This window comes from Osmerus mordax, chromosome 21, assembly GCF_038355195.1.
Source record: "Osmerus mordax isolate fOsmMor3 chromosome 21, fOsmMor3.pri, whole genome shotgun sequence".
In the NCBI taxonomy this organism is placed as follows: Eukaryota; Metazoa; Chordata; class Actinopteri; order Osmeriformes; family Osmeridae; genus Osmerus; species Osmerus mordax.
Genome location: NC_090070.1, coordinates 3,113,906 through 3,166,893, shown reverse-complemented (window position 1 = coordinate 3,166,893; position 52,988 = coordinate 3,113,906). Strand labels below are relative to the sequence as shown.

The 52,988-nt window shown below is 41.4% G+C and overlaps 2 protein-coding genes across 3 annotated transcripts; one reads left to right on the top strand and one right to left on the bottom strand.

Annotated features, from left to right (window-relative positions):
* Positions 1–18,065: 18,065 nt before the first annotated feature.
* On the bottom strand, positions 18,066–39,327 carry spast (spastin). 2 transcript variants are annotated; one of them, XM_067259124.1, is made up of 17 exons: positions 38,876–39,327; positions 27,964–28,047; positions 27,717–27,800; positions 26,394–26,474; positions 25,958–26,142; positions 24,362–24,495; positions 24,145–24,238; positions 23,855–23,929; positions 23,335–23,406; positions 22,894–22,969; positions 22,112–22,203; positions 21,925–22,004; positions 21,793–21,835; positions 21,595–21,674; positions 21,369–21,439; positions 21,222–21,262; positions 18,066–19,326 (listed from the first exon to the last, which is right to left on the bottom strand). In XM_067259124.1, the coding sequence occupies exons 1-17, from the start codon at positions 39,219–39,221 to the stop codon at positions 19,201–19,203; spliced, it is 1,764 nt and encodes a 587-aa protein (XP_067115225.1). In that variant the 5' UTR covers positions 39,222–39,327; the 3' UTR covers positions 18,066–19,200. The 2 variants fall into 2 exon arrangements, with proteins under 2 accessions (XP_067115225.1, XP_067115226.1); XM_067259125.1 differs by lacking the exon at positions 26,394–26,474.
* On the top strand, positions 39,320–52,172 carry dpy30 (dpy-30 histone methyltransferase complex regulatory subunit). Its single transcript, XM_067259128.1, has 5 exons — positions 39,320–39,454; positions 40,118–40,158; positions 51,398–51,445; positions 51,637–51,779; positions 51,969–52,172. Exons 1-5 carry the CDS (start codon positions 39,445–39,447, stop codon positions 52,039–52,041), a joined length of 315 nt encoding a protein of 104 aa, XP_067115229.1. The 5' UTR covers positions 39,320–39,444; the 3' UTR covers positions 52,042–52,172.
* The last annotated feature ends 816 nt before the right edge of the window (positions 52,173–52,988 follow it).

The window sequence follows — 52,988 nt, the reverse complement described above, 5'->3', positions numbered from 1 at the left end:
TTATTAGAATACCTTCTAGATGGCTGAGTGGTTAAAGAATTGGGCTATTAATTATACGGTTGATGGTTCGATTCCCGGCAGCGCAAAATGAGGCTGTGTCCTTGGGCAATTCACCCTACTTGCCTCAGGGTATTTCCCTGTACTTACTGTAACTCGCTCTGGATAAGATTGTCTGCTAAATGTAAATGTATATATCACTATGTCTGTACATTGTATGTGCATGTTCTCATATATGTACACATACATTGTACAATATATCTTTCCATATATTACAAATATATTCTACCATATATGAAGCATCAATGTGACACTATCTTTACATATATTACCCATACATTTTCCCACATACAGCGGCAAACACAGCGGTGGTTATTTATAAATACATAATTGCATATATTTTGGGATATATAACCACATATATTATATATTCATGTTCCATATATTGCAATATATGGAAAACGACAATGTTAAATCCACATCCTGCATCTGTTACAACTGCATGGCTTCGTAATAGAAAAGTCCGGGTGCTGAACTGGCCTGCCTGCAGTCCAGACCTTTCACCAGTTAAAACCATTTGGTGGATCATGAAACGAAAAATATGACAAAGTAGACCCAGGATCGTTGAGCAGCAAGAATCCTGTATCAGACACAAAAGGGACAACAATCCTCTTCCACAACTACAGCAACTGGTTTCCTCAGTTCCCAGACAGATACAGACTGTTGTTAAAAGAACAGGGGATGCTACACAGTGGTGAACATGGCCTTGTCCCAACTTTTTTGAGACATGTCGCTGCCATCAAATTCAAAATGACCTTATTTTTTCCTTAAAATTGTACATTTCATCAGTTTTAACATTTGACATGTTGTATGTGTTCTAATGTGAATAACATAATGGGTTTATAAGATTTGTTAAGCATTGTATTCTGTTTTTTATTTTATTTTACACAATGTCCCAACTTTTCTGGAATTGGGGTTGTATATTGTTACATTTAAATAATTTTCCATTTAAAAAAAACTATAAAACAGCGTTTCTTTTATGTAATTTCAGTTTCTCAAGAATCAGAATCGTTTAGGAATCGGAATCGTGTTAGAAGTACTGGTTCGCCATCGGAATCGTAAAAATCCAAACGATACCCAACCCTAGTCTTAAAGCTGATATGCCATTTGACCTCCAGGTGGCACTGCAATAAGCAAAAACGCCTTCTGGGCCATAACTGTTTTTAACTGTTTGCCTTACTAAGCTACTTTGTCTGTGTGATTTACATTTACATATTTAGCAGACGCTCTTATCCAGAGCGACTTACAGTAATTACAGGGACATTCCCCCGAGGCAAGTAGGGTGAAGTGCCTTGCCCAAGGACAAAACGTCAATTGGCATGACCGGGAATCGAACTAGCAACCTTCGGATTACTAGCCCGATTCCCTCACCGCTCAGCCACCTGACTCCCTAATATCTTGTCTCGTGATATCATAGGAGATCCCATGTCTGACATAATAGGTGCGTTCGACTTCATGCTGCCGGCGAACTTGAAGCTGAAAATTCCTTTAGCCGCTTCAAGTCAGCCGGGCTGCAGGCAGCTGCAGGCGACGCCGGCGCTGCATGAAGTCGAACGCGCCTAATGTTAACAGCCGAATAGATGCGGCCGCCATTTAGAATTCATGAAAAATGGCGTTTGTCCGATCTTCACCAAATTTGGCACAGATTCTCGCTCAAGTCTCAAAATGGTTGTCACGTTTTTTTTTCTTCTAAACCGTTTCTCAAACTTGGGTCTTATCTCAGCAAATCTTTGATGGATTCCCACCAAACTTGCTATATGTTTTCCGAACCTTGTTCTGAGGATGTCTAAAATGGGGTAATTTGTCTACTTGGCCCTTCATTGCTGCTTCTAGATTTATTTTCATCAGTGGCGGCTGGCGGCTGTCCTCCCCAAAAATTGGGGAGGACAGAAAAAAAACTATGCCGTGTTGTTTGTAGCAATAAGCCGACTTGCAACCTAATGTAAATTTACTTTATAACTAGGGTAATGTAATGCATCTGAAGTTTATCCACATATTCCAGAGCGCTAGGTAGCACATATAATATCATACTGTATAGCCTATCGATCATATTAGCCTACAACACAAAGAATGAGGGGAAAAATGGGCCAGGTGAACGAGGGAAAGATGCATCTAATCATTGCAGGCATGGGGATTTCTTTTTACAACAGAACGAAACTCATAAAAAAAAAAGGAAAAACAAGATAGAGATAATAAGTCTTTATTAATCACCAAATTTGGTTAATGTGGTTATACCCCAGAAGCTTATGTCGGCATTTATATGCTCCCTGCTTTTGTGATACCGATGTTCCTAATCACAGTCCAATACCCCTCGAACCTTTATAACAATGGTAGTCTAACATTCTCACTTATTCCGTGTAGCCCAGAAACTAAAGGGGTTCTTCATTAAAAAATTCACAACATTTTCAGTAGGGTTAGTCATTCTGGGGGAGAAAAGTGCTTTCTCACACACACTGGTGCTAGCTAGTGTTAAGATAATTTCTCAAGTAATGCACAGAGTCGTCGGATTCAAAGAAAGTACAATAGTTTAATGCTTGCCAGCAAGGAGACAAAGTCTGATCGTAATACAAAGTTTGTCTGCTAGCATGTTGTGCTAGCTACCTATTTAAACAGACCCCCTCTTGACAGTCATTGGTTAATACAAAGGCATGCAAATGTTCCATGGCTCTTCTTTATTGGCTCCTTGCATAGACTTGGCGCGCGTGTGCGTGCGTGTTTACGTGTGTGCGTGTTCAACCCTGATTGAAACACAACAACAGGATCTCCTGGTGTCGTAAAAGCTCCTTCACATAAGTGTGTCACAAATGGTCAACAGACGTTGTGTCTCCACCTTAAGGCCGATTTATACTTTTCCGTTTTTACGGAGACGGACACAGGGAACGCCCTCTCCGACGAGGAACTCCCTCTCCGTGCCCCTCGGAGAGCTCTACGTGCACCTCCTGATTTTCCTGACTATCCGTCTGTCCGTCCGTCATTTTACGGATACCCCTTGGCTGTGATTGGTCCGTATTAAGAACCGCTTGCGTCAGGGGTGGGGGCGGGGTTGCCGTGACCAACAAGACGAACCGAATCCTTTGACCGCCATTGCTGTAAGTTTTTACAATTCATATTTCAGCAAAACAGTACATGTAAATCAGCATCTGAATTAAAATGTGACAAGAAATGGGCAGTGTAGTTGCTGAAAATGTGCTTATTTTATTGATGAAACGGCTAATTTGTAAATTTGCTCCGACTTTTCGATAACCTAGCTAGCATCGCAGTGCAGCGCCACCTACTCTCCTGGCAGTGAATTGTTTTCAGCACCCACAGCCTTCGGAGTACTATAAATTCAACCAATCCGTCCGACTCCGTCTGTCCGTAACGGAGTCGGAGAAGTATAATTCGGCCTTTAGACCTTGTCACACAGTATCTCCTTAGAATAACCAAAACCCCCAACATCCGGGTGATAAGAAAGCATAGAGTTTAGTTTGGGGGGCTCTGTTATCTGCTGACAAAGAATGCTAAGCATCTGTATTGCTCAGTATAAAACATCACATTCTTAAAGCGTCTCCGACACTAGCTACTGATGATGGCAACGCAAATTTAATACATTACAGTAACTGAACACAAATAAAAATGTCTAAAACCAAGAAAACCATTTATATACTTCATAAGTCTCTTGTAACGCTAAATACTTTATTTGAATGGACTAATATTACTAAAATGCTCAACTATCACTCTATTAAACAACAAACATCACTCATTTTTTCAACACATAGAGCCGTTGAATAGTATTTTACCCTTAAAATGACTGAATAAATGACTAAATATAAATGACTGAATGAACCCCCAATAATACTCTCTGGATTGGATGAACAGCATGTCAGTTCATACTGTAAAAGCTTTGATTGGTGGGAGGACGTCCCCCGGAAGTAGTGTTAAATACGAAGGCATGTCTATGGACGGGAGGTTCGGCCCACCAGCCGCTAAGTTTTGTAATGAAGTCAATAGGTGCGTTTGATATGGACTGACTTCATGCAGCGCTGCAGCCGGCTGACTTGAAACCATGAATTCTGGTTAGATTTTTTATCCGACTTGAGACGGCGCCGAGGCTAGGTCACTGTGACGTAGCCATCAAAGTACCGTGAGATCGATTCGAGAACTGCCGGCTGTGTAGCCGAGCGCATTTTCTCAAGAGCAACTGCACGGGTTCTAATGACGACACAGCTATTTCATGATTGGCCAGACTCACACACAACAACTTTGACGCGTGTTTTGTAATTATTCTGACACCTTCAGTTTCGCCAACGCTCAAATCCGGACCAAACAGTTTAATTGAATTTGAAAAAAAATCTACGGACTCGAACGTCCGCACATGGCGGCCGTCTTGCTACAGTCAACTCCCTCACCCATAACATTGTGTTGATGCTACATGTACTTTTTAAATGACCATAACTTGCTCAATTTTCAACCGATTGTGAAATGGTTTGGTTTGTTATCAATGTCAGTGATGTAATTATGTCACTGCATACTTCTATTCTATAAAAAAAATATTCATAAGTATGCCGTGGCATAACAACATCTCTTACGCTGATAACAAACCAAACCGTTTCAAAATCGGTTGAAAATTTAGCAAGTTATGGTCATTTAAAAACTACATGTAGCATCTACTCTACTACATGTAGCATGTAGTAGAGTTGTTTCAGTAGCGGTTAGAACCGAAACTGTACTGTACTGTTGCGAGTGGTACGTGACAGTGGAGCGAGTGGTACGTGACAGTAGCTAGTGGTACATGCCAGTGCCTCTACTGGCACCTAGTGGTACGTGCTAGTGGTACGTGCCAGTGCCTCCGCTGGTACATGACAGTAGCTAGTGGTAGGTGACAGCGCCTCCACTGGTACATGACAGTTACTGTTCTGTTGATAGTGGTATGCAAGTGTGTCGTGGCAGTTGCATTGCGTGTCTTTCAGCTTTTGTTTACTATCGTGTATGCCCCGCGGCCATTTTAGAATAGGAGAACAGGCTATAAACTTTTATTTAAAAAAATAAGTTAAACTGTTCGTGCTAACAGACTCCAAACCATACTTTTGATGTCTCACTACAAGCTCACCGTACAAAGTAGTCGATTTAAACATTATATTGCATATAGTGTAATTGCATGACTGTAATGTAAAGCAGACTTGTACACACGTAATGAATTAGTAACAAATTATTTTACTCAGAGTAACTGAATTTAAGCATGCATATGAGCCACTGTTGTAGACTCTCGTCTCTAATGCACATCGTTGTGTTGTTATCAGCGCCTCCTAGTGGCGTATATCATTAATTGTAATAACTGATGTCAATATAGGTAGCCTACATTTGCATTTCGATACTTTGAGTAAATATAGTTGTTAATAATAGTTCATTATTTTCATATGAAGAACCTTGTCAATTAATGACACCCTATGATTGCAAATGTACTTTCTGGGTATTATACATATTGGAAACTACAAACTCTCCTGGATACAAATCTGTTTAAATCACTCAGATATCTTTATCAGAACTGAAGTTACATCATTTTAAAGTCGACCTGTGTCAAAAAGTGATATGGGAGAAAATCCTTTTGTTCGTAATGACGTTGTGATTAAGTATAGGCTACATTAATAACTTCTCAGCGAGTTATTTCATTGATCAGTTGTTATGGGCTGCTGCAGCACTCAAAAGAGCAGGCAAATAAAAGCATTTGATTTGACATGGCTTGAAAATCTTGCTAGCTGACATGTCCAAAAACCGTTGAAATTAATAGTTTTTCATAAGTAATCATATACTTTTTGTACATTACAATGAAGTTTAGGGTGTTAACGATACAAAACATCAAAAATCTCAATTTTGACAGAAAACGATTTTCGATCTTTTATGGCTTATAGCCAACAATGAGCGGCCGCGACATCCATGGGTTTCCGCAGGCCGCCACACATACTTAAAACAATTCTATTCTAAAATGGCCGCGGGGAAGTTACAAGACAGTAAACAAAAGCTGCAAGACACCCAATGCAACTGCCACGAGACACTTGCATACCACTATCAACAGAACAGTAACTGTCATGTACCAGTGGAGGCGCTGTCACGTACCACTAGCTACTGTCATGTACCAGCGGAGGCACTGGCATGTACCACTAGCTACTGTCACGTACCACTAGCTCCACTGGCACGTACCACTAGGTGCCAGTAGAGGCACTGGCACGTACCACTAGCTACTGTCACGTACCAGTGGAGGCACTGGCACGTACCACTAGCCAGTGTCACGTACCACTCGCTCCACTGTCAAGTACCACTAGCCACTGTCACTTACCACTCGCTCCACTGGCACGTACCACTAGCCACTGTCACGTACCACTCGCTCCACTGGCACGTACCACTAGCTACAGTACAGTACAGTTTCGGTTCTAACTGCCTCTCCAAGCTTTGTTGTAGTTAGCCTACCACTAATATATTTTGTCATGCTAACAGGTTGGAGATCATGGCGACGAGCGTTCGCTGGAGCAGAGGGCGACTGCTTCAATCTGAAGTGGTTGATAAAATGCTTTTGGTCAGCGAGTTAATTCGGGAAGCCAACGATCAGCAGCAACAACAACGTGGTAATGTACTCGTCATATTTAAACATGATCTGAAGAAGCAAGATTCAAAACACGATGCCTCTAACATTTTTTCTCTTGAACTGCAGTTGCTCCTGGTTTCACCGTACCTCGAATGGGAGGACAGACTGGAGGAAGGCCGGTTTACCAAATCGCCCAAGAGCAGTTGCAGATGTTGTTGTCCTAACTTCTCTGCTAAACAGATTGCGGAGATCTTGGGTGTCTCAAGAAGAACAGTGAACCGTTTAAGGTATGTGTCAATTGAAGGACTAGTTCAGGAGAGATCTAAATAATGTCACCCCTTTCTCACTGAGCCATACACAATTTTGTTTTTCTTTACAAAGCACATGGAACACTGCTGAATTACCCTTTCTATACATTTCATAAAGAAAGTGATATACTGTGAAGGCTAGAACTCTTTCATATCCCATATCTTTGGAGAAAAAAACTGTCATGCGCATGTACCACATAGCTGCCTTGTCACTGTTCCTTAAACACATTGTTTTGTTCAGAGTTACTATTAGGGATGAATGTAAAAAATGTATCTAAGTTCTAATATGTATACATTGTCTTCCATAGACAGTACATACAATTTCTCTTTTAGAGGTCGCTACACATACCAGATGATGCACTTGATCTGAAGGTGCTGCTATTCTAGGTGCTGTATGTCCCACAGGCTTTGGAGGAGAACATATCGAGTGGCAGGGTCAAATTCGCTGTGGCATCTTGATGGCAACCACAAGCTCATAAAGTAAGTGGCTTGTTTTACTGTGATTCGTTAATTTGCCCTAACTAAGAAAATAACATCCTGGAAGTCTCGCAGTCAGGTTTCAGGAAATATCACAGTACTGAAACTGCTCTCACCAAAATAATTAGCGACCTCAGACTAAACTCTGATGCAAATAAAGTCTCTATCCTTATCCTGTTAGATCTCAGTGCAGAATTTGATACAATTGATCACGACATCCTAATCAATAGACTGGAAAAGCTTATTGGGTTCACGGATAGTGTATTGAACTGGCTGAAATCATATATCACAGGAAGGAAGTTTTATGTTAGTTTAGGTGACCACAGGTCCAAGAAACATGAGAACTGCTACGGGGTTGCTCAAGGAAGCTGCTTAGGTCCATTACTTTTTTCTCTTTATATGTTACCACTCGGGGACATAATCAGAGAACATAACATAGATTTCCATAGCTATGCGGATGACACACAACTATATATATCCACTGAACCCAACGATGCAACGGCCATCAATTCCATTACCAACTGCCTGTTGGCAATAAACAAATGGATGAAACCGAAGTCCTACTATGTGGCCCCAAATCCAAAAGAGAGATGCTTATTAAGAATCTTGGAGTCTTAACCCCCTGTCTTAAACCAGAGGTGACGAGTCTCGGTGTAATCCTGGACTCAGATTTGAATTTCAACTCTCACATTAATAAAGTGACCAAAACAGCTTTCTTTCACCTGAGGAATATAGCAAAGGTACGACCATTCATAAACCAAAATGATGCAGAGAAGTTAATTCATGCTTTTATATCCAGCCGGCTGGACTACTGTAACGCACTTTTCACTGGTCTTCCCAAGAAAACCACTGAAAGACTACAGCTCATTCAAAATTCTGCAGCTAGATTATTAACCAAAACTAAAAGGAGAGAACACATTAGTCCCTGTCCTTACACTGGCTCCCTGTTACCTTCAGAATTGACTTTAAGGTCCTTTTCCTCACATACAAATCTCTACACGGACAAGGACCTAGCTACATTGCTAACTCCTTTATAAACTACACACCAGCTAGAACACTGCGATCATCAAATGCAGGCCTATTAGAGGTCACCAGAAGCAGTCATAAGAAGATTGGTGATTCGGCCTTTGTCAATTACGCCCCAAAACTATGGAACAAATTACCCATAAATATTAGGGAAGCAAACACTCTAGACATTTTTAAAAGACAGCTTAAAACCTACCTTTTTACCGAAGCATTTAAGTAATTTTATCTCAAAAGGGTTTTCCTACTTTTAAAGTTGTTTTCTCTCTTGAACAGAGATCTTATTGGGATTTTTATTTTTGTTTGAATTGTTTATCACTTGTATTATTGTTTTTATTGATTTATTGATTTTATGTAAAGCACCTTGAGCTACAATTCTTGTATGAAATGTGCTATATAAATAAAGTCTTACTTACTTACTTACTAACTGTGTCCCTAGCAAATGACAAGCTGATTTTGAGTTTTGAATTTAAAATAAGATTTTCAGCTTCACATGAATGCAATAGAGGTTAGGACTTTTCTTTCTGTTAAACGCCCAACATGTTGCACAGAAATGTATACAAATCATTTTAGCTGCTTTGAAGCCATTCATATATTTTTTGTTATTTATAAAATAAGATGTGCAAGTGAAATCTTTTATTTTCCCTTCCTTCATCTCTTGGGTGGAGTATTGTAATCCATGGAGGAATCGATGGGTTCAGCCGACTGGTGGTTTTCCTGAAGGCTTCTAACAACAACAGGAGTGACATTGTAATGGACCTGTTTTCGGAAGCAGTCGCTCAGTTTGGTGTCCCACCCAGAGTCAGATGTGACTATGGAGGGGAAAACAACGCCATTTGTCTCTTCATGGATGTCTTCCGAGGATCAACCCGAGGGAGCACTCATAATCAACGCATTGAAAGACTGTGGGGCGATGTCTGGAGAGGCGTGACAAAAAAAACGCAAGGTCCTACGTAGTGTGGTCAGGTCTGTTGAGTTTATCATCGACAGGAAGTTCCCAGACACTACCACACAAGTTCCCAGACACTACCACACACGATGCCTCAGGAAAGCTGGCAGGATTCTAAAAGACTGCTACCACCCATCTTTCAGTCTCTACCCCGCTGCCTTCTGAACAACAGTTTCTATCCAAGGGCCAGCAGGCTTCTGAATGAACATTTACATGGACATTTCTCACTAGCCACCTTACATTGATGCATTTCTCACTAGTCACTTTACACACTGTCACTTTCAGCTACTGGTTGCACTATCAGCAATATTACACTAACTGTACCCCACTTGTCTTAGGTTAGTATAAGTCATTATCTGTATTAGAGGTCTAATATATTGTATACTATTTTGTATATTTAGGAGGTTTATAATTTATTATAATTTTTCTTTTAGCTTATCATGGATGTAATCTAAGTACTTATTATGTTATGCCAGGTTGCTTTGCATTGTCTTGTCTTAAAAATGTCAGTGCCCAGTCTGACGTGTTCTGTGTACCTGACAATAAGACTTGAAACGGATGTCTACCACTCCTTGTTTACATATCTATATAGAAAATGAAGGAATCATTATTGCCAACAACGAAAGGCATCTTTGGGCTCTTCACTTCGTTTACCTGCCTCGTATAAAATGTGATCTGAGGACTGCCAGATACATGTCACCATATCATTTTTGTGCAAGGCTGTCTGACACAACGGTTGCAACATCACACTGGTATCCAAGGTATATTTGGAGCAGCCAGTTCCAGGGGGTGGCTGACCAGGGGGCGGCTGCACTTGCCTTTGACTGGCTACAAAGAGTTGTGGTTCCCCTAAACCAATTTTAACCAAGTGACGAACAGTTGGAACACCTCAGGCAACACACAAATCCTTTGGGTGGAGATAGAGACAGTTTGGGAACTGATCAGGTCCTCAATGTCCTGTCTTAAATACAGTGCACACAAATCATTTAACTGTTGTAATCACATTGTCAATAGGCCTTGGAATGAGTAAGCAGTCTCAATCACGTCAATGTAATAAAGATGAGCAGACCAAATACAATTTTGTGTGTTTAATGTTATTGCATTATGTAACTGAAAATAGGATACATGTAGGACAAACAATATTCAGCCCTCCCAACGGATCAGAAGTTCACATACATAACAAATTCTAAGATGAGTATCACGCCTTTGAAATCCATACATTTAAACAGAACAAAACACGTGTTCATGTCAAATAAAATTAATTTATGACTACATTTAGCCCTCCCCAAACAGATCCGCAGAACCTATTCTAACCTATTCCAAGCTACTCCTTTTAAAGTTGTCATAAGTCTGGCCCACAGGTAATTATAGCACCAGCGCGCACGTGTTTGCCTTTGGGAACCTGGCCAGTCCATCTTCTGGGTAGAGAAAGGCGAGCTCTGGCTGTACCGGAAATATGTAATATATGCATGTTATAATCATAATAATTACATTTATGCATGTAGCAGACGCTTTTATCCAAAGCGACTTCCAAGAGAGAGTGTCACAGGGACCACATTCAGTACCATATTAAACCAACTAGCTACAGGTGTGTAGCAGGGAAGCACCCAGCTGCCCGCAATTAACCTGGGGATTGGGAGGGTTTTTAAACTCAGATCAACGTCAGTCAAGCAGCGCGGGACTGGAAGCGGAGAGAGGACTGGAAGCGAAGAGAGGACTGGAAGCGAAGAGAGGACTGGAAGCGAAGAGAGGACTGGAAGCGGGGAGAGGAACTGGGAGAAGCAAGGGACTGCAACACAGCGCACGCGGAGGCTGACATTCGCCAGAGCTGAGTACCGTGAATCCTATTCAGTCGGATTGTGGAGCGCGCTGCCCGGACTGCCTATCCCAGTTATACACCTGAGTTTGAAGTTTTCGCCACGGTTGTATTACACTGGTTCACGTGAGTTCATTGTGTGGTGTGCCCATGTTCCACTGCTTTGAAAATGACACCGTTCATGCACTAACTAAAACACCCTACAGTCCCGGGTGGCGGGCTGCATGTAGCCTGCGTAGGCGATAGGATCACATCCAGTGTGTGCCTGTAATCAGTCTGTCTATTTAAGCAGTCTCCGGATATCCCCCCCCCCCCCCCCCCCCTGCTGGAGGAGGCAAGTACCGGTGGCCACCAGTTGAACCATGTTACCCTACCTCCTGCCAGAGCCTCTTGAGGCATCAAGGACTTCCCTTTTTGTTTTGTTTTTATAAAAAAATAATACCCTTTACATCTTGATTCTCAGAGTACTGGTATCTTTGGAGGGGGAAATACGGTTTGCTCCTCGGAGTAGGGAGTAGACTAAGTGGAGGCACCAGCGCCCCCACCTGTGACAAGAGCTGTACAAAAGAGCATAGGTCACTGATCATAACAACGAGATAGCCCCAAACATTGCGAGCAGCCAAAACATGAAGCATACATTGTGGAAAACCAAATAAGTGCCAAAGGGAAGAACCATAAGAGCATGCAGTTAAACAAGTTACAATTGAACAACATGAAACTCCCCGCAAGAGTGTACCTGTAGAAAAACAATCAACATAAAAAATATTTCACAGTAATAATTAAGCCTCTATAGTGCGTCGGCTAATTAATTCCTAGTCAAGTCAATATATTTGACTGTAGCCTTGATTTGTGGTGTGTTCGGCCTCCGACAGTTAAAATTAAAGAAAGCAGAGAACTGATTAAATATACAGTGCATTATGTACACTCCATAATATACCAACCCCCTTGTGTTAGAATATTAAGGTAGGCCTACATAATCTAAATTGGCCAACATTAGACATTTCATAAACAACGTGTTGAACTTCATGCATAAATATATGTGACTCTGTAGCCTACACATAAGCCTACAATTTGTTTTTCTAGTCAACAAGACAAGCATTTCATGGCAAACTGTTCAGTGTCATTCATTTTACGAAAATGATGCACCTCGACTGGGAAACAGGGATGAATGCAACCATAGCCTATAATGACTCCAAGCTCAGAGCATGCAAGGAGATGAGCTGCTCAGGCAATGCAACATAGCGGCATGGAGATTAAATCTGATCACATTTGTTACATACTGTATTTGTTCTTACAGCCGATATGGCCCAGTTTCCCAGACATGGATTAAACCTAGGCATTTTTCTCTTACTTTTGGACTAGGACTACAGGTTTAATCCATGTCTGGGGAAACTGGGCCATTAATAATGTGTGCTCCTTGCTCAGGTTTAATTAATGGCACTCTGTTCCTTGCTCCAATAATTTACAACTCCGTTCAAACATGCTCTGACTAATGCTGGGTACACACCACAAGATAATCGGGCTGATTTTGGGCCGATTTCCCCCTTCCGACAATCCTAGGTAATGTCCCGACAATCCTAGTTTATGTCCCGATTATCTACATATTATTTTATCAGATTTTCCCTTGATGTGAGGTGTGTTAAGAGTGGCCGAATTTGCTCGGAAGAACGTCGGAGCCGCTCCGAAATCATGATGTGTGAGGGGAACCCCGAGGACAAACACCACACACTATAGGATCAAAAAGGTTACATTTAGGATTTTCTTGTCCTCGTGTTTGTGGTCTCTCACATTTTAAAAATCTTAAAAGATTAAAAAAATATTTTTGTGTGTATCCAGCATAACACAGGTCTCTATCCTCTATAGACCTGGGGCCTGTACCACGAATCAAGATCAACATGCTCTGGATTACTTTCAGTTACCCGGCTACACGAAGCCTAACAATCGCAATCACGATAAGCGGTATCACGACAGCGGTTATCAACTCTCTAACTCAACCCAGATCTTTACAATCTAGAGACGTGCGCGTTCACATAAAGGGGCTGTGTTTGCACCGTAAGTCCAATCGCAAACACGGACAAAAGAGCCGCATATTTCACGGAGGAGGAGCGGACAATAATCTTACAAACTTTGTCTACTCCTCCTGAGTGAAATATTGTAATACAAACATATCAGGAATACAGACATATAATACAGGCAAAAGTCAACAAAGTCGATGCTGCCAAGCTGGCAGAAAATAGCAGACGCTGTAAATGCGTAAGCTACATGACTTATTGATACTGCCCCAGGCACAAGATGTGACCATAATTACACGTGCGCATTCCATAACGTTAAACTTTTGTTTCTGTATTGTTTTAGTTGCAACCCTGGCAGTGGCAATCGATCGTGGGAGCAAATAAAAAATAAATATAAAAACATAATTCAAAACGGTAAGTAGCAGTAGGCAAAACTTGCACATATTTTAAGGCCAACAAGTAGGCCTACAAGGCCGAATTGCCTGAGTCAGTCCCTTTTGTAGGATATTGGTATAGCTACAAAGGGCCTAGAACAATGAAATTGCTTGCAGCCAACAGGAAGAAAAATTAGGCAAAGAAAACTGGGGGGGCCCTTCTCCAGGACTTCACTCCTGCTGAGGAGCTGGCCCTCTCCAACTATCAGGGTCGCCCCATGATGGAAGGAGTGGAGGGGGCATTTCTTCAGACCCTGATGGCAGCAGCTTGGAAACCCAAGCATATGTATGTTTCAAGTAATCTATATGACCATGTTCATTCAACAATTATTTATGAATATTGTAGAAGTGAAATGTATTTCTGTTCTCTGCAGTGACAGGAAATAGTGGTGTTGCTGCCACCACCCACTGTCATCCCACTGTGCCATACAGAGGTAACAGGGAAACTAATAGTCATACGCCAGTATGTATGCCATATGTGGTTGCTGAATATTGATCGAATATTTCATTTACTTTCTCAAGTGGAGGTCCTAGATGATCAGGAAACTGTGTCTGCCTGCTCAGAGAGCATTTTGGGTACACTTTTGAGTTTTTTTACCACTTGCAACACAGATGGTGAGAGTGTGTGAACGTGTGGCTGTGATTGAAGTGTCTGTAATGACTTGCTAATGGTGGTGGTCTGAACATGACACAAATCCTTAAAGTGCTCATTTCAAATATGACTCAATTGATTAAATTGCTATGGTGTTAAACTCAGCAGGAGGAGGAACTTCTTCCTCCCCCTGAGCCTAGGGCCTCCACTTCAAGACAAAGACACACGGTTTTAGCAATGAACCTTGAAACACAGTAGTCAAATGGACACCTTCAACTTTCTCCAAGTGTGCCTTGCAAAGAGACAATGTTATTTATTTGTTTCAGGTTGGAGCAGACAATGTGAGGGCCCTGTATAAAAGAACCCTGGAGCTCGATATGGAGTATAAGAGGCTCAATATAGAGTATTAGAGGCTCGATATAGAGTATAAGAGGCTCGATATAGAGTATAAGAGGCTTTTAATTATAAAAACAAGGCTGGAGATAGAAAAACTGGAATATGAGAAGAGATAGTACATGACTGAATGAATGACATTAAACTTAGTTACACTGACATTATTTTTCTGTGTTCCTAGGGAAGGGAGAACACATGAGAATGTATTTGTTAAACTTTTTTCTATGTTTTGGTCTTTTTATACCTTTTTGTGGCTTTTTTGTTGTGCATTTTTAGTCTTTTGTGGGGGTTTTCCACCATTTCTTTCTTTCAATGTCCTATTTATCCTTTTTGAAAAAATGCTATAAAAGTGAATGAAATGTCCAAATTCAATGAAAGTAGTGAAATGATCACAAATTATGTGATTTATTTAACTTGTGAAGAGCATTGTACGGTACCATACACGTTGTTTTGTTTTGAAATGTTTTGGTTGAAAGAAACCCCCATTTCTGATATGGAAATTATTAGAAAATGGCTCAAAGCAACCCAAGGACAACAGAAGGGGTTAAGGGGAGACTCCCCAGTGAATAGGGATAACATATCAACATGAAACCTACCCAGTTGATAACAATATTTGACCTAATATTAGTTTTCATTACTAGTTTCCTGTAAATGTAGGCCTATGTTTAAATGAGCAAATGATGCATTAAGTTGTAAAATATGATATCATTTGCATACATTTCCAGAACTGAAATCAGAACATGAATGAATACAGAATGAAAATCCTTTTTTCATTTTGTCAACATATTAGAGTCCAAAGTTTTTACAAAGGGCACTTTGGATATCTATTTTTCATCACTCCATTAATCAGAATATGGTGGCAACAGCCATTAAAGAAAATCCGTTGCAAATTGCGCGGCAGACCGTGTTCTTGCTCAGCTTCTCCGCATCACCCACACTATAAAAGTACCCATAGCGAAATAACGAAATGCTATGCATACAGTCTGTGGGACTGTGAGCGCACAGCTTCAATGTGTCGCATTGGCAACATACGGCTCAAGAAGCTGGCAAAGATACGTAATTCCCTCTGCTGAGAATCTATATCTTTCATAAAGATACTCATGAGGGAATGCGAAAGATTTTGTCGGTCTCTACATGTTCTGGCTCTTCTGAGCGCACCTCTCACTATCCGCGCACCAAGCTCCACAGGATATTCTATGAACGGTGACGCCATTATCCTTAAGATAGAGTTAGTGGGCGGGGCTTTTATACCGGTTGATCTCTGATCTCCAACTTAACCTGCTCCCAACCAGGTTAGGCGTTCAGCATGTGTTACCATGGCGATCTACCCCGGTAACAAGTGATCCACCGTCGTGATACAGAAAACCCTGGGTTGAACCTGAAGTTACCTCGCTAACGCCAAATCTTGATTCGTAGTACAGGCCCCTGTCCTGCATGTTTGAGATGTTTCCTTGCTCCAACACACCTGATTCAAATGAATGGGTCGTTATCCATCTCTGCAGAAGCCTGCTTATAACCATTCATTTGAATCAGGTGTGTTGGAGCAGGGAAACATCTCAAACATGCAGGACAGGGATGCCCTGAGGACCAGGGTTGGGAACCACTACTACTGATAGGTTCCCATCCCTATCCTGGGGAAAAAACAGACCCTGTACATTTTCATTTACTCTCAATTACATTAAAAGTATTTTGTACATTCCCTGTGTTGGATATTACTTGTATATTGCCATGGGTATTATGTGTTTTATTTCTTGAATACGGCTACTCTGTGTACTGTCCAGCTGTCTTCAACCCTGTGTATTCCCAACCTGTTTTATTGTAATGTTATTTTGCTTGCTGTTGTGCCACAATTTATCCTTGGGTATACCCATCACATTGACCAGAGGCTCTGCCCTTACTATTTGTGCACTCACACTGCCATCTAGTGGGCATTTTAACAAACTTAAATGTATACCTTTTTCGAAATGTGAATATGATATAGTATACAAACGTAATTATTTTTTCAGTAGCTCACAAAATAGCCTACAGTTGTTGATAATGTCACTGCCAATTTATATTAGCCTATTTCTTAACCTTAATTGAATCAAGATTGGTTGAGTGTGGACAGGTTTTCTCTCTTGCAATGATCGTTATCTGGTTTCCCCTCAGAAAGAAATGAAGTGGTAGCACCCAATTTTAAACGTGTACAGACGTCAAAACGTGTACAGACGTCAAAAACGGCCGTGTACAGAATTCAGACGTTTTGGCACAATCGGCGTTCCATAAGAAAACAAATGTTTACTCCTCGACAGGTCTGCAAACGCCTTTGTAACCCGAGATTTGTTAAAATGTTTGTTAACCGAGACCGTAGGTCGAGGTTTACAAACAATGTGTATTTTTCAACTTTTTAAAAGTTGTCAAACATTTTTTTATTAAACTTCACTGAGGATGATTCTCCTCTTACTCCTTTGACGAGCCTACAATGATTTTCATATATATTTTATAAATAATTTGGGAACTTTTGTGAATTTATGTTAATACATTCTGTTAATGGTCCCGGTTTTGTAGATGATAGGGCGTTCATAGGTTGGACACACCTTTTGACTTCAATTGTTTGGGAAGTCTTGGAAGGGGTATGTTTGTGTGTTATGTCTGGGTGAATGTCATTTCCACAGTAATGTTTTCCACAGTAATGTAGAAGTTTTTGTGATGCAAGATTAATCCAAAGTATGTGTTTGTCAGAAGCCATTTATGTAAACTAAATATTCTAATTAGGGCTATTCATCAAAACGCTGAATCACCATCCTAGCTAGGTGCTAATTGGTACATCACGTTACACAGATGCCAGAGTCACGTTGTCCCTTTGTGTGTCACGATTGTTGCATTGTTCTTTGTTTGTTTGGAGCCACATGTAAGTAAGTAAGACTTTATTTATATAGACTTTATTTATATAGCCCCCAAAACCCTAGAGCAGGGCCGGCTCTAGGGTTTTGGGGGCCCAAAACCAAAATAGTGTAGGGGGCCCTTTTGATTGGTGTTTTTTACAACAACAAAAATAATCGGGGGGCCCTAAAGAAATGTTTAGTTTGTTTATTGGACCGGGCCGGCCCTGCTACCAGAACACGCCGGAAGTTAGTTGCATTGCTTGTACTGCCATGTTATTGTAAATTACTGGGCACTTATCTTTCTTATTCCTGACACTCTGCTGTCTTATACACAGTCATTTTCTGGTGAATATAATGAATTGTCAGATATACAGTATTCTGCATTAACTAAGTTTCCATTCTGTAGAAAAGTATGTAGTTGGATTGGTTGGAAAAGAGTGATTCATAGATCTCAACTACATGTCATCTAGATCTCAATTACATCAAATTAAGCTACATCCAAGTCGGAAGTTTTGGTCTTAAAAAAAATCAAGAGTAGATTAATTTCTGACCGTTTCTGCAAGTATCATCATGGCCAACAGTGACTCACCAAAAACATTTAATTAAATTCAAAACTTGCACACATACGCTTCTTTTAAGTCAGATATACAGCTTTTTTCATTTAAGCTTTCCTTTGAAAAACAAGGAACTTGGTTTAACAGACAATGTATCTGCACTCATCTTCTACTTAACACAGATGATTCATTTGCAGACATGCATGAATTAAATATCGCTGTTGTGCATTCATAAAACAGAGATGAAATCTACTTACAATCATTAATTAAGACCTCAAAATGCATAGGCCAATACATAAATCATAATGTCTGTAAAATGCTTTGAAAGATGAATCATCCCCTTATTAGGTGACACTGACAAATCCGGAGCTTGATGCCTTCTTGTGGCTCAGAGTTGAACTACAGCATCTCCTATAATGAACAGTCTTCGATCATGAGGTCCAAATGTAACATTCAGATGTTTAAAGAGCCGGTTCTAGCATAAACAAGTGCTCTATGACTATAAGCATTGCAAGCATTACAAAAAAGGGTAGCATGTTAATCAAAGAAACTAAAACGTTTAGAGTTTCATACAATACGGTAGTTGTTTAACGTTAAGAAGCAAGAATTATTTACAGTCAAAACTACTATAGAAAGAAATGCATTACTCAAAAAGTGGGAGGAAGGAAAAATCTGGCATAAAGTTTTATATATATATATATATATATACACAAGTGCATTACAAAAGCCCTGAATTATTGCTTTGACATCTGAAAAATACGCTACTTAAGTTTCCCCTGGTTTATTCAGAGGAAATTAAATGTCAACTTTAATAGCTTCAAATAACACAGTATTTTTACGTCTCAGAACAGGCAGTGTGGCATTTCAAGTCCTGTACAGAATTGCTGTGGAACTAGGAGAAAAGGGAAGCACCTGTTTTTTGTAAAAAACCTAAGGCACAGATCCCATTCTATATCATGCATGAAGTATGGCCTACAGTGACGTCATGCACATATGCTATGTACAAACGGCTCAGTAAATGAACTTTTTAGTGTGAAATGGGTGAAAAATTGCTTCAAGTTAGAAAAATGACTGTCCAATTGTCCAAACCATATTTAGGTCATGTTTTTTTTATCACCAAAGAAAGTATGTATGTCAGTCGGTGTGTGTTAGAGGGTGTGTGTCATACAGCTGTGGTGTCCCCGTAGTTCTTGTTCCAGCGCACGTACAGGTCCAGTGACTGGGGGCCAACACTCCGCTTGATCTTCTTCAAGGACTCCACAAAGTCACAGAAGATGATGCCCCGCACCTACAGCAGTACATGGAGAGTATCAATTACGGACATCAGGGGTCTCATTTATAAAACTGTGTGTAGGATTCTTACTAAAAGTGTACGTACGCCTAAAATGGCGTACGCCCCCAAAAAATCTGACTTAAAAACCGTGCGTACGCACACCTGTTAGCAATGTTCCCTTTATAAATCACAGATTACCCACAAGTGTGCCTACGTGAATCAGCATTATACCCCGCCCTGAACACACCCATTTTTAACCATAAATGGTCAATGCAAAGCACCTCATGAATGATAATCCAGTATATTAATGACCTTGGCATGTAATTGTTCTTTACGGTGAATCATGGTGACCGGTGGGAAAAAACAAAAAAGCGCAACTTCTCAGACACTGTTAGCCTATTGGTGGAGGTGTTGTGGAAAAAACATCACACTGCTGCAATTATGAAGATGGAGAAATGATTATATGATTGAAAATGAACCTCTTAATCACCTTTATTACTTTTATATGCTATATTACTGAAAACCATATGCAAAGCTGTTGACTGATTAGTATTACCACTAAAACGTAGAAGATATAAAGGCCAAAATGTGGAAGTCTGGATAAATAGGGTTTGAGTGCGAGAGAAGTGTGTAGGCTTCTCCCATGAAAAACTACAAGGCCCAGATATCAAGAACTACAAGGCCCAGATATCATGGGACAGATTTATGGCCTTAAACTCAGTAGCCCTGAGCAGCTGTGTTTCAGGCCTCATGAAGGCCCTGGAAGGGGGAGAACATAGGAAACGTACTGGCAATTCAAATTCTGTGACAATTGACCACCCGGGTGTGAATACATAAATGCATCTGTGACCAACTATAATGCACCAATGACAAAATATCACAAAATAATGGAGAGTAAATATATAAGCGAATGTCCAGAGAAAAATTCCAGTCAGACTCCGGGGTCTACTCACATTTGTTGGAATCAATCCTTTGTGTTAGATTCGAATAAACACTTTGCATCATACTTTGCTGCCGTTTCCGTGCTGTTTTACATTTTGATATTGGTTAAAAACTTAGATTATTATTTCCCCGACAGAGGCCCGAAAACCACATTATTTGGTGGCCGGTGGATCACCAATAAAAAAAACTGTGCCAGTGATACCCCGAGTCGAGATACAATTTGAAAACAAAAGCTTTTTGTTATGAACAGTAGTCTATTAATGTTTGGACTGATAACGAGGACGTAGAGTATAGCGATTGCACGGGAGCTTAACGACTGTATTTCTGGTTTTTGACATGATATATGCACAGTATTAAATAAATATATTTAGTTATACATTGTGTTCTGCAGTTATCTAAAGGTAGGATATGTGATGTTATCATGTATTCCATGCAGGCGGGCATCTCCCCCTCCTGCACTCCTGTAGTGGACAATCTGATGGTGAGACAGCGCTGAATTTTGTTTTAAAATTTGAGTTGGATTGTACAAGGTGTTTATAGAACAATTATCACTCAGTACAAGTGCAAATAACACTGCTGGATTTAATCTTCATGATAATGATGAAATGGAGTGAAAAGAAACGTGTGTGAGGAAAACAAAATGTATAAATATTTAGAGTAATCATTCTTCCCACATTTACTTCCTGCAGTCTGACTACAGTACGGTTATCTGCGTCGCCAATTTCCACTGTCTCCAAAATGTGCGTAGGCCTACGCATGGGTCAGACTTTGCGTGGAGGACCGCACATTCTCCGGTCAAGTTTGTTTTTAAAAAATCACAACCTTTGCGTGGGAAGTGGCGCACGCACATTTTCATCCCCGTTTTGCGCGTACGCAACGTTTATAAATGAGACCCCAGCACAGTTCAGAAATTTGCAGTCCCAAAATGGTTAACGTGCAACGACCAAGGCGGGACTGGTGGAACGTACCTCGTTTGCCGCCATGTTTCGAACTTGCTCTGGTCGCAGCTCTGTTAGCAAACACACGTTCAACTTCAAATGTAAGCTAATGAGCCCATATGACAACAACGACAGAATTAATGTTAAATTCAAACAGAAACATGATTGGCTGCTCACCTCGAATGGGGCCGAGGGAGGCATCCTTAGCTAGTGATGTCAGGTCACTGCCAGAGTAACCCTCCGTCATTCTGAAAGGAGCGGAGAGATGGTGACACAGAACATGTATATACTTGTTTCAAGTAAAAATATAATCAACATCATCCACACTGCGTATGTTGTAGGACCCAGACAAACCGAGAAGTTGCCAGTTTTTTTGGGGGGGGGGAGGTTTTGAGACCCTAACCTCGCCAACTGGGAGAGTTCTTTCTGAGTCAGCGGGTTGCCATGCTTTCCCAGGAGGTTCTTTAGAAGTTTAAACCGGGTCTGGTATTGGGGCACAAGCACAGATGTTTTGCAAAGAAAGAAACATTATTTGAGCGGGATGGTACATGAAATGAATTAGTGCATTTGTAAATGGCACTGCTGGTGTTTCTAGACATACCTCATTTGTCGGTAAAGCCACGTACACCCGTTTTGCGAATCGCCTGTGGAGACATGATCGCTTTTGAGAACTTGTCACCATTCACTGGCTGAGAGCTCCATCTAAACGCAAACTGGGGCAATGTCACTCTACCTGAGAACAGCCTCATCCAGTTCCTGAGGCCTGTTGGTAGCACCCATCACCAACACCCTTTCGTCACCCCCAGACTGCACCTAGACACAAGCACGCAGACACTCACATACACACGTTCGACAGCTTAAAGTTACCCTACCAAAAAAAATTACCATGTACATGATTGCTTATTCAAAATATGGCATACCCCATCAAATTCAATCAAGAACTCTGTTTTCAGTCGTCTGCTGGCATCGTGCTCCCCCTCTCTTCTCTCGCAGAGCAGACTGTCAATTTCATCTGTGGCAGCAGGTCACACTCAGGAGTCACAATCACATTTATTTCAGTACATAGTATGCTAAAAGCAATCCAAATGCCATACCAATTAAATGATTTTGCTCTGGCAAATGTATCTGGCCACCCTCCAATTTAAACAGATTTCCCTCCGGCATGAAAAGTCTCGGGCCAATCACAATAGGTGATCTGATATGGGGCAGGGTTAATACAATGACTATACATAGTCGTAAACAACCAAGATGACGTTTAGTTGATTGATTGATCGTATCTATCCAATTCTATAGAATTGCGTCCAAAGGCATTTGTCTGTGTCCGATAACAACGCCCCATGGATATTGAAAATAAACTGAGAGGTTTCAGACAAATACACATTGCAAATTGCTCTGGTGATGCCATGCTAGAGCTATGCACTTTTCTCTCTATGCACAATTCTTGATCTTCCGCTGTACTTTGAACATGCATTACTTGTACGTTGCTGTGGATAAAAGCATCTACTAAGTGGAAAAAATGTGAATAGGCTAAATGTACACACTGGTTGGATTAATTATTGATGGTGGAGTCATGTGTGTTGTTTTTTTTCAGGGATCAAAGTTATTAATTGTTAGGGAATGTAAGAAAATATATTCTTCTCGGCTCATGCTGGAAATGATATATTTGTCTTGGTTTCCCCCCATAACTATCAAATGTATGTACCAATAAAGATTATAGAGGGCTGCAGTTCTCTAGCCACAGCAAACAGAGCTCGGACGAGCTTCTCTCCCTCCCCTACCTAAAAGGAAAGAACAAGATGAAGTAGAAAACATAATACCACATATTATTCAATAACTGTACTCATTCATAATGCAAATCAATGATAAAACTATGTAGGCATAACTGTTGAGCTTTATACATGCACCTGCAAAGTGATATTACATTATCTAAATGAACTAAAGAGGTGGTGGTTCTCTGCTCAAACAATTATTATTTTATTATTTATATTGCAAATACATATTAAATATCACATCTGGACAGACGTGGGAATAATAAGCAGAGGAAGCTAAACAGAAGTTGAATCAAAGCATACAAAAAAGATAACTTCCAGGCTGTAAATAGAAAGATCGATTGCAGAAGATACTGAAGCGCTGATGCACTCACGTATTTTGAGGTCAGGCTGGCGGCACTTATGTTGAAAAAGGTTGCGTTGGATTCCATGGCCACTGCCTTTGCCTGGGGGATGAGCAAAATAGAAATCACAAGTTCTATCTCAGACACTGAAGAGGCACAGTATCTAGATATTTTAACCCTTGTGATATCTTCGGGTCATTTGACCCATCAGTCATTGTGACCCACCGTCATATTGCGACAACTTTACCGCATACAAAAACAAAGTGAAGCATTTTCTTTTAACCGTTGGGCTGTCTCAGACCCCCCACATTGCAAAGGTTAAAAGAAAATTATTTTTATTTGTTTTTGCATTGGGTAAAATTGGGTAAACACAACGATGGTTCGTTATGAACCTTTGGGTCATGTGACCCGAAGGCAGCACAAGGGTTAAACAATTTGTCTTTCATATCTAATATACCACACCACTCTTGTTGTGGGGTGAGAGGTAGAGTATTCATCAGGATGCATATACAGTCGGGGTTAAAGAGCAAAATGGAAAGCACCGACTCACCAACATGGTTTTTCCATTGCCCGGAGGGCCGAAAAGGAGGAGGCCTCGTGCTGGGGTCCGTAGCCCTGTAAACAACTGTCCCAGAACAACTGATAAACACTTACTTTTAACCTGACATTAAGTGATTTTGTTCAATTCTATGTGCTTTACAAATAAATATGCAGATAAAAGCGGTTTCAATTGATTTAAAGTACGCAACCCCTGCTTTTAGACATTTTGAACTATTCCCATAAAGGCTTTGGGGAACAGCAGAAAGACTATAATACCCTAAAAGCTGTGTGGTAGCATACCTCCGGCCTCAGTGTGGGCAGAATGACTATCTCCTGCAGGGCCTGCTTAGCCAAATCCTGGCCAGCTACATCTTCAAACTTCACAACCGAGCCACTGGACCATACAGAAGAAAACGGTCCACAAGCAGGTAAGACCAATTGAATTTAAAGCTACTGATATCAAAAAGGTACCATGACTGCAGTTTGGCTTAACATCGTGAGGTCCTTGACATCTCACCTGTCCACTATCTCATTGAGGATGAGGTTAGCGAGCTTGCTGTCCACATTCTTCAGGTTCTTCGTGTCCTTCTTTTTCTGCAGAGTGGTCGTGGGGGTGGGGGGTTTGAAGTTTTGTCGGTTGCTGGCTTTACCCTGTTTTAGTTTTTTAATTCCCATTTGAGGTTATTAACATTATTATGATGTAGTCAAACAGTAAATATCACACTTACCCGACTGACAGTACAGTGTTGTGCTAAAATGGTCAACAACCTTAACCTGTTAATAAAGTCTGATTCACATACGTTGTAGCTGTCTAGTGACACATACAGGTTTGTGTAGCACACTGAGTGTGGCTCAAAGTCCTAATGTCACTGTATATAACGGTATCCATTGATGAGCCAAAACATTATGACCACCTGCGCAATATGCTGTTGGTTCTCCATGTGCTGCCAAAACAACAATATGAACAGCTGAGGCATGGAGTCTATAAGACCCCTTGAGGTGTCCTGTGGTATCTGGCACCAAAACATCAGCAGCAGATCCTTACAGTGCTTTAATTTGCGAGTTGGAGCCATCATGGATCAGACATGTCTGTCCAGCACGTCCCACAGATGCAGTCGGGACACTTCATCACGTTCCCAAACAATGTCTGCAGTGTGGCAGGGTGCATAATCCTGCTGAATGAGGCCACTGCCATCAGGGAATACTATTGCCAGGAAGGGGTGTACCTGGTCTGCAATGATGTTTAGGTACGTAGCATCTATATGCAAGTTGTCCACATGAATGGCAGGATAGGGTACCGTCTTCCCACAGTGCATCCTGGTGACGTCAAATCCCAAGTTAAAAGACCTTCTTCCACTGGTCCAAGGTCCAGTTCCGATGTCCATTATAGGTGTTTCTGATAGTGTACAGGCATCATGGGAACTCTGACCGGGGTCTGCAGCTACATAGCCCCATAAGCAGGGAGTCAGGTGGCTGAGCGGTGAGGGAATCGGGCTAGTAATCCGAAGGTTGCCAGTTCGATTCCCGGTCATGCCAACTGATGTTGTGTCCTTGGGCAAGGCACTTCACCCTACTTGCCTCGGGGGAATGTCCCTGTACTTACTGTAAGTCGCTCTGGATAAGAGCGTCTGCTAAATGACTAAATGTAAATGTAAATAAGCAGCAGGGTGCAATGCAATTTATTTTCCCCGTAACCATCATATAAACATTCTGTGACTTGTGCCACAGTAGACATGTTGTTGCTTTGGACCAGACAGGGTGGTCCTTGTGGATTGATGAGTATTGGGCATCAAAAAAGCCTGTCGCCGGTTTGTGGTTTGTCCTTCCTTTGACCCCTGTCAGTAGGTACTCCCCACTACTGACTAGGAGCACCCCACAACCCTGTTTCAAAGATGTCATCTGTCCAGAACAGTTTGACCCTTATCAAGGTCGCTCTGTTACATCTCCTGCATCCAACAGGTTAACAACGAGAACTGATTGTTCGCCTACCATCTAATCTGCCCAGACCTTGAAAAATGCCCTTTTTTGGAAATGGTCAATTTTAATATATTCACCTGTGAGTGGTCATAATGTTTTGGTTAATCAGTGTATATGATATTTGTCTAGATCTCACCTTATTGATGTTGGGCTGGGGGGCAGGCTGGTGTGTGTGGGTGCTGGACAGCCCGCTAAAGCTGGGAGATCGCTGGTGACTGCTGTACCCACCCGAAGAGGAGGGTTTCTGTGTGTGCTTTGGTCGTGGAAGGGAGTGACTGGAGTGTGTCAGGGAGTCCCTCTTTTTGGGAACAGTGCCACTAACTGTCAAAAACAGAGTTTGTGGCTAGTAAAAACATTTATATGCATATTATTATTTCTTTTTTTTAACAAAAGTACTTTTTGTCCAATTTGGAAAAACCTCAAACGTACCACTGGTGGTATTAAAGCTTCTCCCAAATATTGATAGTAAGGCCCCTTTTAAAACTGTGTAAATTATAAAACTTAGCAAGAACCCCTCTGAGGGAACTATAATTGGGCAGAGTATCAAACAGCAAGGTTGTGGAAGCACCCACCTGAGTGTAGATGGCCATTATGGTACGATTGGTTTGTACTCTCTGTATAAGTGGCTCTCTGAGCTGGCCCTGAAAGCTTTGCTAAATAACAAACACAAAATGACAACAAAGAGAAACCAATATTGGGGCAGGGAAACCTAAGACTCAAAACTCAACACAAGAGAAGAGAAGGATAGGATACTGATGTGGACTTGTGGCATAAAATACATTTATAAAATCCAGTTTTGCATGTACCATGCAGTGACAGTGTGAACAACACAGTTTGAGCTGGATATAAGATATCATGCCATGCATGAAACTGTTTTAGGACATGCAGACAAGGACGAATATATTTCAATGGGAGAAGGGTGGTTTATTTTATTTGCACTTTGTCCCCATTTGATTGAAAACACTGTGGCAGACGGCAGGGAGAGGTGAGGGGAGTGGCGATTGAGGGCAGGTATCTGGCCGCCCGTTGGATCCACCCCCGAGCCATATAGGGACTTCCTGCTTCAACAAGACAGGCTGTGTCTCGTTGGGAGGTTGATTGTTTGTGGGATGGCCTATAAAATGATGTATGTGATGAATTAAAGTGGCTGATACATGGAAAGTGGACTGGGTGTGCTGAAGTCTTATTCAACTTGTTATTGTGGATACCCCACACCCCTTGACCCGCTACAACGCGTAATGTTATGTTTGGGCTCTTACGACTGATTTGCAAACCAGATGGTAACATGAAAAGTCATAATTATTTCAGCATAAAAAAACGTTTTAAATTCCAGCGTCAATCAAGCATCCAGCAGAGATAGATAACTTTGCATCCAACTGGAAGATTGCTCGAGCCAGCAAAAAAAAGCTTTGGCGAAACAGGGTGGACACACTGCACAGATTACCTTTGTGCAGTCCTTCAAGCAACGATTAAATGGTTTAGCCAAAAATATGTTCATTATGTATCCCTAAAAAAGCTTGGTTTAAAACATTTTCAACAGATGTTTAGGGTGAACTACTATAGGGTCAACTACTATTAAAACATGTATAGACATGTGGGTTTTTTTAAGAGATTTGAAACACACATATATAGACTCCTATTAGGAATACAAATGTGTAAGGCTGGGTGTCAAACCTGCTCTCAGCTTGATGGCCCTCACACCCCATTCAAGATTTGGTCTGATTGGTTGGTCTTGTGTATAAAGGGAATTGTAATGCATTGTAATCCACCGGGATTCGCCCCCCGGGGGGCGGGGGGTTTGGGGGGGGGGGGGGGTTCTGTTGTCCTAGCACATTTGCTTAGGGCGCCAAATGTGCTTGGACCGGTTTTGGGATAACCCAATGTGGTTTGCTCACCAAGAAGCTCCAGGCGATCTTTTGCCATAATGACATTTGTAGTCATCTTGGCCTGCAGGCGTTTATCGCGCTCAAATTGCTCCCCTAACATAAGTAAGGTTAGAAAAATTTATCAAAACAAGTATACAACTATAATTATGTCATTAAGTAATGAATACCAAGCACAACCACATCACTGTGAAACTGAAATGCTTTTGCAGTAGTATTTTACAAATCCCATTGGAAATTCCATTAAGTCTGAACTCACCATTTCCCGTTATTTCGATTGCGATGCCTCTCTCAAGCTCAGTGATACCCCGTTTGTACCATTGGACGGCCTTCGCCTTGTGCCCTAACAAAACAGTGGAAAAAACACAGGTCAGGGCGAACATTAAACCTGTTTTATTGTTACAGCAAACAGGCCTAATCAAGACAAAAATGCGCACGTATAACAGAGAGCTATGATATAGCCTAATGGAGTAGCATGTACCTGCAGAGCCGGAGAGCTGCAGTTTCAGGACCGCAGTTCTAGGACCCTCGTTTTATCTGACAGTGCCACCTAGCGAATTGGATAACCATGGACCGGAACAAAATAATCAATATTTTCCTGCAGTAATGAATGTAGGTTACGGCCGGCTCAACATTAAATAGGGTTTATGCGGAAAACACTTCTGTATTCGGTGAAACAGGTCTCATCCCTTCCGGATCTGTACGCTCATTGCTGACATGGAACTGTTTTACAAAAGATGCCTCCAGTTTCCAATTTTTATCTCAGTGAATTCTGCACCAAAAAGGTTGAGGAGGGCAGCCTTTAAAAGAAAAAGCAATTCCCAATTGATCTGTCGACTCTAAATTTTTATTTGGGTCGTGATAGTCTTATTTGAGTGAGAACGGCTCGCCCGTAGACCGCATAGTCTTACTGTAGGCGGCAGCCACGTCTCGTTCGCGTCATGTCACAAAGTAAATAATTTTACAAGTCGGTCAATTTTACACCAAAAAGGTCGAGGAGGGCAGCTTTCAAGAGATATGGGAATTCTGCATTTAGCCAGGCGGTACGATTCTTTGTGTGATTTGTGTAAAACTTGCAATCTGGGTGAGACTGCGTCCCCCGGTACTAGGCTACATTGTTTTGACGTTACTAGCCTCAGACTCATTCTGAGTCAGACTCGGGTCGCTCACTGGCAGTGTGTTCACAATGTTGTATTTTACTCCATTCTACACCAAAAACTGCTTTTTGTAGATACGAGCCTGCTGAAGATAGCCAGGCTAGCATTTCTCAAAGCGAGCCTGTTTCATTCGTAATTTGCCTGAGAAAACGACCTCTGTTAGCCAGGCTAGTTTTGCCCACTTGATCAGGCTATTTAAAGTTCTCTGACAGTCAGAATCACTGTTTACAGGCAAAGGTTGTGGTGGTCCTTGGCCAAATGTGTATATTGACCAGTTTAGAGCTACATACTCTTGCCAGAGCCTGGAATCGAACCAGTGTTTTGAGTGATTTTGCATGGGTCTCCATATCAGGTCATCCGGACATTTCACACTGAGGTACGCAGTAAAAAGCACTGTTCGGATTTTCCCGCATCTGCTACTTTACTTTGTGGGGAATACTGCTTTGGTCGCACTCTTTTTGGTCTTTTGGTGGTCGCGAAAATCTAGAAATGCTTCAAAATGTTGCTCTCAATAGTGGTTGATGGGGTGGAGGGAATGATGAAGAGTTGGATGGGGCGATGCTGTTGTATTTGGTGGAGGGGTAAATGGATGTGATACTGCGATTGTTATTGTTTATTATTGTATATATATTTTAAATATATCCATATCTGAATAATCTAAATCCTCAGTTTTCATTGTTTCTTGCCTCTCACCAACCATTCAAATAGCCTATCTTGTTGCGATCTAGTGACACGTACTCAATTGTATATTTCGTCATCCAATTCGCTAGGTGGCGCTGCAGTAGGGGCTAAATCCCTCAGAGCGTCATGGACGTCCATATGGACGTCCATAGACGGATGGCGATGGCTGCTGATCTTTGCATGGATGGACGGACGGCGATGCTGTTCAGAGTGCCGTCCCTGATTAGCATGGACGGCGCTAGCACTTGAATGGTTGAGAAGGACGGCCATGTTTAGCAGGCTGTTGAGCTAAACCAGAACTGTCGAAGGCTACCATAGCATGTAGCTAGCTACAGCAACTTTGGATGACTCAATAACTTTCGTCACGTTATTTTGTATGAATTGCATTTAAGTGTAGGCTATATATTTACGCCTTGATTTTTTTACATACAAAAGTAGGCCAGTCAACAATAAAATCTCATGACAATATAACGTTAGACTTGAAAAACAATATATTATGGTTAGGGTTTGCCTAGATATAGGCTAGGCTACATATATTTGAATTATTTCGAGAATTGTTAATAAAGACTTGTTTAAAGATTTAAACTGTGTGTTATGACCCTTTGATATCAGAATCAATATACATTGCCCTTTAGGTCTTTTAAGCCATCAGTTGTATTTTTTTTACGTGTTTTATGGGTGGATTTGGAGCCGCCAGTCAGTCGCTCCAATTTTGCGCACGAACCACTTTGAGCGGAGACGAATGCAAAACACAATACACTCAAAACACAATACGATGTGTTGAGCTAAACCAGAGCCGTCGAAGTCTACCATAAAATGTAGCTACAGCAACCTTGGAAGACTCAATAACTTTTGTCACGTTATTTTGTAGGCTATGAATTGCATGTATCCTATGTGTAGGAACACCTTTATTTCCTTTTTTACATACAGAAGTAGCCCAATCAACAATAAAATCTCATGACAATGCAGATATGAAAACTATAGCCTAATATATAGCCTAGATATAGTCTACATATATTTGTATTATTGCTTGGTATTGCTTTTATTTATGTTAGACTACATAGTTTGATTAATATTGTTGGTGGGGTTTTGTATTTAAATAAAACATTTAAGACCAAACACAGTTTTTTTCTTTATTTTATTGTAAAGGTTATTATGCTTTTATTGTTTTGGTGGTCCTATTTTCATGCATATAATGTCAAGTGCAGTTTTATTTACTTAAGTAAAGGGAGGCCCTCAACATCCCTGCTGTCGGCCGTCCGTCCATGCGAAAAAGGGCCTATAAAAGTTGTTTCTGCTATCATAATTGAACAGCCATGTCAATTTATGATGTTTTTTATAACTGTAGACCTTCTGGCTCAATGCTAACTTTACCGTGTAAGATAACATTTCGCCGGATCCATAGTCAAAAACGACTTTTGCTGGTGCTACAAGACTAAATGCATATTTTCAAAACTTGACTTGTCGCATAGCATGGTATTGCAACGTCTAGATTTGTCTCTGCTCTAGTGGTTTGTGCGCAAAATTGGAGCGACTGACTGGCGGCTCCAAATCCACCCATAAAACACTTTTAAACTGACAACTCAAACCCCCCACACCACAAGGGATGTGTGTGGGGGGGGACAGAGAGAGGAGAGCAGGGATTAGAGGATGCCAGGAGCAGATAAGTTACAGTCATAATAGAATGAGATCCCCACCGGTCAAGTGTGGACTGGTGCAGCAATTTAACAGAGCAAAAAAGGGGAATTTGATGCAACCCCACACACCAAGACAGCGACAGCCCCCCCCATTTGGAACATGAAATCTGTTCCAGGGGAAGAGAACTCTAAAATAAGTTATACTTATAGAATAAGGATGGAAGCAACCCGTCCCCCATTGCCTCCAACTAGTAACTTACTTACCTTTAACAGTCGTAGAATTGACTAAACAATAACGTTTTTAACCTAATTTTAAATGTCGAAACAGTATCAGACTCCTTAATTGAGACGGGTAATTTGTTCCAGAGAAGAGGTGCTCTATATGAGAACGCCCTACCTCCAGCTGTCTTTTTCTTAACTTTGGGAACCACCAGATAGCCAGCATCTTGAGATCTAAGTGTCCTTGCGGGGCAATAGGGTGCAAGGAGACCGGAGAGGTACAGTGGTGCCAATCCATGCAGAGATTTGTATGTTAGTAGTAGAACTTTGAAGTCAGCTCTGGCTTGGATAGGGAGCCAGTGTAGAGAGATAAGAGTAGATGTTATGTGATCAAACTTTCTTGATCTGGTCAATAGTCTAGCAGCAGCATTTTGCACCCGCTGTAAATTTTTTAGGTGGGTAATTGGGAGGCCAGAGAACAACACATTGCAATAGTCCAATCGGGACGTAACAAATGCATGTATTAGTTTTTCGGCATCATCCTTTGAGAGAAATTTTCGTATTTTGGCAATATTACGTAGATGGAAAAATGCAGTTCTGGTAATTTGCTTAATATGGTACTCAAACGAAAGGTCTGGGTCCATTGTGACTCCTAAATTTTTTACTAGCTGGCTTTGAGAGACTTTGACGCCGTCTAGGTCTAAGGTCAGATTGGGAAAATTATTTCTATATTTTTTAGGACCGAAAATTTGAACCTCGGTTTTATCCGAATTTAGAAGAAGGAAATTTGCAGTCATCCAAGCTCTCAACCTAGAAACACATTTTTCCATAGCATGTGGAAATTCTCCAGACTTTATAGACATATATAGCTGAGTATCATCTGCATAACAGTGAAAATTTACCCCAGAGCTTCTAATTATGTTTCCTAAAGGCAGCATATAGAGAGAGAATAACAGAGGGCCTAGAACTGAACCCTGTGGTACTCCGTATTTTACAGTGGAGCTCCTGGATGAGCAGCCATCATAGTGGACATATTGTGATCTATCAGATAGATACGATCTAAACCACTGAAGTGACGTACCAGAAATCCCAACATAGTTCTCCATACGTTCCAAGAGAATCTCATGATCCACCGTGTCAAAAGCTGCACTTAGGTCTAAAAGAACCAGGACAGAGATAGAACCCGCGTCAGAAGCTTAACAGTAGATCATTGACTACCCTGGTTAATGCAGTTTCAGTGCTGTGGTGGAGACGAAATCCAGACTGGAGAGGTTCATAAAGCTGATTTGAGGAGAGGTGCTCAGTGAGCTGTTGTGCCACAGCCTTCTCTAAAATTTTGGAGAGAAATGGCAAATTTGAAATTGGCCTGTAGTTGCTAAGACAACCTGGATCCAGGTTTGATTTTTTTAGAAGGGGCTTAATAATAGCTTGTTTGAAATCGATGGGGACTTGGCCAATTACAATAGATTCATTAATAATACTAAGCATGGGTGGTCCAATAATAGGGAGAAGTTCCCTACAGAGTTTAGCAGGGAGGGGATCGAGAAGGCAGCTAGTGGGTTTCGAGGAGTCTATCAGCTTGATGAACGCTTCCATAGAAATAGGGTTAAAGTGAGTGAGAGCCTCAACATGCAGCATGCTTGGTATAGGGGAAAGTTCAGTGTTGATGGCCACTCCTCCAGGACTAGTCTGTAGTTTGTCCCTTATTGCATAGATTTTTTGGTCAAAGAAATCTAAAAAATCATTGGGAGAGAAATCTGAACTAACACAGAGTGTACTTTTCTTAGTGAGACTTGCAACAGTATCAAATAGGAACTTAGTGTTGTGTTTGTTCTTACTAATCAACCTATAGAAATAATCCGATCTGGACCTGATGAGGACATGCTTGTACTCCATTAGGCTGTCCTTCCAGGCCAGGCGGAAAACCTCCAATTTAGTGGTACGCCACTTATGTTCTAGTTTTCTAGTGGACCTCTTAAGAGTGCGGGTTTCCTCTGAATACCATGGAGCCAGTTTCTTGTCCTTTCTTTTCCTTGGTTTGAGAGGGGCAACAGAGTCTAGGGATAGCTGAAGAACCAAATTCAGATCCCTCGTTTTAGTATTTAATGATTTATTTGGGACGTCGAGGACTTCTAGTGCAGCGGGTAGAATATTAGCCAGTTCCAGAGCTGTGTTTGGGTTTATGCAACGGCTAGTAAAAATATTCTTAGTGCCTCCAAGGCTCTGGCAGAGGTCCATTTTGAAGGTGACCAGGCAATGGTCTGATAATATAGGATTGTGGGGGTGGACAATGACGTCACTAATCTTAATTCCCCGCGTGAGAACTAAATCCAATGTATGCGAGTGAAGATGGGTAGGTTTGGAAACCACCTGAGTGAGACCTGTGGAATACATTAGAGCAGTAAAGGCCTTACTTAAAGGATCTTTTGGGTCATCCACATGAATGTTAAAATCACCCATAATCAAGACGTTATCAGTATATGTCACAAGATCAGCACTAAAATCTGCAAATTCCTCCAGGAAGAGGGAATACGGGCCGGGGGGCCGGTATAGAGTAACTATACAAAATGAGGGAGGGGGGCCAGGAGTAGTAGCATTATTTCTTTTTAAAATAGTTGGTGGTTTCATGCAAATTATTTCAAATGATTTAAAGGTATTTACATATTTTAGGCTGAGGTTGAAGCTAGCTTTATATATCATAGCAACACCACCACCTTTCTTTGATACACGAGGGATGTGTGAGTACGCAAAATCCGGAGGCGATGCTTCATTCAGGGGGGAATATTCATCAGGTTTTAACCAGGTTTCGGTGAGTCCAATCAAGTCCAGGCTGTATTCAGACATTAGATCATTAATCAAAACGGCCTTTGTGGATAGAGATCTGATGTTTAGGAGCCCAACATTCCAGTATGGGTTTTTGGCAGATTTAGACGTAGACAATTCCCCTGAGAAGGCGGCACCGCCACCAGAAAACCCAGTAGGAAGCGCAACGGGGGAGCAAGGCTGAATACATATTAAATTGGTATAATTCCTAATACTTGAAGGCCGAAATTTTGAGAAAGGGCGGGGGACCGACACCGTCTCAATGGGAGAAACGACATCAGCAACCCCACTGACTACACTACAAGTTAGGCTATCGGGCCCCCAACAGCTCACAGCATACCTATCAGACTCTCTAAGAGACTGTAGCCCGGCTTGTTCTAGTGAGTGTCAGGCCTGCTCTAAAATAGCTTCAATATTCCTAGACAATAGGAAAGCACCTCTCCAGCTCGGATGGAGCCCGTCACTTTTCAACAAGCCAGGTTTGGCCCAGAAACGAGACCAATTATCTACAAATCCTAAACCCTGTTCTGAACAGAAGCGAGCCAACCAGCGGTTAAGAGAGACAAGTCTGCTGTAGATCTCGTCAGTCCCCCTAACACAATGTTTAAATCTTTAAACAAGTCTTTATTAACAATTCTCGAAATAATTCAAATATATGTAGCCTAGCCTATATCTAGGCAAACCCTAACCATAATATATTGTTTTTCAAGTCTAAAGTTATATTATCATGAGATTTTATTGTTGACTGGCCTACTTTTGTATGTAAAAAAATCAAGGCGTAAATATATAGCCTACACTTAAATGCAATTCATACAAAATAACGTGACGAAAGTTATTGAGTCATCCAAAGTTGCTGTAGCTAGGTACATGCTATGGTAGCCTTCGACAGTTCTGGTTTAGCTCAACAGCCTGCTAAACATGGCCGTCCTTCTCAACCATTCAAGTGCTAGCGCCGTCCATGCTAATCAGGGACTGCACTCTGAACAGCATCACCGTCCATCGCCGTCCATGCCCTATGCACTCTGAACAGCATCGCCGTCCATCGGCGTCCATAATCTATGCTCCCCCTAGTATTTTTATATCAATACATTGGGGGGACATTTTTACCAGATTTGAATATTGGGGGGGGATGTGTGTGTCCCCAATATATATTATGATTACGGCCTTGCTATTGATATAATTACATAGTTTCATTTAAAATAAGCTTTTGGTGCCGTATCTGTAAAAGGGTTAGGCTTAAAACACAATTTTCAAAAAGTCACTCAAGAAGAAGTCGGCCTAACAGCAGACATATGGCAATAAAGGCACAGCTTACTTGAAGATCTGTTTGAGGATCAAACTACTGTAGCATTATAAATGAATCCTCTTTGACCTTAATCTTTCACAGTCTCTGAACTTGTGCTTAGAGCAAAGAGTTAGAGCAAAGAGTTGTAATTGAAAGCCTGGCCCTGGAGCACAGACAAGTCATATGATTTTTTTTTAATAGTGCTTGGTGACTGAATGATCATATTCAGTCTCCAATATCCCGACTGAAAATTCTGACGGGGGCATTCCCTGATACTAAATTCAGCCATGCTAACTGGAAATTCCCTTAAAGCAGCAATGTGCTTTATATTTCTTATGAAGGTTGCCTTATATAGTTAATCTGTTATTCATCTTATATGACAGAAGTAATTTGATCCTTTAGAGACATAAAAGGGACCATAACAGCTGCAGCCACTCAATTTTTACCATAAATTATTCAGAGAAGCCCCACATTAAATACCTATTGCCAGTTGGTTTTATAGGTTACTGTCTGTGATGGAAGATACACATCTTCCAATCATTGTCGATATTGAGGTTTAACGTGCAGGAGTCATTGTTTGTGTAGGGGAATCTCCAGCCAGTTCTCTTTCAGTAAGATCTCTGTAGCATAGCATAGATCTTTGCTAACACAGCCTATTTGTTTCAAAGGATTCAGCACCGACATTGCATATGGCATTCCCCCGTCCGCCTAGAGGCAGAGTTAGAGAGCACAAAAGGCAGAGGGCCTGCGTGAATCAAGCCCTTTGTTGGGCCATTTCATGGCTATTTCTCTGCTGGTGCTACATCCAGCGAGAGGTTGAATGTCAGATTTTTGTGGGACGTGAAAATAAATGACGCTGGTTCTGTAGGTGATTCCACTTATTCTACTTACCAACAAGATAAGGCTGCTCTTACTGATAATTAACTGTAATAAACTAACAGCCAGTAAAGCTGAAAACCTTCTTCAATAAATGTCGACACTTTGATGTAAACACTGATGTAGATTGGATGCTCACTGACTGGCACTGAGGATATTATGTCTGGTGTTGCCAGGCTAGCCAAAGATACAATTTCACTCTGACATCAATGAAAATAGGTTTAATTTAATAAACATGCCGGTAAAACTTTTAAATCCTAAAGTTTGTTTTACAGTCATAGCTGACGGTTCAGGTGAATTGCAGGGATGATGAGCATGCAGTCCTGGTTTCCAGGACTAGGATGATCTGGCTTCCAGTCAATAACATGCATCACCATACACCATGTTAGTTGGAAAATACTGACAGGAAAAATACTGCATACACTCTTTAGGGCTTTTTATGTGCTATTCACAAATTATTCGCCTGCCTTCTTCAGAGAATTAAAAACAAATGTAGCTAATCTGATGCACTTAAGGTTTAACATAAATTGACTAGTTGTTAGAATACCTAATTGTCTTAATTATAACCAGTGAAGTTTCTAAACTCTAATCTTTATTGAGGGCACCAGAGATAGTCTAGGTTACATTCATTGTAAATGAGAGAGAGAGGCCAACTTGATTCAGTCAGTTAAGCCATGCATGATGACATGTGGGCAAGAAGAGAGACATAATTTTCCACGCTAGTGACGATACCAATTACTGTCACACTGGATTATCCCAGGCCATGTCAATCGATCTATTGGGATCACATGAACTTGACTGTATGTCTGCTAGCCTAGTTTAACTGGGTATAGTTATTGTTAAATCATATTGTTAAATCACAAAAGGTTCCTGCAAAGCCTATCTAGACATCTTGTCACAAATCAATATTGACACCAAGACGAGGGAAGACTAGCTTAACAGTTGGAAATGAATGTGACTTTTGAATAGTACAATCATTTCAATTTTTGACATTGTCTCGCTAAAGTTCAACTCCTATTTCACTCCAACTGGTGCTTCCACTGGATTGTGTTGTGAAAGGGACAGTGGCTTTGGGCTGGCCAGCCTGCACTTCTATGTCAACAATGTGAACTGTCAGCTTCAATAAGGCAGACGCACAGGCCAGTATTCAACTTTTGCTACTGCTGAAAAGGAAGTTCAGGGCTCAACATTAAAAACATTTGGGTTTGAAACTTACTGGCCCCAAGCCCCCCCCCCCCCCCCCCCCCCCCTCCAAAAGTTGTAATTTATCATTGTTACAACAAAACCAAAGACTTATAAGTTATGTTATTCTGTTAACATGTTAAACCATTTATTAAACACATCCTGGATATCAAAAGAATAAAAATGAAATCACATTTCTAGTGATAAAAAAGAAAAAAGTAATAGTCAGCAAAACAATTGACTTTTAACCTCAAACATGATGTGCTCTCTTCCCTGCTGACAGCCATCTCTACGCAACTCTGTCTGGCTGAAACTGAAACCTCTGCTCCCTCAATGCTAATATATAAAAGCTTCCATAGCATTTCATCAGTATGATACTAAGTAACCAAGTCGACACCATTCTTCTGCTGCAGTTCAATAGCCCGGGGAAACGAGGCGAACGGCTGGCCCGTTTTAATTACGTGATATGCAGTTGTTATAAGTCGTGCAATAACACGATGGGAATCTGCATTTAAATTCCTGACCAGCATGCTCAATGGCCTGGAAGATGGATTGTCAATCATTCGCTTAGCTGTCACGCAAACCAGGTGCTGTCTGCTAGCATGGCTGGTCACGGATTTTTTTCCGAAAATTGTCGGTGCGTGTGTAAAAAGATCCACCTTTGCCTGCTTTAGACGGGAACATAGGACAGACGACACAGTGCATCTTAGTTCCATAAAAAAAAAGTTGATTCCGTTTGAGCTCGTAGCTCTACTTTGCTGCCATTTTCACTTTATTGTCTCGCGCCAGTTGTTAAAAAATGTATCGAGACTAGAGAATTACAATTTGACAACCACTCGTCACTCACTACTCAACTCTTGAGTTGCCAAATGTGCGCCCCACAAGCTGCAAAGTTATTTATGCATTTAGCAGATAGAAAAACATATGAAGGATGTTAACTTTTACAATGCGATTTTTTTTTTTCAATCAATAATTTGCAGTGGCCCGATCGGGCCAGTGAGTTGCTAGTTTAACTGTCCCGACGTTACTTTTTACTGTCCCCGGGCCATCGTCATTGTCGAGCCCTGGTAAGCTCAAAGACCTTGCATCAATTTTGTCAAATTTGATCAGGAATCATTGTCATTGGAAACCCCATAAACAAGAATAAACTTCACACCCAAATACATGATCCATGGCATGCTTTTTTGAACAAATTCAACACTTCACTCCGAATTAGCTGCAACCACTGTCACCCCCCATCCTCCGCAACTGTATCTTGCTTAGCAAGACAACCTGACTGCTATATAAACTGCGAGTGGACACAAACCATACCTTTGTCATCCTCGTCTATTCTTAATGCAACAGAGATGTATTCAAAAGCTTGCTTGTGGTAGTTCCTTATCCGCTCACCGCTGTCCTCGCACACCTTGTTGTTCCCTTGCTGATTTGCCTGTGTTTTTGGTCTTGTAGCCATAGCTCGAGAAAGTCCCTCGCATAACCAGGCGAAGAGCACGACACAGTGCACAGTGAGGAATCGAAACAACGCAAACAACGCCAGTAGCGGGTAAGAGAAGTAATCCAAGTTCCGCCTATGTAGCGACACCTGATCGCAGGTGTCTCCTTCTGGTGTGGATCCAGCGCCTCTCTTTTTTCTGCCTCTTCCTCCCGTGGAACTCATTCACCCAACTGACTATCGTATCCATAACATAACTGTCTCGCGTTTCTAACGGGTCTAAGCTCGGAGGATTTGGTCTGGTGGACAAGCACACCAACAAAAGGGAAAGCAAAAGGGAAAGCAAAAGAGGCGTTGCACCCTAAGGACAGTCGTTTTTTTTGCTTTGTAACCAGGCACCACGTAATTAGCGTACAACACGCTTATTGCGTAAATACTAACAACAAACATGGCGGATGGTGAGTGCTTCGTTGTTGGACGAACGAGCCTATTTTTGCTTTATACTTGAGTATTCCGTTATTATATGTGTTTCTTTGAGCTGAGAATATCAACTATGTAAAAAATATGAATCTCACTCAGTCAATTCTATAAGGATTGTACCCTAATGTGGCGTGGGATTCATTGAAGACAGGCTAACGCTGTGTTAGCTAGCTAACGCTAGCCTAAAAGCTAGCTAGCGCTAGCTAATAACAGCAGTTGGCACAGTAGTCTACAGTACTAGTAGTAGAAGCGTTGTGCAGCTATCGATAACGCTACCCGCCACTTGCTCGGTAATTGTTCATTCATTTGTAACTAGCTGGCTAACGTTAGCTGTTGTTGGGAACATCAACGTACGTTTAGCCAGTTAGCTAGAGTAGATGAGTTGCTACAGTTAGCAAACGCTTATTTCAAATGAATAACAAATCAATTGCTAACAACAGAGGTAGTTGCCTGTGTAACGTAACTACATACAAAGCCTCACAAAATGCTACAGTAAGTAGCATCGCTAGCTAGTATAGCTACATTGCAACCTTCTTCAAGCATACCAGTTCCGATAATGGTTGGTTGTCATGCTAAAGCCGTTTACGGGTTGTTCTAGGTGTAGTTGGCACCTAACACTGCTTTCAACTACTTTCCAACAGATCACACTGACGCAGATCAATCCATGGAGGGGCATACTCCTGTAAGTAAACGTATACTCCTATTCACATGAAAAGCTTTATTTTCAGGACTAAATTAGATGGTTATAATCAGGGCTCTCAAGCTTGAAGCATTCGCCGTGAGTCTCACGAATGTCAACCATTTCTCACGCCACACCTTGGGTATCTCACGCTGAGAAGTGAGGGATAACTTGACCCGCTATATTCCGGCATACGGAGGTAAGTTTTCTGCCGAGTTCAGAGCTGTCTCGAGTAATAGAGTTAAATGCCACCCACCACCCAATCAGGATTTTTGTACCAAAAAGTTGACTAGAATTATAATCTGACGCCAAACTTTTGATAAAACTTGAGAGCCCTGTATAATGGTAACAAGATTTCTGATTTGAAATATGGTGGCAGCGCCGTCTGTGCAAATACCTATTTAATTGTTTTTTAATGCACATCACGGCATGATGAACTACTAGTAAGTAGATTTCTGTAAATTATTACCAAAGTAATAAGACAATTTCAAAGAGTGCCAAATCAATAATTTGGCTAAATGGCAAATTGACAACTTCATCATAAGGCTTGCAAGAACCGTGTAGAGAAATACATATCTACACTATACAACCCCAATTGCCCAAAAATTGGGACGTTGGGTAAAATAAAATAAAAAAAACAGAATACAATGATTTACACATCTCATAAACCCATTGTTATTCACAAAAGAACATATACAACATGTCAAATGTTTAAACTGATGAAATGTACAATTTTAAGAAAAAAATTAAGTAATTTTGAATTTGATGGCAGCAACACGTCTCAAAAAAAAAAAAAAAAAAAGTTGGGATGGGGGCAATAAAGAGCTGTAGGAAAATTTTGCAACTAACTAGGGCTGCGTTTCCAGATAACGATGAATCGTAGCAAAGATCGAGCAAAATAACTAAACCATCGATATCTCCGTGCATTTCCCAAACATGCTCGTAAGGAGTAGGCTTATCTATGCGCTTTCAAGAGCTACACATTTTCAAGAGACCCTTTTAGCTACGGTGTCTTTGGGAACGGCCCGTAAAACTAAGATTAGTCATACAATGGATTCTACGATCAACTTAGGCTTACAACGCTTTCGGGAAACGCAGCCCTGGTTACGCCTGGGACACACTTGCTGCGAAGCGCCTGGACGCGCCACGCAGCGCCACGATCGGCTACGACTGAGCAAAAGCTGTTCACACCAGACACCCATTTCTCCGCGCCGGTCACCAAGCCTTTCAGCAACTCTACTGTCCTTTACGCTGACATGGTACATAAACATGGCATTGGCTATATCCCAGCATTGATACTTATCTACGTTGACCTTGTAAAATGGTGTCAGGTGGCTGAGCGGTGAGGGAATCGGGCTAGTAATCCGAAGGTTGCCAGTTCGATTCCCGGTCATGCCAACTGACGTTGTGTCCTTGGGCAAGTCACTTCACCCTACTTGCCTCAGGGGAATGTCCCTGTACCTACTGTAAGTCGCTCTGGATAAGAGCGTCTGCTAAATGACTAAATGTAAAATTGTTGCTGGGGGTCATACAACTCCCTGTGCTTTTCAAATTCGAGAATTCATTAGATGCATGATTTTAGTAATCGACTTGGGGGTCCTCTCTCGGTAGGCTATGTCTGCACGCGTGTGTGCTGCGTGCAACGCGTGACAACTCGTTTCTCTCAAACAAACAAAACAACTACGGGCATGCTAGCTCAACGGATCAATCCGTTTATTTTCATTCGTTTTCATCAGGGTAACCACATGTAAAGGACGTTCGTTACCAACATTGTGTAATTATAAAGTCTACAACTTTACAAATGTTCACCTAGTCTACAATTAATGGAGTAAAATTTGAATAACATGTTTTTTTATTCAAATATATCAACTAATATGGTGTATTTCATCATCCTGCAGCCGATTTCGCAAGCGTCTCACGAAAAAATTTGACCAGCTGCCAAAACGATCGCTGCGGATCGCAGGCAATCGCGGCGCTTCGCAGCCAGTGTGGTCGGTCCCATTTGATAACATGGGCGCCGAAAGAAAAAAGGCGGCGCTTCAAGGCGCGGCGCAGCAGATCGCAGCCGATCGCAGGCAGTGTGTCCCAGGCGTTAGCTGCAAACGGATCAGTAATATGTTTGCGTATAAAAAGAATACTGTTCCTCAACGTAAAATTGCGAAGACTTTGAATATATCATTATCTACAGTACGAAATATAATACAATTATTGTGAGAATCTGGAGAAATCTCTGTGTTGTAAGGGACAAGGGGGAAAATAAATTCTGCATGATTCTGTAATGCAAATCATTGCATGGGCTCAGAAACACCTCCACAACTAATTGTCTGTGAACATAGTTTGCCGTGCCATCCAGAAATGCAGGTTAAAGCTCTATCATGCAAAGAAGAACCCACATGTGAACATGATCCAGAAACACTGCCATCTTCTCTGGGCTAAAGACTGTTCTGTGTTCAGACAAATTGAAATTCTTTTTGGAAACCTGTAGAACTAAAGAGGAGAGGGAACAACCGGCTTGTTATTAGCACTCAGTTCAAAAGCCTGCATTTCTGATGGTATGGGGGTACATTAGTGCCTATAGAATGATCAGCTTGCACATCTGGAAAGGCAACATCAATGCTGAAAGGTATATACAGGTTTTAGAGCAACATTTGCTTGCATCCAGGCAACATCTTTTTGAGGGAAGGCCTTGCATATTTTAGGAAGACAATGTTAAACCACATCCTGCATCTGTTACAACTGCATGGCTCCGTAATAGAAGAGTCCGGGTGCTGAACTTGCCTGCCTTCAGTCCAGATCTTTCACCAGTTAAAAACATTTGATGGATCATGAAATGAAAAATATGACAAAGAAGACCCAGGAGCAGCAAGAATCCTGTATCAGACACGAAAGGGACAACATTCCTCTCCCACAACTCCAGCAACTGGTCTCCTCAGTTCCCAGACAGATACAGACTGTTGTTAAAAGAAGAGGGGATGCTACACAGTGGTGAACATGGCCTTGTCCCAACTTTTTTGAGATGTGTTGCTGCCATCAAATTCAAAATTACCTTATTTTTTCTTTAAAATTGTACTTTTCATCAGTTTAAACATTTGACAAGTTGTACATGTTCTAATGTGAATAACATAATGGGTTTATGAGATTTGTAAATCATTGTATTCTGCTTTTTATTCTGTTTTACACAACGTCCCAACTTTTGGGGAATTAGGGTTGTATCAAGAACAGCAATCTGCTTTTTAAATCCGAACAAATCAAGCAGGGCTGTATGGCAGGCCTAAATCATCAGAAACACATATACATAACCTACAGCAGGGGTAGACAATCCTGGTCCTCAGGTGCCACTGTCCTGCATGTTTTAGATGTTTCCCTGCTCCAACACACCTGTTTCAAAGGAATGGGTTGTTATCAAGCTCTGTGGAAGCCGGGTAGTGACCATTCATTTGAATCAGGTGTGCTGGAGCAGGGAAACATCTAAAACATGCAGGACAGTGGCACCTTAGGACCAGGGTTGCCTACCCCTGACCTACTGCCTTATTGAACTCCAAGAGAATGTGGTGATAAAGGAACTGGAACATAATTACCAGAAAAAGACCATAGTTAATAACCTAGTGCAGGGGTACTCAATTAGAAACCCAAAAGGTCCACTAACCAATGGTGCGCAAGACCATTTTTTGCCTTTTATTTGAGCTATTGTGCTCCCCACTGGCAGCACAAATGCATACTTGTCTGAAATGAGGTCTTTTCGCCGGGTTTAGAGCACAACATGGTTTTTGGTAAGGAAGAAACAGGTTCTGTTAGCAAATCGATTAGCCTGCGTTGTTGCGAATGACACACACAACCTGACTCACAGAGGTTGCGGCCAACTTTCAGTGAGTGAGTTGTCATGGTGATTACAGTTGTTAAAGCTCCTGATTGGACCTTTGTATTAGACAAGTAAGATAGAAACCAAATTTAGTTGGAACAAAAAGATGTGCCGGTTAAAATGGAAACGTTCCGTCAAAATGAATTAATTCCATAATAATATATCGGTTATAGGTCCGGGTCCGGATAGGGAACCGCCTGGGTCCGGACCGCGGTCCGCCAATTAGTGACCCCTGACCTAGTGCTTTAAAAATATCACTTTGTGCAAACCATGGCAAGTTCTTAAGGAAGATCAGCATTTCTGCTCACTTTGCTGTCACTCACTCTTTTAATCCCCAATGCCCTGGTTGAACGTGCACTGAAGCGCACTCACCGCAATGGCAGCATGGAGAGGATAGCTAGCATGTTCTTTCCCAATATTGGAATGGGCCGTCACAACCAAGAAGTATGTTTTTTTTCAAATATATTGGCATTTAGACAACAACAGCACCTGTCTTGATACTCCCTGGTCCTGTTGACGTGCTCTCCTAGAATGTTGTCGTACAGACTCAAAGCTGCTGTTGCTTGGACCAGTTTCTTTCATACGAGGCACCTTTTTCTGCTGATTCCGTTGGCAGTGATGCTGATTCTGATTGTTTGCATGTTAAATGATGAGACAGAGACATAGATGCAAGTAACCAGTCTTGTTCAGTGCATTGCAATACATACAGGTAACTGAAGCACACTGGTAAAACAGTTGCAGTAAACATTCACCCACAGATGGCCCGTCTATGCCAACTTACACCCATAGCATTGATGGCCAATGCAGTGTTTCCTCCATCTTGTCAATATGTCTTATTCAATATTTGTTCTGGCATCGATAACACTGCGTGTAATATGCCCCTCGTGCTCAACAAGTTGCGATGTATGAGCTTAACAGCCCAAGATAGGGACAGCCATCTCCTCTATTGCCTTCATATTACACGCTTTGGAGGCTGCAGTTGAGAATCTGGCATGTGACCCCTCTGCACTTTTTCATCTGAAGCACAGCACTCTGTAGAGCAGTGGTTCTCTAGTGGTCTAACCACAGGACCCACATTTGTCCTTGGTCATTAAGTCATGACCCAAAAATTATTTAATTTCCGAACCATTATCATTTATTTCACAAAACAATTTGTGCCGTAATCCACAATGTCTGTAGCCTATGTACTGTTCAAAACATGAAACAAAAAACAGCAATAAGGTATTCTTCATTAAATGAATAGTGCAGTAATCGCAGTGCACTGATAAACAGGAAACAAATGAAAGTGCACAATGGGTGAAACAATTTGTTCTCTGTCCGTGTCCCTCTCATCATGCTAGCCTCCGATATCTGCTGACATATAACATTAAGAGGAGTGTTTGTTGCCTAGGTTACGCCTAAACCCAAATGCGGTGGTGTCGTTTTTTGTCCGAAATGTAGGCTACTGAAAGGAACAACTTAAAGGGGTGATTGACTGGGTTTTTGGGGTATTTCACACTGTTCCTTAAGGTCTTTTTCTGCTGAAAAATAGATCTGGACAAACATGCATCTTGAATTGTAGATTTACATGACAACACGTTTTATTTATTTGAATGAAACAGTCAGGAACATGAAATAACGTTAGCCCCATTGCCAATAAACTAGGCTAAATCATCACACATTCTACCTATGCTCTTGCGTTAGCAAGCTGAACTAGTTTACAGTCTAGGTGTTTTCGCTATCTAGCTGTTCTTGCATTCCTTGCAAATCAGCGTTAATAAAAAGCAGATGAGCTAGAGTCTAGCTAACATTGACTAGACGGGCATGATGTTTGTCTATACCGTAGCAGAAGATCCCTGTGCAGTTCGACCCTCGACACATTTGCGCGAACCATTTTACCAAGGACGGTTTAGAAGACCTGGGACAATGTAAAGCAGGATTTGTTGCTGTTGCTGAAAAGAGGTGCGTTCCGACCTTATGTTCATCACAACCAGGCCCGTAAAGATTACCCCCGCAGCCACCACACCGCCTCGCAGGGATTTTTATTTATTTATTTTTTATCCAATTTGAATTACATGGGATGTCTTATTGTCTTGTCTGTGTTTCCAGAGTTGATATAAAAATAAAGGAAAGTATATTTAATTGTGCTTTCTTTGTTAGCTAGGTAAGTGACATGAGAAGTAGGTCAGATGGTCACACAGACCGGCGAGCCCGCTGCAAATAGGTAACTAGCTAACTGTAGCGTAGGAAAAATGAAACGCACATTTAAAAGCGGTGCCCAAAAGCGGCATTCAAAACAGAAAATTTCGGAATTAAATGCCAAACTTCCCAAAATTACAAATTTCTTTTTCTACCAGCCGGTGAAGGATGCACTCATCTGCCAGAAGAGACAGGTATTGTACTGTTTGCTATAGCTAACATTACTGTACCACGTAGCTAACGTTAGCCTATACTTTGACAGCTGTACTGCTCTGTCTGTGTTGTGCTTCCTAGCGTTAACAGAGCCTCCTTTCCAAGAGCCAGGAAAATTAGCCTTGCTTCTTTATTGACTTCCTATCAAGCTGACAACATTGAAATCGAGTGAAACTACAAAAAAAGAGAAAGTAGAAAAAGTGCTTAATTATAAAATATATTACATAACTGACATTATTAGCAAACATGATAACGTAACGCTATGCGACAGTAGTATCGTGCAGTTGCAGCGATTGCGTTTGACTATTTAAACATACAAAAAACATAATCAAAGTTACAATAAGTCATTGTATTTCAGTTATATACATATTGTAGCGGGGTTTGCTCGTTTAAAGATAGAAATACTTAATTTATCATCAAGTTTGGGGCACCACCCTAATATTGGTTTAGGACATTAGGGAATCCTATGTTTAATATGTAATAATCAGTCTCATCTTTAGGAATGAATTCGTTCTAAGTGTAGAGCCAATCGTAACATCAGTGAACACGCACGTCAAAATATCTTTACAATGAATTTATTCAAGTAAGGTAAACAGATCTTATGAACAAGTTGGATTATGGGTTTGATATGAGAGATTGGTTTCAATGAACAGAATGAAATGGTCTAACTTAAAGAAAGACAGAAATTGTACAGTCAATGATTACATCCTTACAAATCATAAACAGAGCTCACGCCAATGCCATGTCGAGGAGGAAAGAGCGTTAGCCATAGTTACGTTTGATCAGGGGTTGATCAATGATGTTGAGGGCGGTTTGCGCCAAAGGTCCATTTGAAGAATCTGAAGTCAAAGCGCGGCTGCGCTGGGTCATGTGACTGAGTCTGCGGGATCTCAGTGAAGTCGCATTTGGAATTGCGTTTTTGGTTCTTCTGTTGAAACGTCCAGATAGTGACGCGTTCACTATGAAGTTGAATCTCAGGAGAAGCTTGGCGACGTCCTTTGGAACGCCAATCCTGATGGCGTTCATGCCATGGTCGGTTTCGCTGGAGTCAGAGATTGATGGTCATCTTAGGGCTTTATACAGTTCGAGAGAGGACCCGTCTGGGGTCAGATGTGGATTGGGGGAAGCTGGGTTCTCAACTCCCCCCTCCTTCCTTCACACCTACCAAAGGTGTGATCTGATCTCTGGCTGGTTCATTCGATGGTTCAAATATTGTTCTGGACATCTTGGTACAGTTACAAAATATAGTTGAATGATTGTTTTATTATGATAGCTTCGTGTAGATACCAAGAATGACGTGGTTATCTTTCAGGAAGAAAGAGTTGTTACTAGAATCAAGATTTCAGTGAACACAACATTAAAACAAAGTAACAAACATAACACAAATATCCCTCTCATAATTCTCCACCTTGTACTCTTGTGGTAAAGGTGAAGTCTCAAGAACTTTCCTCAAAAGTTCTGATCAAGGTATGTTCTTTGTTCAAATCGCCGCCGAAACGGATAGCAAATGGTCGCTGGAGACGTGTTGTCTAAATCAGGCCCTTTGAAGCTTGCAAGCTAGCAGGAGGGCTGATTAGGTAGATTGGGGAGGTCCCCCCCCCCCAATTCTATGGTTCCTTTGCATCGGCGTTTGGTGGGTAATCAGCATACTGAGGGTGTCACAAGGGCTGATTATGTTTGTCTGATGTGATTGAATCACTCTTCAGGTGTGGCAAGATGTTGGCTCCGTGTGGTCTTGCGGACCTCACTACAATATTATGATCGTGTAAAACGTACAGTCACTGCTTTCTACAAGATTCACACGACAAAAAATGGCTCCATTTATGATTTAGCGAACACGCTAATAATAAAACACAACTCCATACTATCAAGTGTGCCTGATGTAGCCACGGCCATCAAATTATTTCTGACAATACCCATGAATGTCGCAAGCGCTGAAAGGTAATTTTCCAAGCTGAAACTGATCAAAACATATCTCAGAAGCTCCATGTCACAAGAGAGGCTGTCAGGTGTGGCCATCCTTAGCATAGAAAATGAATGTGCGCGCAGTTTAGATGTAAAGAGGGTGGTAAAAGACTTTGCACACAGATTTGCTAAAAGACGCGCACATGTGTAGGCTATTCACCTGCAAACCGTTTGAGCGTTTTTTTCTTATTGAATACATTTCCCTCACAAGACAAGCTTGAGTTTTGATATCTTGCATTTATTACACGGCTCTTCAGAATGTTCCAAAACGTTCAGTTGATCGCGTCGGGGTCCTGTTCGTCCCGTCAGTATTTGTATTACATTATCCGTTACATATGTGGGGGGGGGGGGCTCTCAGGCTTATTCTGCGGGGGGGCCTCATGTGTTTCCGTTACGGGCCTGATCACAACCGCAGCTGTAGTATGATTTTGTCGGTAACAGTTATTAGCAATGCTAACGTATCCTATATCTAGCACCTGCCTTTCTCCAGTTATTTCAAATAGATAATCTTGACAGGCATTAGCAATAGGCTAGACTGCTATTCCTTTTCTGGCTATTTTTTCGGAAGCTTCCCTTCTAATGCCGACTACAGCTAGTCTAGCTAGAGTCATTTGCTATGTAAGGTATGTTGATGTGTTTAGAAACGTATTTAGCATTCTACCTATGCTAGATAGAGGAGACGTTAGCATTGCTAACTGTTATTGACAAAATCATACTTACAGCTTGCGTTTGTGATGAGCATACGGTTGGAACAGCACCTCTTTTCAGCAACAGCGGCTTAGCAAATCCTTCTTTAAATTGTCCAAATCCTTCTTTAAATTGTCCAAGGTTTCCTTTCAAAACTGTCCTCTGTGAAATGGTTCGAGCAAATGTGTAATTGAGGGTTGAACTGCACAGGGATCTTCTCATAGACAAATATAACAGCCCGTCAAGTGTTTGGTTCCTTAGGAAGACTGAAAAGTGTCAGCATTCCCTGTGCAGCCTGGAACACTTCATTTACCACCGTAGTCCGTTTTCAATATGCTAGAAAAACGTTCTTCTTTGTAATTCTGTGGAAGTACACAGAGCAGCGCACAGCCAATTTTGGGGCGTGACCAAGGTACAGACCAGAGCCAAAAAGGTGGAGCCTGGGTGGGCTTTTTCAAAACCTACCGTTTTACAGCTACATTTTTTTATTGTGAGATTTACATAGGAAAGAGGTGTCAATGGACTTTGAGGTTCACTGTATGTCCATGTTACCCACTGAACTGTCGTTATTCAACTGTGACAAGGTAAATTCGGTACTGCAATCAATGACCCCTTTAAGAGAATATCTGTTTTGGTTAGATAAAAATGTGTGTATTAGGGCTGCAACGATTCCTTGAGTAACTCGATTACAAAAAATGATAGAGGAAAATTCCTCTACCTCAAAGCTTCTTTCAATTATTTTTAAAGATCGCGTCACGTTCTTTCGCAATGATTATTTTTAGTGTGGCACAACGCGCTTACGTCACCCACAAAGCGTAAGGAGACGCAAGGAGTTAGCGATATTTTTGGGTCGTGATAGTCTTTTTTGATTGAGAACGGCTCGCCCGGTACGCCGCATAGTCTTACTGTAGGCGGCAGCCACGTCTCGTTCGCGTCATGTCACAAAGTAAATAATTTTGTCGGTCAATTTTTCAGCAAAAAGGTTGTAGAGGGCAGCTTTCAAGAGATATGAGTATTCTGCATTTAGCCAGGCGGTACGATTTCTGGTGTGATTTGTGCAAGACTTGAATCTGAGTGAAACTCCGTCCCCTGGTACTAGACTACTTTGTTTTGACTTTAGCCTCAGTCAGATTCGGGTCGCTCACTGGCAGTGTGTTCACAATGTTGTATTTCACTCCATTCTACACTAAAACATCAGGGAGGACTGCTTATTGTAGATACGAGCCTGCTAAAGATAGCCAGTCTGATATCTAAAGATAGGTAGTCTGATTTCTGAAAGCGAGCCTGTTTCATTCGTCATGTGCCTGGCTGAGAAAGCGACCTCCGTTAGTCAGGCTAGTTTTGCCCGTTTCAGGCTATTTAAATGTCTCTGATAGTCAGAATCACTGTTTACAGGCAAATGTCACGGTGGTCCTTGGCCAAATGTGTATATTGAACAGTTTAGAGCTAAATACTCTTGCCAGAGCCTGGAATCGAAGCAGTGTTTTGAGTGATTTTCCATGGGTCTCCATCAGGTCATCCGGACATTTCACACTGAGGTACGCAGTAAAAATCACTGTTCGGATTTCACGCATCTGGTATTTAACCAGTATGGATAAATACATGGTCTTACATTTACATTTAGTCATTTAGCAGACGCTCTTATCCAGAGCGACTTACAGTAAGTACAGGGACATTCCCCCGAGGCAAGTAGGGTGAAGTGCCTTGCCCAAGGACACAACGTCATCTGGCAAGGCCGGGAATCAAACTGGCAACCTTCTGATTACAAGCCCGCTTCCCTAACCGCTCTGCCACCTGACTCCCCTTCACAGTTAAATAATTTAAAATGCTCAGAATATTAATAATGTTATTTTTGATTGTGTGAACTAGCTGGGTTTGCCGTTGGGCTAAGAGAATAGAAGAACATTAGTTCTTTGCGTTGGGTTAGCACAGCAGCGGAAGTGGTGAGACCTGTTTTCCGGTGAGACCGGTTTAGTCATGTGACGTTTGACATATACCTATTATGCAAAATTACATTTTATCCGATTACTCGATTAATCGATGGAATTTTCGGTAGAATACTCGATTACTCAAATATTCGATAACAACAGCCCTAGTGTGTGTGTATGTATATGTATATACATATACACACACACACTTGAGGTTAAATTGATAACAAATAATTTCACGAGTGACCATGGTAAATCACAAATATGATCAAAGTATTTCGCCGTGCCCCTGGACTGGCGTCATAGCACCCATTTTGAGAAACCCTGCACTAGATAGTTAGCCCTAAATGGGCAGTAATTGTTACCAATCATCAGTGTATCTAAATGATTTGTGCAATTTGTTTTCCATTAGGTTGCTGAAAACCCTCATGCTGAATATGGTCTGACAGAAAACATTCAGGTAATGTTTAATGACAATCCAAGGCTTGAATCTATTACCGTGAGTGTGCCTGGGAACTTTATTAATCCCATGTCTTTAGATGCAATTATTTGTCACCTTGATATGATTAATAAATCCATGTGTGTTGGTTTGAGTATTATGTATTCATAATACTCAAACCACCTTTTTCCTAAATCATTCTTCTCTTGTAGAGAATAGTGGAAAACGAGAAAGCTAATGCAGAGAAGGTTTCAAAGCAGAAAGTGGACCTGCAGTCTCTCCCTACAAGGGCATATCTTGATCAGACGGTTGTACCCATCCTTCTTCAAGGGCTATCCGTACTGGCCAAGGAAAGGTATGGCAAGCACAATTCTCACTGACTAAAGACCAACAACAACACATCGTTTTCACAGATATATGTCGTTATTTTAAAGTTTTAGAATACCCTGGAGGCCAATTTCTGAACAAATGTGCTATAGGACCCACCATATACCCTGGCTTGGCTCTTTATTAAATGTACATTTGCTTCCTGTCACACTTTCAGACCTCCAAATCCAATCGAGTTTTTAGCAGCGTTCCTCCTGAAGAACAAATCACAGTTTGAAGAACGAAATTAAGCGCCTGGATGGAATTTGGCAGTTCGAGGCCATGTTTGAAGTCAAGAACATAGCTATATTTCTTTCATTGGTTGTGTTTGCTAACGATACAGACTTTTTTTTTACTAGAATAAAAACTGTGCTGCCCAGAACATTTTGGGGTCTTTGGTTATTTTTACGAGTAATCCGAGGCATAGACCTCACCTGCATGCAAGCCAAGATTTACACTACATATAAATATGCAAAACAGAATTTATACTAAAGTAAAAGAGGGAAATAAATAAGTATACCATTTTAAATGTAGCGCCCTCTCGGGTACAGTTGACTACACCACCCCTTGAAGTGGGCTAAATTATATCGGAGCAAGGGGAACTCAATAACGCTATTGCCGCAGTTGAGAAAGTATAAAAATAATCTTTATTAATAAATATTACACAACAGTGGAGTTGGTTGGTCACCAGATATAGGAAATAATAATAACAACATACATAGACACAGTATGGGGACTGGGGAAACTCGGCAATGGGCCACTAGAAGAACTGATGTCAGGCCAGGTCTCTATAATACACGTGGTCTTTTGCACACTAAATAACACGTGTTTAAATTCAGGGAAAACGCACTACAATATTCAAGACACTCGGTGATATGTGACAATGCAATTAAGAGTTCAAAGTACTCGCACACTGCAATCTCTATAGGCTACTAGAGTGAGAATAACTACAGAGACCGGCTATGGTTAAGTTACTAACGGGCCTCAGCACCGAGGCTATTCACTGTGGAGGGGGGAGGGAGACACATGGACTGGAAGTAAAGTAAAAACAAACAAAGTAAATCCACTAGCCTGCGGCTCACGTTAAATACGTTACACCTATACACACTACATAGGCCGATAGGCTAGAGGAACATAAACCAACACAATAAAGTAAATAATCTATGAGCGGCACCAATGCATCAAACACACGTAAAAA

Coding starts and splice junctions, on each gene's coding strand:
- dpy30 (XM_067259128.1), top strand. Junction 40,159..51,397: donor CCATGGAGGGGCATACTCCT/GTAAGTAAACGT, acceptor GTTTTCCATTAG/GTTGCTGAAAACCCTCATGC. Junction 51,780..51,968: donor TCCGTACTGGCCAAGGAAAG/GTATGGCAAGCA, acceptor TCACACTTTCAG/ACCTCCAAATCCAATCGAGT.
- spast (XM_067259124.1), bottom strand. CDS start 39,221: ATGAGTTCCACGGGAGGAAGAGGCAGAAAAAAGAGAGGCGCTGGATCC. Junction 24,496..25,957: donor CCCAGCCCAACATCAATAAG/GTGAGATCTAGA, acceptor AAACTAAAACAG/GGTAAAGCCAGCAACCGACA. Junction 23,407..23,854: donor GCAATGGAAAAACCATGTTG/GTGAGTCGGTGC, acceptor CTCATCCCCCAG/GCAAAGGCAGTGGCCATGGA.